The following is a 52,553-nucleotide window of genomic DNA, read 5'->3' on the forward strand; positions in this document are numbered from 1 at the left end:
TGCAGTGGTTAAGAATCCGCCTGCCAATGCAGGGAACACGAGTTCGAGCCCTGGTCCAGGAAGATCCCACATGCCACAGAGCAACTAAGCCCATGTACCACAACTACTGAGCCTCCGCTCTAGAGCCCGCAAGCCACAACTACTGAAGCTCACGCGCCTAGAGCCCGTGCTCCCCAACAAGAGAAGCCACCGCAATGAGAAGCCCTCGCACCACAACGAAGAGTAGCCCCACTCACCGCAACTAGAGAAAGCCCGCGCGCAGCAACGAAGACCCAACACAGCCAAAAATAAATACAAGAAATAAATTTAAAAAAAAATACTGGGGGTTGGGACTTCCCTGGCGGTCCAGTGGTTAAGATTCCACGCTTTTCACTACAGGGTGTGTGGCTTTGATCCCAGGTTGGGGAGCTAGGATCCCCATGCCGGGCGGCACGGACGAAAAAAGAGACCGTGGGTTCAAGTCCCAATCTGGGTTTAGGCTGGGTTCTAGTCTCGGCACGTGGGTTCAAGGTGCACCTCACGTGGGACTTGAACATTCTTTTTTTTTTTTTTAATTATTTATTTATTTGTCTGCACCGGCCCTTAGTCATTGCTGCATGCAGGATCTCCGTTGCGGCATGCGGGATCTTTAGTTGCGGCATGTGGGCTCTTAGCTGCAGCATGTGGGACCTAGTTCCCTGACCAGGAATGAACCCAGGCCCCCTGAATCGGGAGGGCGGAGTCTTAACCACTGGACCACCAGGGAGGGACTCAAACATTCTTTGTTTACTGGAATGGCAAGAAACATTCCCTACCCACAAACACATTAGATTTTCTTCATTTATTTCAAAGTGAGCAAAATTTACACACAAATACTCCAAAATTGATGTTATCTCTTGCATTACAAGTATTTACAAAGAGTAATGATACTGCAGACAGAGCTGATATAGATGTTATAACAATCACTTATAACTTACCTAGGGAGGTAAGCAGGGAGGGAGACAGAGTGAATGAAATCGACACAGATTGGTTCCATATTAACTTACAATAGCCCTATGCGGTGGGTACCACTACTGTCCCATTTTGTGTATGAGGACTAAGAACCCTGAAAAAAAGACTCTCAGAGTGAAACAACAAAGAGAAAACCTTTTCCTCTCTGTCAGCAGTAGTCAGTCTGCATTGAGACTACCCTTCCGTTTGACTTTATGTGTCGTACCCATGTAGGTTGCCCCCTCCCCCCAAAATAAAGGAACAGGGAATCAACACCATGATGTGCGGGGCAAGGCAAGACGTAGACGACCTAGGGACAAGTGCGTCTGGGAAAGTACTTTGTGCGCGGCCCAGTTGAGCCAAGAAACAGATGGTGGAGGAAGTCTCAGAATGATTTCAGACGCTAGAAAAAGTTAGGCTAGGGCCTTGCGACTCGACGTGGGGGCTGTTCCCAACCATAACGGGACGCTGACCCGCGGGGGTCACACACAGCCCTGGTGCAAGGCCCCAGGAGGCAGGGATGGGATGGGACCCCCGTCGTGCTCCGTCCCTGGTGCTGCGCTGGGCGGGGGTGGGAGGTGGGGGGGGCCCTCCGGGGGGGGCCCGGGCCCCCTCCCTCCCGGGGCCTCAGCAATTCATCGTTCACCCGCAGCGCTGACGGCCCCGCCAGGACCCCACCCCACGCGCAGCCCGGAAGCCTGGCTCTGCTGCAGACTCCACTTCCCAGCGGCCCCGGCGGCGGCGCTTGGCCGTTGCCGTGGAGACCAGGCGCGCTCCGCCTACCGCGCCGGCAGCCAGAAGGCTCTGCGCGTGCGTCCGCAGCGCGCCACTGGCCAATGAGGGCTCGCGAGATTGGAACTCCGGCGTCCGGGACTGTCACTTGGCTGCCGGCGTCGGGCCACGCCGGTGACGGCCGGAGAGCGCTGGGTCGGGGCAGGTTTTGCGGAAGGGTCTGGAGACCCGAGGTGCGGGCAGCGAGGACGTGCGGGCGGAGATCCGAGGCACGGGCAGCCGAGCCCGGGGGCCCACGGCCAGTCCCCGGCCTCAGTTTCCCGGGGTGCGGCGTGGGCGCCCCCCGAGCCACGTGCTCTCCGGCCTCCACGCCGTCCCGACGCGGCGCCCTTGACGGACTGGGAGAGAGGCCCGGAGCCTGAGCGCCCGCACCTTTCTGCAGGTTCCGATGGCGGCGGCGCAGACAGACCCGGCGCAGGTGAGTAGCGGGAACCCCAGGCCCCCACCCACCCGGATGCCTCCTCCATGGCCCCGAGCCCCGATCGAGGGAGGCACTTTACCTGGACGTCTTGTCTTCCCCTCGCGCTTCGTCCTAGGCCCTGCTGTCCCGGTCGGTTGGGAGTGCACGCGTGGGATCCCCACTTCTGGCAGCTAAGGGGGTGAGGTGTGGAAGGAAGTTCCAAGGGGAGGGTCCCCCGTCTGCAAAAGCTGGGAGGGAAGCCTGAGTGTAGGCGCTTCCGGAACTGAGCTGCTCGGCGGGGAGAATATATGTATGTTTGAAAGGGCAGGCCGAGGAGTTAAGACTATCCCGAGGGCACCGGGAGACTGGACATGCTTTAAGTTACGATTTTTTAGGGTATTCCACCTATTGTTGAGCGGAGAACAGAAGCAGAGGGGCGTGGCGGTATGCAGGGAGGAGGCTGCTGCCACAGTCCGGGCAGTGCAGGTGCGAAAAGCCGTTGGATTCTGGATAGATCTGCTGATGCATCAAGTGCGGGGTGTGCGGGAGTGTCCTGCGTGAAGGGCCATTCTAAGGTTTTCCGCCGGAGCATCCAAAAGAATGGAGCTGCCTAGCACTTTCACAGGTCCTCCCCCAGGCAGTGGGGCCAGGATTTGGTAGCTGGTGCTGAAATTGAAAACCCTTGATTGTATCCTTGCCCTGGGACTGTGCCAGTGGCAACTGTCACTCAATGGGACAGAGAAAAAAAGAACGGAGCTGCTGTAGACAAAATTAGGAATTTGAAGGGAAAGTAGGTTTCAGGGGGAAATTGGGAAGAGTCTGTGCTGTCTCAGAGTGGAGGTGTCACATGCACCTGGAATTGTAGATGTCCAAGGACAGAGTCCTGATGTTCTGAGTGAGGTAGAGCCTGGGAATCAAACTTAGGAAGAGGGCATCTCACAGACTCAGCCAGGGGTAGGCATGGGCAGTTAGGGCTCTAGGGAGATGAGGAATGGCTGGCAGTCCCTGGGGCTCTCAGGGGAAGTCTGGCAGGTGGCTGAGGGAAGGGAAGGTGGCAGCCAAGTGAGGAGGAAATAGAGGGGGCCTGGCTATGGAGGGAGGAGGGAAATGGCTTCTTGTGTGCCCACCAGATCCTTGGGGCCACCCCTGTGGCAACTGGAGGGGATCAGCCAGTCCTTCAAGTTCAAAGAGCAGCCTTGAAATGTCAGGCAAGTTCAGCAGGAGAGGGCATCCCTACAGGGATGGGCATGTCCTGGGGGCTCTGCAGCTGGAACTTGTACAGTTACGTATGCAAGAGCAATGAGGGCACCTTTGGAGAGGCTCAGCTTGTGCAAAGGCTGGAGAATGAGTGGACGCCAGGGGCTGACCTTGGTGTGGCAGCCAGCAGAAGGCCAGGGGCTTCCCCTGGCTGCCCTATGTAGAGTGGCCAGGTGGCATTAAAGAGGCATCTATGGCCTAGATGGGGAAGGTGGAGGGGAGGGTCCAGACAGGTGAGGGAAGTCCCGTCTGCAGAGCCTTGGGGGAGGAGGCTGAGCACCTGAGGGACGTGAGCGGAGGTGGTCTTTGGGGCAGGGAGCTGGGTCTCGGTTCACACGGCTATAGCTTAGATCATGTCCATCTTCCAACTCTTGTAGGGCCTGATGGCCTTTGAAGACGTGGCTGTGTACTTCTCCCGGGAGGAGTGGGGGCTCCTGGATGCAGCCCAGAGGGCTCTGTACAGCTGTGTGATGCTGGAGAACTTCACCCTCCTGGCCTCGCTGGGTAAGCCCTGGGTCCTCCATGGGGAGCTCATCTGTTGCCAGGCTAGGCTGCCAGCACTAACCTCTTACCACCCGGCGGCCTGTGGGCAGCCACATGTCCTCTGGCTGAGTGTCCCTGTTAGCTGTGGTGCCTCTGTGCTCAGTCCCCTTCTGGTGCTGCCAACACGGTTCTCCTCACAGGAACCATCGAGCTGCTCCGAGAGCCCGGCCCTGTGATGCGACCTCGGGTATCCTTGGTTGCACAGATGATGCCGTCCGTGGCCCACGAAGCCCTGACTCCTGCCATCTGCCAGGGTTGACCCCTCACTTGCTTGTCTTCTCTCACAGGACTCTCTGTCTCCCGACCCCGCGTGGTCATCCAGCTTGAGTGTGGCGAGGAGCCCTGGGTTCTCAATGGGACAGATGTGACCCTGGCCAGGAATGCCCAGAGGAGGCCGAGCCCCGGTGAGTGGGGGCTCAGGGGTGTGAGCTTGGGGCCAACCTATGGCCAAGCTTCCGTCCACCTTCCCTCCTGGACGCTCTCCTCTCCAGCTTCCCACCCGACCGATTCCTTTCACCATCAGCCTCTTCTGGAGGCTCCGGATTTGGCTGCCCTTGGAGGGGAGCTCCAAGGGCCACCCCCAGGCCATGGTGAGACCTGCTCAGAATCCCACCCTCAGGCAGTCTGTGTGGCCTCAGACCCTGCCCGTCTTCCCTCACCACCTCATCTGTGGGGCCGTTTGTTCACGTGTTCATCGTTGAGCACTTGCAGTGGCCAGTCCCATTCCCGGCACTGGGGACACAGCCTTGCCCAGATCGCTCCTGGTCCTGCCTTTGTGGGGTTGACCCTGCTAGGGGAGAGGCAGTCAGTAAGCAGAGTTGGTGAGTAAAATCTGTTACATCAGGTAGCCATCAGTGTAAGGGGCAAAGCCGCCTGGGGGGTGCCCTGGGACGGGCTCCGTGCAGGAAGGGAGTCCGGCCCCTGCTCCTCTCCCCAGCTTCCACGCCCGGTCCTGTGGGCCCCCTTGCCTACCCACGCGGCCTGTCTGGGAGGACCCAGGCGTCCACCGTTTCTCCTCCTTCAGGTTCCCCTCATCTGGCAGAGGACAGAGATGTTTCTGGAGAAGCAGCATTGCCAGGGGCCTTCCAGGATGGCCCCCCTCTGGCACCGACTAGGGTTCTCCCCAGCGCTGGTGCCTCTGAGCGTGGGAAGAGCCTGGAGGGTCGGCGCGGCGTGTCCCCCTCTCGGGAGAGGAAACCCACAGGGGTGTCTGTGATCTACTGGGAAAGCGGCGAGGCCAGCGTCAGCCTGCGGCTGACCTCTTCTCTGCGGGCCCCACCCGGCGGGAAGGCCCTCGCGGACCACCCTGCGCCAGGCAAGCAGCCGAGGGCGTCGGAGCGGCAGAAGCTGTACGCACGCGAGGCCCCGGGGAGAGCGTTCCCGGGCGCCCCAGAGGCTCAGGGGGCCCGAGGCATGGGTGAGGCTTGGCGCGAGCCTCAGAGGCTGCTCGCTGTCCCAGAGCCCCCGACCTGGGCCGAACTGGGCGAGGCCCTGCACGCTGGCCCGGGCCTCCTCTCTGGGGAGAAGCCCTTCGAGTGCAGGGCGTGCAGCAAAGTGTTCGTCAAGAGCTCGGACCTGCTGAAGCACCTGCGCACCCACACCGGGGAGCGGCCGTACGAGTGCGCGCAGTGCGGCAAGGCCTTCAGCCAGACGTCGCACCTGACGCAGCACCAGCGCATCCACAGCGGAGAGACGCCCTACACCTGCCCGGCCTGCGGCCAGGCCTTCCGGCACAGCTCCTCGCTGGTGCGGCACCAGCGCATCCACACGGCCGAGAAGGCCTTCCGCTGTGCCGAGTGCGGCAAGGCCTTCAGCCACCGCTCCAACCTCAGCCAGCACCGCAAGATCCACGCCGGCGGCCGGCCCTACGCGTGCACGCGCTGCGGCCGCAGCTTCTGCCGCAACTCGCACCTGATCCAGCACGAGCGCACGCACACGGGCGAGAAGCCCTTCGCCTGCGCGCTCTGCGGGGCCGCCTTCAGCCAGGGCTCGTCGCTCTTCAAGCACCGGCGCGTGCACACCGGCGAGAAGCCCTTCGCCTGCGCGCAGTGCGGCCGCGCCTTCAGCCACAGCTCCAACCTCAGGCAGCACCGGCTGCTGCACACGGGAGAGCGGCCTTTCCGTTGCTCGGACTGCGGCAAGGCCTTCGCCAAGGGCGCCGTGCTGCTCAGCCACCGACGCATCCACACGGGGGAGAAGCCCTTCGTGTGCACGCAGTGCGGCCGCGCCTTCCGCGAGCGCCCGGCCCTCTTCCACCACCAGAGGCTCCACACCGGTGAGAAGCCAGCGCGGCGGCCCCGGGCCGGCCCGCTCCCCCAGGCCAGGCCTCCTTCGGGGGCATCGTCCGAAGGCACACTGGGGAGGGAAGCCGGGCCCACTGCCGCCTCGGGCCCAGCCACGGTTCCGAAGACGGCTGAGCCGTGAGGTCGCAGCCCCGACTTTCCCCCGCCTGTTGCGAGTCCCTTCCATGGGCACGGGGCCCCGCCCTCTGCAGAGCCAGGCTGTGGAGCAGCTCTGCGCGTGCGCTGCCGTTCCCCCTGCACGTGGTGACAAGATCTGCCTCTTGTCAGCCCCAGCTCACTCCTCCAGCCCCAGGCGGTCGCGCTGCACAAAGGTCAGGGGGAGGCCGGCACGGTGCTGCCAGCTCGCCCATATTTTGACTGTGCGCGCGAACGGGAAGCGCTGTGGTGGGGTGGAGGTGGTCCTGAGAACTTTCTGAGGTTTACGCCCAGCCTGCAGGGTCTGTGTGGAACCTCTCCACTCCCACCCCCAGCGTATTCCCCCAGCCCTCGGTTCATCCAGGGCTTCCTGGGAACAGGCCCAGAAGACAGGACGTCATGGGGGAGGCAGGTACTGGCTTCGGACAAGTGGCTGGGTTCTGAGCCTCAGCTCCCTCCTCTAGGGGAGAGAAAAGATTCAGCCCTGCAGAGGGCATTTGCAGCACCCTGACAGGCAGCATCTTGATAAGGGCCAATACGTGCCAACCGCCATCGCCCGTTCGGAGCCCTGCACAGCTTCTCCTGACAGCTCTGTGAGGTGGCTGCTGTGGCTGGTATCCCCACTTCTCAGATGAGGAGACTGAGGCACAGAGAGGGGATGTGAGTTGCACAACAGCAGGGCCACTGGCCCAGCATCCAGAGAGCTCACCACTTTACGCCCACACTTAGCCTGCCAGCTCTGAGGGTCGGGTGAAGCCTGCCTGGCTCCCTGCTCATGGCAGACCCTCAGGAGGTGGAGGAGGGTGGAGGCGGGAAGTCCCCGGGTGAAGGATGGAGATTGAGAGTGATGCTTCCCCAGCTGTGCTGGTGCATTCAGAGTGTGGTCCAAGCCTCAGCTTCGGCCGTGTCCTGTCGTTACCGAAGTCAGCGATACAGGAGCCTTTCCATCCCCACTGCCTTGACTGGAGGTGACCATAACAACAGGTGCAGAGGAGACAAGATGGGGCTGCTTGGTTCTCTGGGGTCCAGTGGCCACGTGCCTGCCATTACCTAAGGCTGTGTGTGGCGCCCTCCCAAGATCCCCTCCCCAGTGTGACATAACCCACAGGGTGGGGACACTGAGGCAGACAAGTTTGGTGGGGGCCTGGTTGGCTTCTTGTGGCCTTCAACAGACCAGCCCCATCTCCACCTTGGGCCTCACCCGCAGGGAAGTTAATGGTGTTTTCACTGGGGGTAAAAAAAGACTAGAACTTACGGCTTGGAATGGATGTACATTGTAAATTCTCGCACGGCACTGTGTAGGTCCACAGCCTCAGCCTCCAGGTCACGGTTCAGAAGGTTTTAACAAGACAGAGTCCAGAGAGGCTCTCTAATAAAGGTTTCTTTTTAAAAACATGTGAGTGGTAGCAGCCTGAAACTGGTGTCATCCCAGCACGATGCAAACGTGTCATCACACAGCTGCAGGGACTTGGCTTCAACCCTGGTCCCTTTGAGAGGCCTCAGGGTAGAGGTGCAGCCTGTCTGTGGCCCACCGGAGGTCTGTGTCCCCTTGGCAGCCAGGAGACCTGGGCAGGGCGGGGCTGCCCCAAGCAGCAGCTCTGCTGGGACATGAGCCTTTGTGGATCCAGGCCCTGGAGTCTGAGGCACGGGGCACATGTGGAGACCCGAAAGGTCGACCCCAACCCAGTGGGTGCTCCAGTTCAATCACCTCAAAGACCTCACAGGTATCTGCCATTACCAAAGAGCAGAGACATGACACCCCCAACTCTCCACCTGCCAGCAGGGTTCCACCCCTGAAACCTCACAAGTTCCTGCAAGGAAAGGAGACATGGGGGTGGGGAGAATAGTCACACAGGGCCAGGCTCCCCAAGCCTCCTCAAGGGCAGGTCCCCCGAGCCATTGTCCGCCCCTCTGGGGGCCCATCCTCTCTCTGACCTGGTCCATGCCCTGGCCTTGCCCTATTTCATCTTCCCCCAGGCTGGCCCCCGTGAGGGATTCTTGAGCAGCTCACTTCAGGGTCAGTGTGGATGGCTATGAGATGCAGACAAACCCCACAGAGCTTACAGAAGGCTATTGTAGGGAGCCCATGGGATTCAGGAGCAAAGGAATGTTGAACATCAAGTGGATGCCCAGAGAGTCACTTGCAACCTTTTTTGCATCTTGGACAGAAGCTGGGCCTGGTGCTCTATCCTGTCTCCCCACCAGCCTCCTCCCTGCTTCACTGAGCCTTTCCTGCCTGTGTGCCTGGCCCTTCCTATCCCTCCTTTCCGCCACCCTCTCGAGCCCACCCTCCCAGCACCAGCGGTGGTCAGAGGCTCCAGCCCTGTTCCTGTGGGAACAGCAAGCATGAGCACCCGCCTTCCCCCATGTCTTGGCCCCTAAGTTGTCCTCCCCCAAACCTTTTTGGTCATGTTGGGCCACGTCCTGCCAGGCTGACCCTTCCACTCAACCGTGAACGGGTCATGACTATAAAAAGTATCCGTGGGCTTTCTGGGTCAAGATGATGGACTGAACACATGCATCTCACTTGGTCCAGAAGCCCACTGAAACCACAGAGAGCATTTAAAGCAAACCCAGTGAGAATTCACTGGTCCAGTGGTTAGGACTCTGTGCTTCCACTGCCGGGGGCTCGGGTTCGATCCCTGGTTGGGGAGCTAGGATTCCACAAGCGGCACGGCCAATAAATAAATAAATAAAATTAACTATAACACAAACCTACAAATATGAGAATGGTAAAAGAGGAGGCAAAGGCATTCTGAAACTAGAAGTTGTTGGGGGTGGGAGAGCTGTCACTGATTTGGGGAAAGCCAAATACTGAGTTGGCGCTGGCGGAAGTGGAAGGAGATCCCATCAGGCTTACGCTGCAGAATTCCAGAAGGCTTGAAAACCAGCAGACCCCTGGAAGGGGAGACCCAAAACAAAGATGACTGGGAGCTCCTGGAGAAGCTGTCAGAGCTCCAGCTCTCCCCACAGGGTAGATGGTGGAAGAGTCCTTTCTGGGGAATCCGAACAGTCCCAGAGAAAAAATCAAATCCCTGGTAGCCAGGGATTCCTAGGTATTAGAAGAAACCAAAACAGGCAGGCAGATGCACCTTAGGGTCGAATAAATAAGTCATGGTTCAGCCATTTGATGTGTGGAAGCAAAACACCCTGACCCACAGTCAGATTTTAAAAACAATAACATCGTCTACTGATTTAAAATAAAAATAAAGGTCACCCTTACTAGTTCTGGTCCCCAAAGTAAATAAAAGGCTGAACACGTCCCATAATTCTGGACAAAAACCTCCAGCCCTCACTTTGCAGTACTGATCTAGCTGAAGGTATGTCTGAGACTCTGAGGGTATAAATCATGGAACAGTTTCATCAGGAGATGGGTGCCTGCTGTCCCCGCATATCTGCAGGGCGCTCAGCAGTGGTCGAATGAAGGACCCCAGCACCATCCTCGCTGGAGAAATTCCCGGGGATGGCGGAGAAAGCCCATGGGTTAGGTCAGCCTTCCCGGTAGGTCCCTGCTTCCTCCTAGGACCATCGGGAGGCGAGTCTCGGCGAAACAACACTCCCCCAGACCGCGACTTCCGGCCTCCGGGGAGGGCAGGGCAACTCTCGGGCCGTTGTCTTGGAAACAGCTGGAGCAGGTTGGTTGTGCTCCAGGAGTTACCAAGGCGTCCCCCGGGCGACCAGAAAGAAGCCTCAGGTAGGGCGCTGGGGGAGGAGCCTAGGCGGAGCGCGAACTCTGATTGGCCGAAAGGTCACGCTCCTCCCCATCCGTCACCTCCTGCCAATAGGCGCCGGGCCTGTTGTGCACATGCGCAGGATTTGAAGGTACCGTCCGTCTCCGCCGTTGGTGAGTCCTAGGGTGCGGATACAAAGGAAGAGCGGCTGCCGGGGAGGGGAGGGAGCCCCCCAAACCCTGCGACTCTGCAGATTCCTCTCGGAGGGATGGGGCGCCTCTCAGTCGTGAGAGGCCTCTGAAAATGATCATCTACTGGCGGAGGCCGCGCCTGTCCCTGTTTGCTGAGGCTCATGGGAAATGTAGTCCGAAGGGGGGGCGCGCTGCCTTCGGAGCAGACGTGTGATTGGCCAGGGCGGCGTCGCCAGGGCAACGCGCGAGGGGCTGACCGCTGGGTCCGGGGAGAGGCGGGCGGGACCGCGTGGGACCACTTACCCGAAGTGGCCTCGGGTGGCCGAGGTGAGCTCCGGCAGGCTGGGTGGGCGTGGCCTTTCCACTACCTCCCGACGTGCCCCACCTCCGAGCCTTCTCCCGGGCCCCTCCTCCATTCCGGAGCCCCGTTCCCCTCCTTCGGGAAGACCTGCCCCCCTTTCCTCTGTGGAAGGCGGACTCCAGGAGTCAGGCCTAGTCCAGCCTGTCGGACAGGCACCCCCCCCCCCAAGTGGGCGTGTTTCACTCCAGACCCTCTGCAGGGCCGGGACACAGTTGCCGGTCCACCGCTCCACACAACTCGTGATTCCGTTTTGCTTTGCTTCTGCATTTCACACGCACGGTCCATACCGTGTGAGTCATGCACAGCTCTCCGCGGTCAGCGAGCACGGTGTCTCGGGGTCCACATCAGCCCCTGCCTCGAGCCATGGCGCAGGCCAGCCCCTCGGGGTGCCCCACTTGGGTCAGCGTGTCCCGGAGATGGTGGGGACAGACAGCCTGGCCCCAGTTCTCACCCTGGATCACGGCCCCACCGCCTCCCTGGCTACCCCCTCTCTCCGCCGCGGGGGCACCTGCCGGGGCTCAGCCTGAGCCTGGAAGCCTGTGCTAACTCCTCTTGCCTGCGCTGCAGCATCATCTCCCGACAGTTCCCTGCAGTTTCCTGGAAGCTCCACCGGCAACTTGCCTCCAAGTGTTGGTTCCTTCTAACCTCAGTTCCAGCTCCTGTGACCCCTCCCTCCATGAAACTTTCCCCAATTCAGCCCCAGGCATCCCCACACCAGGGTCCTCTCTGTCACAGCCTCAGCCCCCTGGGCTGGGCCTCTCTGCACAGTGCCTTACCCTGCCTGTGGCCTTGTGGCTGGCACCCTGACCCCTCCTTTCCTGCAGGTCCCCCGTGGTGGCTCCAAGAAGACTCCCGGCACAACAATGCCATCCCCACTGGGCCCCCCGAGTCTGCCCTCTGTGGACCCCGAGGCCACCCTGGAGGATCCTGAGGCAGCACGCCAGCGCTTCCGGGGCTTCTGCTACCAGGAGGTGGCCGGTCCCCGCGAGGCGCTGGCCCGGCTCCGGGAGCTCTGCCGCCAGTGGCTGCGGCCCGAGGTGCACTCCAAGGAGCAAATGCTGGAGCTGCTGGTGCTGGAGCAGTTCCTGGGCGCGCTGCCCCCCGAGATCCAGGCCTGGGTGCGGGGCCAGCAGCCAGGCAGCCCTGAGGAGGCCGCTGTCCTGGTCGAGGGCCTGCAGCATGACCCTGGGCAGCTGCTGGGCTGGGTGAGTGTGGTGGTGTTGGCTTCTTGGAGGGACAGAGTGAGACTAGAGCCCCGATGACTTGCCTCTCCCCCTCAGATTACAGCACATGTCCTGAAGCAAGCGGTGCTCCCGGCCACACAGAAGGCAGAGGAGTCTGTGGGGAGCTCCCACCCTTCAGGGACAGTGGAGCCCCTAAGGGCAGCCTCTGGGGAGGGGTCCAAGGATGCCCAGATGGAGGGGAACGCCCAGCTCAGCTGCAGCGTGAAGGAGGAGCCTGATGGCTACGGGCAGGAGACGGGTGAGAGCGGGGGTGCGCGAGGGCTGGGGCCTCCTTGAGAGAGTGCGAACGTCCCCAGCTAGTGTGGGGAACCCAGGTGCGGTTGTGCTGGAGCTGGGGGCTCCTGGAGGGAGTGCGGGTGTCCCCACCTGGGAGCGGGACCCGCAGGGACTGCAGACTGCAGAGCAGGGTCCCCGGGAGGCCGGAGGGAAGGGCTGGCTGCCTGCCTGCTTGCTGTGTGCCTGGCACACGCAGAGGACTCCTCCCCGCTGCCGAGGAGGGCCCAGGCTGCGACACCAACGCCAGCTCCTCGCCTGCTCTGGCTCAGGTGGGAGCCCCTGAACCCTGTCTGCCTTGCTTCCTAGCACCGTCCAGCCCCCCACATCCAGGCCGGTCCCATGAGGGGCCCGCTGAACAACAGGAACCGACCTCCGTGCCCTTCCAGCCACCCGGGATTCAGGTGAGCAGCCCCTGGTGGCAGGTGCAGGCCCACAGTGGGAGGAGAGCCCTGCCAGTTGTCCAGGCTCCTTGGCCAGCACCTCTTGTGCTCTCTGCTCCCCCAAAGTGGAGTTGGTATCACGGCACCCCCTGCAGGTCCGGGGAGGCAGGGGGACAGACCAGTGCTTGGAAAGGATTTTGGCCTCAGGTAACTGGGATTCTGGTTTACAGTGATTGGAAACGGCAGGGGTTGGCTTCCCACTCACAGAGAAGCCAGTCAGGGGCTTGACAGCGCCCAGCAGTCCTGAGCTGGCACCTGGGGAGGGGACAGGATGACCAGGAAAGCCTGAGTGCCACCCAGCAGTCTGGCCTCCCCTGCACACCTGAGATCAGAGTGGAGACACTCTTCCCAGGAAATGCCCGCAGCTCCCCCTCTGCCCGGGCTTTTCTCCAAGGCCAACCAGCCCTCAGCTGCGACCAGCTGGGCATGGAAGCCCCTGCCACCCAGAGGGCTTGGTTCCTGAGTGTGGGCAGCAGGGGTCTTGTCCTCTCCCAGCGACACTTCCTAATCCACTCCACACTGAGAAGTCGCCCAGGACCCAGCCGCAGCCTGAAGGCATGGTTGCTTCAACCTCCGGCACCCAGGGGCCGGCCCAGCCATGTCCTGAGTGGGAGGCTGTGCCTGGCCCTCTGCGGCGCCTGCCTCCCTGCAGCCCGGTCCCCACAGCCAGGGATGCTGAGGCCCGTGGCACTTCCCCAAGGAGGATCTCCATTACTCTTGAAACCAGAGGCCTGGGAGAGGTGCTTGGGGTCCCTGCATTCCCCTGGCTTTTTGCTCTCGGTGCAGCACACACTGTTCAAGGCCCATCCCTGATGGGTCCTCAGCTTCCATCTGTGCGGCCAGAACATGGGGTGGGGCAGCTGAGGGGGCCTGATGCATCCCCCAGGTGAGCCAGAAGGCAGCTCCCTTCCCGGCCCTGCATCCCCGGCACTCACAGGTTCCCATCTCAGCTTCCCCTTTAGCCCCACCCCCGGGCAGGTGAGGGCGGTTTACCTGCCGCTCCCCAGGTGATTAACAAGGCTGTGCCCATGGGATGGGCCGGGTGGGGTGCGGGGTAGACGGGCCTTCTGTGGGTGATGGGCCGCGTCCCTGCAGGAGGAGTGGGGGCTCCTGGACCCGTCACAGAAGGAGGTGTACTGGGACGCGATGCTGCAGAAGTATGGCACGGTGGTCTCCCTGGGTGAGGACCCCTCTCCTCCGGGTCCTTGCGCGCACCTTGCCTCCCGGCGCTTCCCAAGCCGCACCCTGGCCACCCGCCGGGGCCCCCACCCCTGTCCCTCATTTGTGCGAATCCCTCACGCCCCCGTGCCAGGGCTCGCGCCTGATGGGCCCCCGACCCCAGCAGGGTTGCCGTGCCCCCTGCCGGAGGCGCGCACTGAACCGGAGCCGGAGGCGCTGAGCACCGGATCCGAGGGAGCGAGAAGCCTCCGCCCAGGTGAGTGGCCTCCCGCTCTCCGGTGGCGACGGGGGCGGGGAGCGGGGAGCCCAGGCCGCCCCGCGCCTGGGGGGCTGCGGGCGGAGTCACCAGGCGACCTGGCTCTGCCCCCCCCCCCCGCCCCCAGGAGGTGAGAGCGAGAGCTCCCGAGAGGGCAGGCCCGGCTGCCCGGAGGCCCCGCCGCCCGCGCGGGGCAAGCCCTACACGTGCGCGCAGTGCGGCCGCACCTTCGACTGGAAGTCGGTGTTCGTCATCCACCGCCGCGCGCACGCGGGCGGCCCGGGCGCCGAGAAGCAGCCGGTGGGGCCGCCCCGGCGCGCGCTCCCGGGCCCGCGCAGCTACGCCTGCGAGGAGTGCGGCCGCAGCTTCAGCTGGAAGTCGCAGCTGGTCATCCACCGCAAGGGCCACGCCGGCCAGCGGCGCCACTTCTGCGGCGACTGCGGCCACAGCTTCGACTGGAAGTCCCAGCTGGTCATCCACCGCAAGAGCCACCGGCCCGAGGCCCTGTGAGCGCTGGAGGGGCAGCCTCGCCGGGGCCCCAGGCCCAGCCCGCCCCTGCTACTCCACTCCGCCGCAGCCTGGAGAGCTGGAGGCCGCCCAGGGCAGAAGTCAGAGTCCCAGGAGGGTGCCCCCTCCCTGCTCAGTCTCCCCGCAAAGCCGCGGCTCCCTCCTCTCCTGTCTCGCCCACCCCACCATTCAGAGAGAGAGGCCTGGGCTCCAGTGCACCGCCGCACGGGACCAGCGGCGGCCGGGTGACTTCCAAACCCCTCCTGTGACATGGTGCAGGCCGGTGCAGAAAGCCCAGGAGAGCACAGCCTGCTTCTGTTTGCAGGCAGGTGGAAGGCTAAAGTCTGTCCACTGTGCGTTTCAGATTTTTAACAAATTCCAGTTTTATCCCGGAGAAGCTTCTGCGTAAGAATCCTGAGCTCTGGTCTCTGGTGGTCAGATCAGCAGCCCCTGCCCTTCCTGCCCGGCAGCTGGAGCTTCAGAGCTGCCTGCCCACGAGCAGGGTCGGTGTCCGGCTTACCTGTTCCTCGGCCACACACATCACTCCCTGGCCTTGTCCTTCCAGCTGTCGAGTCCCAGCCTGAACGGACGTGAAGGGAACTTCTTTCCAAGTATGGATGGACAAGCATGGTGTCTGAGAACAGATGTCACTTAGGCCATGCATGCTGGCAGATCAGTGAGTCACAGAGCAGGAGGGTGGACAATCAGCTGCCTGCCGCCCACGGCAGTCCGTCTGTGGGCATTCAGGACTTTGGCCAGTGTCCTGTAGTACTTTCCTACTGTTGCTCTAACGAACTCGGTGGCTTGAAACAACACAAAACGTACTCTCTTGGGACTCTGAATTGGGTCTCACTGGGCCCAATCAAGGTGTCAGCAGGGCTGGTTCCTCCTGAAGGCTCTAAGGGGGGAATCCACTTTAAGGCTTTTTCTAGCTTGTAGAGGCTGCCGCGTTCCTCGGTGGTGGCCCCTTCCTCCATCTTCAAAGCCAGCAGTGGATGGTTAAGTCTTATGCTGCCTCCCCCTTGTAAGGACCCTCAGGGTTACATCTACAGCTCCCCTGGTAACCCGTGATGATCTCCCCATCTTAGGGTCACATCTCATCCATGCCCCACCTACACACCTGATCTCATCTGCAAAATCCCTTCTGCATGTGAGACAACATTCACAGGTTCCAGGGATTAGGACATGGATGTCTTTGGGGACTGTTATTCCGCACCCTTCTCTGTCACCTTTCTGCTCTGAAAACAAGGGACATTTTCGTGGGAGGTGGTTTCAGGGAAACAGGTGCACCCACAGAAGGAGCCCTCTGCAGCCTCAGGCTCATGCAGGGGTGGCAGGTGGGTGTTGAGTGTGGCTGTGACCATGGTTACTAGCAGAGGTGGGGTGGACACCTGGGCTGCGTGGGGGGGACCTTGCTGCAGCCTGAAGCTGGGAGGGAGAGACCTCCATCTGGAGGACCCGTCTCCTCCATCCCCAGTCTTCTGAGGACCTTTGACCTGTCGACCACACTCAGGCCTGGGGAAGCAGAGCCAGGCTGGAGATGGAACTGGGCACTGGTGATCTTGTTACCGAGTCCAAGCTTGTACTGCTGGCCGCACCACAGGCCAATAAATTGAGAGCCGAGTTGTTGAGGCGAGGAATAATGACTTCATTCAGAAAGCCAGCAGACTCGGGACTTCCCTGGTGGCGCAGTGGTAAGAATCCGTCTGCCAACGCAGGGGACACGGGTTCGATCCCTGGTCTGGGAAGATCCCACGTGCCTCGGAGCAACTAAGCCCGTGCGCCACAACTACTGAGCCTGCGCTCTAGAGCCCGAGAGCCACAACTACTGAAGCCCGTGCGCCTAGAGCCCGTGCTCCGCAACAAGAGAAGCCACCGCAGTAAGAAGCCTGGCGCAACTGGAGAGAAAGCCCGTGTGCAGCAACGAAGACCCAACGCAGCCAAAAATTAATTAATTAAAAAAGAAAGTGCTTTAAAAAAAATAGAAAGCCAGCAGACCAAGAAGGTGGTGCACTCGTGCCCCAAAGAACCATCTTGCCTGAGTTAAAATTCAGGTTTCTTTCATACTGAAAGGGGAGGGAGTAAAGTCAGACATTTCCTGGCTCAGGTCAGCCCCGGGAGGGGATGTGTTCATTTCTTCTCCCTGCAGTCATTCACAGGGGGGCCTGGCCAGGAGGTTTCCTGGGAGCTGAACAAAGGTATTTTAGCTTAATGCCCATTATACCTGGGAGGCAGGGCTCCCAGAAATGGGCCATTGTGTATATTGAAGCTTAAAGGCAACATCCCTCCGGTGACTAACTTGTAACAGAATACAAAGGTGCTTCCCTGTTACAATCTGGTTGGCAAGCAGGAAGCTTCAACCATGCCAGGGACACGGCGGAAGAGGACAGCAGGGCCCGAGCGCTCAGGCCAGGCCGAGGGCCCAACGTCGGGACTGCCAGGTGCTGAGGGAGAGCGGTGGGCAATCTTCTAATGCAATTTTCCATATTTAAAAGTAGTTTATGTTCACTTAGAGAAATCTGAAATATACAAGAGGGCAAAGGAGATCGCAGAAACGACCCCTAATGCTGCTGTCTTATTCTCAGTGTTCACCCGCGGGGGTTTGGTCACACAGCTTGTGAAGCTACTGTACGTTGTGAATCGTGCTCTTCCCACGCAGCTCCCTGTGTTATTAAAAATGCCTGGGTGGAAATCCCGTTTTCTGGCCGGCAGTGTTGTTCCCACCAAGCCCAGATAGTTCCTTGCTTCCCACCCCCCTTAGCACCCAGTGCTGTGGTGGCCGCACCTGAGCAGACGCCCCAGATGCAACCTAGCTGTTTCCTCAATACAGACACCCCCCAAAGTGGAAGCGGTGAGTTTTCGGGAGCATGGGATTTCTGTTCTTGTTTTTCCCTTTTTGTTTTTGTCTTATAACAAAACATTATTTTTTTAAATTAATTAATTAATTAATTAATTAATTTTTGGCTGTGTTGGGTCTTCGTTTCTGTGCGAGGGCTTTCTCTAGTTGTGGCGAGCGGGGGCCACTCCTCATCACGGTGCGCGGACCTCTCACTGTCGCGGCCTCTCTTGTTGCGGAGCACAGGCTCCAGATGCGCAGGCTCAGTAGTTGTGGCTCACGGGCCCAGCTGCTCTGCGGCATGTGGGATCTTCCCAGACCAGGGGTCGAACCCGTGTCCCCTGCATTGGCAGGCAGATTCTCAACCACTGCGCCACCAGGGAAGCCCCCAAAACATTATTTTATAGTTCTGGAGGTCAGGAGTCAGGCACAGCCTCGCTAAGCTAAGCTCCAGGTGCGGCAGGGTTGAGTTCCTTCTGTGAACTCTGGGAGAACCCATCCCGTGTGCTCGACTTTTCCACCCTAGAGATGGCCTGCGAGCCGGCTTACGGCCCTTCCCCACCTTCTGAGCCAGCGGTGGCCAGTCGGCTCTCTCCCACAGGGCGTCACCCTGCTACTGTCCTCTGCCTCCCCTTCCACCTCTGAGGGTTCTCGTGGTGATGCTGGGCCCACCAGGATCATCCAGAACCATCTCCCCACCTCAGGGTCAGCTGATGGGCCATGGGAGGGTTTTTTTGGTTTTATTTATTTATTTATTTATTTTTGGCTGCGTTGGGTCTTCGTTGCTGCGCGCGGGCTTTCTCTAGTTGCGGTGAGCGGGGGCTACTCTTCGTTGCAGTGCGCGGGCTTCTCATTGCAGTGGCTTCTCTCGTTGCGGAGCACGGGCTCTAGGCGCATGGGCTTCAGTAGTTGCGGCACGCGGGCTCAGTAGTTGTGGTGCACGGGCTTAGTTGCTCCGCGGCATGTGGGATCTTCCCGGACCAGGGATCGAACCCGTGTCCCCTGCATTGGCAGGCGGATTCTCAACCACTGCGCCACCAGGGAAGCCCTGGACCATGGGAGTTTTAAATTCTCATGGATATGTCAGTGTCTTCTGGAAACGTGGGGCCCGCCTGTCTGCCTTCCCTCCAGAAGGGCTCCCTGGCAGCTAGAATGCCCTGGACTCCCGTTCTCTACCATCTTCTCCATCCTGCAGGCAGAACCCAAGAGCACTGTGTCTCCATGGATGCCAGGCAGGCTGCACCCTCCTCCCCACAGCCGCTCACGTGGGTCTCCTCTCCCGGTGACCACACCGTTGGTCACGTCTTCATGCATCTGACTTTTGAATTTTCACGTAGTCAGATTTTGACTTTTGAATTTTCACGTAGTCAGATCCATCACTGTCCTCATCTTCCGTCGCTTTTCTTTGTTGTTGTTGTTGTTAAATATTTCTTTATTTGGCTGTGCCGGGTCTTTTTTTTTTTCCCATTTATTTATTTATTTGGTTGCCCCAGGTCTTAGTTGCGTCAGGTGGGCTCCTTAGTTGCGGCATGCGAACTCTTAGTTGCAGCATGCATGTGGGATCTAGTTCTCTGACCAGGGATCGAACCCGGGCCCCCTGCATTGGGAGCACAGAGTCTTAACCACTGTGCCACCAGGGAAGTCCCTTCCATCGCTTTTCTTAGACGGCTTGCCCCAGCCAGCTGAGCAGCATGGTCAACCTGCAGGGCGGGTTCCAGAATCTACCTCTTCACGTTAGAAACCGGGCCAGGCCACCCCTCCCGTGGCACCTCCTCACCCCTGCCATCCCCTGGGCTGCCTCTGGACTGAGGCTGCAGGAGGTGTCTTCCTTCCCAATTCCAGCTGCTCGCCCCCCACCCCCAGTCTCCTCTGATCCTCACGACCACCCCAAGAGCCTCTCCTCCTCACCTGGGTCTCCCTCAAGCCTCTTCTCCTTCCTCGGCCGCTGCTCCTGAGGTCAGCCTACTTGAGGTGACCCAGTGATTGGCAGAGCCAGAATCTGACGTGGGTCCGTCTGACTGTGGAAGCATCTGTGAATGTAGGGAAAGGCGAAAAGCAAAGCCCGATTCTAGGTGCCTCCCTAACACCTGAAACCAGGAGAACTCCAAGGGCAGGTAGCAAGTCCCCCTCCCTCCCTCCGCTACTCCCGCAGTAAGAGCTCCAAGTCACACAGCCCTCCTCATCAAATGGCTGATCCTGCCAAGCCTGCAGAATTATTCCAGAAAGCCAGTCACATCCTGCAGCAGGGGCCAGGGGCCACCCAAGAGCACGTGACCCTGTGTGGTGCGAGGTCCTCTCCTCCGCAGGCTGTGAGCTCATCTACGCGTGTTGTGCGTTCAGCCACTCCCCATAGCCCTAGGGCTGGTTGAACAGAAGATGATTACAACAGTGGTCCCCCACGCACTTATGGTCAATAATCTGTGACAAAGGAGGCAAGGATATACAGTGGAGAACAGACAGCCTCTTCAGTAAGTGGTTCTGGGAAAACTGGACAGCTACATGTAAAAGAATGAAGTTAGAACACTCCCTAACACCATACACAAAAATAAACTCAAAATGGATTAGAGACCTAAATGTAAGACCGGACATTATAAAACTCATAGAGGAAAACATAGGAAGAACACTCTTTGACATAAATCACAGCAAGATCTTTTTTGATCCACCTCCTAGAGTAATGGAAATAAAAACAAAAATAAACAGATGGGACCTAATGAAACTTAAAAGCTTTTGCACAGCAAAGGAAACTACACACAAGACAAAAAGACAACCCTCAGAATGGGAGAAAATATTTGCAAATGAATCCACGGACAAAGGATTAATCTCCAACATATATAAACAGCTCATGAAGCTCAATATTAAAAAAACAAACAACCTAATCAAAAAAATGGGCAGAAGACTTAAATAGACATTTCTCCAAGGAAGACATACAGATGGCCAAGAAGCACATGAAAAGCTGCTCAATATCACTAATTATTAGAGAAATGCAAATCAAAGCTACAATGAGGTATCACCTCACACCAGTTAGAATGGGCATCATCAGAAAATCTACAAACAACAAATGCTGGAGAGGGTGTGGAGAAAAGGGAACCCTCTTGCACTGTCGGTGGGAATGTAAATTGATACAGCCACTATAGAGAACAGTATGGAGGTTCCTTAAAAAACTAAAAATAGAATTACCATATGAGCCAGCAATCCCACTACTGGGCATATACCCAGAGAAAACCATAATTCAAAAAGACACATGCACCCCAATGTTCACTGCAGCACTATTTACAATAGCCAGGTCATGGAAGCAACCTAAGTGCCCATCAACAGACGAATGGATAAAGAAGTTGTGGTACATATATACAATGGAATATTACTCAGCCATGAAAAGGAACGAAACTGGGTCATTTGCAGAGACGTGGATGGATCTAGAGACTGTCATACAGAGTGAAGTAAGTCAGAAAGAGAAAAACAAATATCATATATTAACGCATATATGTGGAACCTAGAAAAATGGTACAGATGAACCGGTTTGCAGGGCAGAAATAGAGACACAGATGTAGAAAAAAGAAGCATGGACACCAAGGGGGGAAAGTGGCGGGGGTGGTGGTGGTGGCATGAACTGGGAGATTGGGATTGACATGTATACACTAATATGTATAAAATAGATAACTAATAAGAACCTGCTGTCTAAAAAATAAAATAAAATTCAAAAAAATTTTTTAAAAAGAAAAAAATTTAAAAAAATACAGTGGGCCCCGGGTGCCCGCTGCCCGCTGTTGGGGCCATGGTACTAGTTGAAGACGCTCCAGAGTTGGGTGGGGCACCACACTCCAAAGCTGCTGAGCAAGGCTGAAGCAGGGCGAGGAGAGCAGGGCTTTGAAGGGATGCCACAGACTCACCATCAAGACAGGTAATAGCTTCATATTCTACAAAATAAAAATGAATGCAAACATCATAAAATGTTACATTTCAGTGTAGCGATTTTTCACAGCTTTACGGAGATATTCACATACCATGCAATTCACCCCTTGAAGGTATACAATTCAGTGGTTTTTGGTCTATTCACAGAGCTGTGCCTCCATCATCACACATTTAAACATTTTCTCACATTATCCAAAAAACACACACCTGTTAGCAGTCATCCCTAACTCCTCCTCCCCGGCCCCTGGCGATCACCAATCTCCTTTCTGTCTCTGCGGATCTATCAGGGCTTCTTTTTTTGCTGCCGAATAATATTCCATTGTATGCATGTAGCACATTGTGTTTATCCATTCCTAAGTTGTTTGGACAGTTTGGGTTGTTTGCACGTTTTGGTACTGTGAATAATGCTGCTATGAATGTGCAAGGGTTTGTGTGGACATATGTTTTTATCTGTCTTGGGTATAAGATTATGTTAGGGGACTTTCCTGGTGGTGCAGTGGTTAAGAATCTGTCTGCCAACGCAGGGGACACAGGTTCAAGCCCTGGTCTGGGAATATCCCACATACCACAGAGCAACTAAGCCCGTGCGCCACAAGTACTGAGCCTGCGCTCTAGAGCCCGTGAGCCACAACTACTGAGCCCGCGTGCCGCAGCTACTGAAGCCCGTGCGCCTAGAGCCCGTGCTCCTCAATGAGAGACCCCACCGCCGTGAGAAGCCCGCGCACCGCAACAAAGAGTAGCCCCCGCTCGCCGCAAATAAAGAAAGCCCGCGCAGCAACGAAGACCCAACGCAGCCAAAAATAAATAAATAAATAAATTTATAGGAAAAAAAAAATTATGTTAGAACTGGAATTACTGATCGTACAGTTAACTCTACATTTAACCTTGAGATGACTTTTCTAAAGCAGCTGCACCGTTCTGCATTCTCACTAGCAGTGTACAAGGGTTCCAGTTTCTCCACCCCTTCCCCAACACTTGTTATTGTCTTTTTTTATAACCACACTAAAGGCTGTGAAGTGTGATAAAGAGGTGTTATAGGATCTACCTTTTTAATCGTAATCAAACACATTTAGAAATAACACCAAAAAAGCAAACTATTGACAATTCTCCTGAAAAGACCTCTGGATCAGAGAAGCAATCACTGTTTCATAGTAAATTGACTCTTGTCCACTGAATTTGCCAGGCCAAGAAGTGACTCCCAAATCAGACTGTGTCTTGCTGTGTGATATATTTGCTGGCATCCAAAAGGGAAAGAGTCTTTCGGGGGGGCTAGAACTTGCTTTTCTTCTGTTGCAAAATGTATATTAGGGCCCTCAGGCCCAAGTCAGCGTGAGGGAGACATGGTTTGGGGTAAAGGCCTGAAGTCACAAAACAACGGCAGAGTGCAGCGAGATGTGGCTCACAGACTCTGCTCACAGGGTAGGCTTACAGGGATCTTGTTTTCAGGGCTGAAGCGAGGACAGCCTGGCCCAGCTGAGAGGACCTCTTGTGCTGGCTCTCCCGGCCGTGCCCGCTCGTCACCCCAGAAGTTTACACAGGCAGGGACAGTACACAAACTTAAAAGACCAATCCAGAAGAGTAGAGCAAATAAATCCAAAATAGAGCTCTCTGCACAGAACAATAAATAAAATAGATTACACCACTGAACCTGAGCAAAGAAATGAGAGAGGGCACTAAAGTACGTAAGTCTAGTCATGAAAAAAGAGTAAAATGTACCCACCAAATAGACTTGTATCAGAGATATAAGGAAATATAAATTTATGTATATTATGAGCAACCCCATGGCAACACATTTAAAAATCCATTAGAAATGGATTTTCTACAACAGAAGCCCAGGGATACAGAAATCTATCCAGTTATTTTATGGAACTGGCTTAATCTTATGTGACTACATGAAAGTCTAATTTCTGTACAGCAAAGAGTTACAGAAACAAGATTAAAAGAGTCTGCACCATATCTGTGCCACCCAGTACAGATAAAAGGCTAATATCCTGAAAAGACAAAGAGCTCCTTTAAATTGTTAAGAACAAGGCAAACATCCAAAGGAAAGTCAGCGAAACACACAAATGGAGAAGTCACAAGGAGGAACAGCCAATGTCCCTGTCACTTGAAGACACGGGATTTAAAGTGGCTACAAGCTGTGACTCTACCTGACAAGGCAGCAGAAAACAACAACAAACGCAAACCTCCTTGCTGGCATTAACATGAAGCAGCCTTTGGGAGAGAAAGCTGGGGACACCAGCCACATTTTTTTTAATTTTTAGCTGCGTTGGGTCTTGGTTGCTGGATGCGGGCTTTCTCTAGTTGCGGTGAGCGGGGGCTACTCTTCGTTGTGGTGCGTGGGCTTCTCACTGCGGTGGCTTCTCTTGTTGCAGAGCACGGGCTCTAGGCACACGGGCTTCAGTAGCTGTGGCTCGCGGGCTTCAGTAGTTGTGGTTTGCGGGCTCTAGAGCTCAGGCTCGGTAGTTGTGGCGCATGGGCTTAGTTGCTCTGGGGCATGTGGGATCTTCCTGGACCAGGACTCGAACCCGTGTCCCCTGCATTGGCAGGCAGATTCTTAACCACTGCACCACCAGGGAAGCCAGAACAATTATGTTTTAATCCTTGCAAAGGTAATAGCAAAAACTGTGAATGTCCGAAGCTGGCTGGGGCTTGCAGGGGCAGGAATTTGTTTAAAGTGCTGGTGAACCTGTAAGCCTTCAGATCCATAGTGAGATCTTTTTATAACATCCATGCGATGACGGAGGGACTTGACGCCTGCCCTGACGGTGCTGGCTAAATAACTCACGGCTGAAGCACCCCCTCAGCCGGGGCTTCCTTGACGGTAAAGTGGGAATAACGCTACAACCACCCTGTGAGATGGGATGAGGGTGACACAGACTGTTGACTGAGACGTACCCGCATTGGCCCAGCTACAAGGGCAATCTTGAGGGTTCTTAGGTACAGTTTAATCCTGTTGTTGCTGACAATGATCCCCGCCAGTGACACTGCTGATGAAGAAACAGGCCCGCAGTGAGAGCCGAGCCAGGATGCCAATGCCAGGGACTACAGGTAGCCCTTGCGGGGAACTCTCCCTGCACTTCTATCTTGTTTAATCCCCACAAACATCTGTTGAGGTGGACACGATCACCAGTCCCATTTTACAATGAAGGAAGACAGTGCTCGGGAGGTAAGGGGTTCTAGGCCCAGGCCATCCAGCCTGTAAGCGGCCAGCTCTCAATCCACACTGAAACCTCCGGGATCCACAGACCCAGGTTCGCATCCAGCACACGTCCCCCCGCGCCACTCTCCAGGCATCCCAGCACATGTCCTTCTGTTGACTGGGTGGGTCTCTTTGGCCCACATCCCAGATGCTAGCCTCTTCTGTCAGGAGGAAATGCAGTGACACGGCCTCACCAGTCAGGGCCCCTTGACCTGGGTGCAGGAATGCAGTGTTCCTCATCGGGGGGGATGGCCACAGCTTCACCCCACTCGCAGCATGGTACATGCAAGAGAAGTGGACGTATCGGCTCATGCTGGCACAGGCGATGGGCAGCTTTTCCTTCTCCAGGGAAACCTGGAGAACCTGTAGAGCAGTGCCCAGCAGGTCTTAAGGGACAGTCACAAGTCATGGCAGGAGCACTTGGTCGCAGTGGGGTGGCCAGTGGCAGCCTCTACTGCTTCATCCATACACTCCAAGCTCTCTTCCAGGCTGGTTTCTGGTCCCGGAGGGTACCAGGGCCTTAAAGGCAGGACACTGGGCCTCAAGGTGGACCAGCCCAGTCTCTGCTGCTATGTGCCAGCTGTCAAACGATACTGGACCTACAGTGTGCTCCAGGAGGAAGTAGGCCTGGGCCAAAGCAGGGGTGGCCAGCCTGGGCCTCTGCTGCTATGTTCACACAGCCCCAGCTCCCTTCCTAGCCAGGGTCTCTCATGGAGGGAACGGGCGTGTGAACAAACCTGACGACCTAGTGTGTGCAGGGAGGTGGGCTGGACCACAGTGGGCCCAGATTGAGTCCAGCTGTGTGCACCAGTGCCAAGAAGGGGCTGTGGTTCTGTGGGGGACAGACGGGGCTCCCTTGGCCCCAAGGGCAGAGAAACAGTCAATGACAACAGGAACAGCCACATCCCGGAAGATAACCCCAGGGATGGCCCGCAGTGCCTGGTCTGCTGTGCTCAGGCTGCACACAGCGCCCGGCCACCGCCACCGATGAGAAGATTCTCATAGCAAACCCACCTTAAGATGCCCAGGGAGCCGTGGGGCCATGATACTGCCTCGGGGACGTCACCCAGCAACAGCTGCTCCTGCTAACATCCCCCTGCCTACTGCTCCCACAGTGGCCCCTAAGACACTGTGTACTCTGTTCCCCAGAAGCCTCTGCCTCTGCTCTCCCCAGAGGGACTTGCCGCAGGGCCTTTGCACATGCAGTCTGCCAGACACACTCTTCCCCCAGTCACACCCTTCCTGCCTCAGCCCAACGCCCTCTGGCCTGTGTCAGCCTGCCCATCATGGCACTTCTCCCCGCATCCTCCAGACCACGTCCACATCCACTGGCCTAGCCCAGCCCCAGCTGCATCAGAGGCCACAAATGACCCACAGATAGAGTTGTCTCTCCAGCTGGGGTGGCTGTGGGGCTGCGGGCTCCTCCCACACCCCTGGCCTTGCCCAGACAAGGCCACTCCTCAAGAAGGGGGGGACCCTGAAGTAGGTGAGGGCACCGGCCCCTGCACTCCTTGCTTGTTTCCCCATCCACACAGACATCTGTGTACACATCCAAGTTTATTCTCGCTCTGCTGCGGGGCCAGGGTCATCCCACACTGTGCAGCTGGGGATAAGGCCAGGCTGGGGTTCCTGGCGACCCCGTGCAGGTCTGGGGTGTGGGTGACAATACAAGAGGGGGTGGTGATCAGCGTTGGGCCTAGTGCCTTCGGATGTCCTGTGGGCTGACCCGAGGGTTAGAGTCTCCAGGCTCCCTCACATACTGCCCGGTATATGTCTGACGTCAGGGGCCGGAAGGCTCGGGCCCGGTTGTCCAGCAGGTACAGGGGGTCAGCAACAATGCCCACGTTGAAGCCCTCGCGCACCAACCGGGACTTCACCAGTTTGAACGTGCTTGTGATCTCCAAGGCATCCTGCAAGGGCAGAGACTGTAACCCCGACTGTGACTGTCCCGCCGAGACCTCCCACCCACCTACTCCAGCCACGGCGAGCTCACCTGAACACGGATGAAATGGGGGGCAGCGTAGGCGGGGAGCCAAGTGCGCACGTGCTGGTACAGCCTCTGCCCGTCAAAGGCCTGGCCGGGGGCCAGCTGCACGGCAGCCATGCCCACCTTGCCCTCACATCCTGTGGAGCACATGCATTCTCAGCGGACCCGCCTCACAGTGCCCGCGGCTGGCTCTCTCCCCTGGGTCCCAGCAGCCCCCCGCCTGTAACAAGGCTCCGGCACCACCCACAAAGCAGTTGGCGGGTTAGAATGAGGTGAACCCCCCGCACCTGGCACAGGCACACCGTAGACGTTCACCTCCTGCAGGAAGTCCACGAGTGACAGCACGCCCTCCACCTCCCGCGTGGACACGTTCTCACCCTTCCACCTGCGGGGTTGGAGGGGGTGCTGGGACCAGGGCCCAGGAGAGGAGGCCCCGCCCCTGACCAAGCCCCGCCTCCCGGCGACTAGGCCCCATCCCCTCCGGAATTCAGAAGTCCCGCCCCTGGAAAGGAGAGGCCCCGCCTCCTTCCACAAGCCCCGCCCCCTCCAGAATCCAGAAGCCCCGCCCTGAGAAACCCCGCGGGACCGGAAGGTGTCCCCGAGGCGGTCGCGGAAGTAGAGGAAGCCTTCGTCGTCCAGGGCCAGCACGTCCCCGGTGTTGTAGTAAAGGTCGTTCGGGCGCCGCACGTTCTTCACCAACTTCCTTTCTGTGTGCTCCCGGGGCCCACGGTAGCCCAGGAAAGGTTGGTGACGCAGCACCTGGGTCAGCAGGAGCCCTGCCTCCCCTGGGGGGTAGGAGTGGGAGTCGGGCATTAGCCGTGGACGAGAACATCAGGGGCCCACCAGGCCGCGGCCGGGACTCTGCCAGAGAAGAGACAGAGAGAGACCCAGAAACAGATCCAGAGACAGAAAATGAGAGGCAGAAGGAGAGAGAAGGTGGCATCAGGGAGTCCATTAGAAATAGGGGACCACCGCCGCGGAAAGGAACCCGGAGGAGTCTCTGCAGGGAGGGTCGGGAAGGGAGACGCTAGGGGGATGGATGAGTCTTCAGCTGCTGCGAAGTCGAGCTTGTGGAAGGACAATTAAGGCTCCTACTGTGTGGCCCCACAGGGGCAGAAATAGAATCAGCGGGTGGAAATTGCAGGGAGGCAGCTGGGGTCAATATAAAGAAGATCCTTGCAATCACCAGTTAGCTATCAGTGTAATGGGCTGTTCCAGGGGGTAGTCAGCAACTTTGTAGTCGTGCACATAGGGCTGGGTTCATTCGCTCAACAAACTGACCTCTGGCCGTGGGCCACACAATATGCTGGGGGTAGATATTAAATAATTGTATGTATAGCACAATACCTGCCACATAGTAAATGTTATCTAAGTGTTAAAAAAAAGAAAGAAAGAAAGAAAAGAAATAGGGAAAGGCTAACAAGGATGGACGAGGGAGAGAGGCAAATGGTGGTGGGAAGAGAGCGATTCCGCCAGGACCTTGCAACGCCCCCGGAGAGAAGACCCTAGGAGAAGGTTCAGGACAAGAGATAGATGCCTGGGAGGATGTGACTTCCGCAGAAAGCTCAAGAGAACAAGTCAAATGGACGAGAGGTTGAGGCAGAGCTGGGCAGAGCTGACAAGCTGCGAGGGAGAGCGCCCCGGACCGCCGTCAGACAGGCCTGGGGCTCAGGGTCAGGTGAGGACTGCAGACACCACCACTGGACCTCAGCCTCAAGGCTTTGGGTGGCTTGTTCCAGCCACGGAGGAGACTGAGGGTCTCCACCCTTCCCACACCCTGGGAAGGTTCTCCAGCCCCCATACCTGGCCTCGCAGGGATGCAGAGGCCCCAGCTGTCCCTCACAGGCTCCTCTGTCTCCATGCTGTACTGTACAAGCTCGAAGGGGGACAGCATCTGAGTGGAGGGTGGGGAGGTGTCAGCAGAGGTCCTGTGGGCTCAGCCTCAATCAGGGCCACTGTCACCCCCAACACACTCACTCGAAGGAAGCAGCTTATCTTGCCCTGGGCCCCACAGCGCCCTGGATAGTTGACAAAGCCACCGTTGCCTTCCGTGGAGCCGTAGACTTCCCAGATCCGAATGGGGCCAAAGCGCTGCTGGAAGGTCTCCCACACTTCTGCCCGGAGTCCACTGCCAATCGCCAGGCGGACTTTATGTGTTCGGTCCTCTGGCCGCTGCAGGGACATCCCAAGAAGGGTGAGGAGGAGGTGCCCTTGGGTGTGCCCAGGAACCCTTACCCGGGAGGGCTATCTTGGGTCCTGACCTGAGGAGCTACCTGGGAGGTGATGGGCGGCCTTTACCTTGGTGATCTACCTGAGTTCTTACTTGAGCAGTTACCTGTAGTCTGTACCTGGAGAGTTACTTGCAGGGGTTACCTGCAGAGGTTACCTGGGAACCTTACCTGGAGCGATATCTAGGGGTGACTGGAGGCCTCATCTGGGGTCTTACCTAGGGGAAACATCTGGGGTCTTATATAGGGGTAGTTACCTCAAGCTTTTACCTGGGGGGGGTGGTTAACTGGAGGCCTTACCAGGAGGGGTTACTTGGGGGCCTTTACCTGAAGGTAACCTGGGGAGTGACTTGAAGCTTCATCTTGGGGAGTTATCTGGGAGCCTTACTTGGGGGTAGTTACCAGGAGCCTTTCCCTGAGGGGTTACCTAGAGACTATATTTGGAAGGATACCTGGGGACCTTGCTTAGAGACAGTTACCCAGGGTCCATACATCATTGATACATAGCATGAGGCCAGCTCACATCTAGTGAGTTTATCCTGAGCCACACCCTGTTCTAGGCACTTTACGTGTTTAATTCTCACAATACTCCCTTGAGGTATTATTCCTGATTTCCAAAAGAGGACACTGAGGCTGAGAGACGTGAAGTCACCTGCCCAAGATAGCACAGCTGATCATCAAAGCAACCATGACTGGAAACCTTGTGTGGGACTCTGTCCGTGCCTCTTGTCTGGGGTGTTTTATTGATACCTGAGCAACCTTGCTTGAGCCCTGGACTGAATCTACCTGAGATCTTTACCTGGGATGACTCCTGGGGTGTCCACCTTGGAGCCCTAATCTTAGCACCTCACCTGGGGAGTGTTGCACAGGTACCGCAGGACCTCGCCCACATACTGGATCACAGTCACACCATGCTGCCGACAGTCGTCCCAGAAGCAGGAGGCAGAGAACTTGGGGGCCAGGACACAGGTCACTCCTTGGAGGGAGGAGAGGAAAGGGTTTCAGGTCATCCTTCCAAGCCACTGTGAGAAGCTGCTTTGATCACCTGGCTGTGGCCCCTGAAACCCAAGATGACATCAGGCTCACCTCTGTGTTGCTGGCCCAGCCAAAACTATTCCCATGAGAAGAGCACAGCCGAGCCTGAGTTTGAATCCCGTCTCCAGAATGTGTGGAAAGCTCGGTGCCTGGTACAAAGTGAGCACTGCTGAATAAGGGCTGTGAGTAGGAATCACTCTTGATTGTGATAAATGTCTTAGGAATGTCTAGCTCGGCAAATGGATAGATGGATGAATGGGTAGGTGGATGGAAAGGTGGGTGGAAGGATGGATGGGTGATGGATGGGCGGGTTGGTGGATGGATATATGGATGTTCTGAAGGATGGACACATGGGTTAATACATCTTAGGGGCCACTACATCCACTCCAGGAAAGTGCTCCCTCCCTTTCTGATCCCCTCCTCTGCAGCTGGCTCTGTGGATGGCACTCTCCTTACCTCAACCCTAACCCTCAACAAAACCCTGAAAGCTAAGTACCATCCCTGCACCCAAAGGGACGATGGCTCGTGTGCTTGGTGAGGTAGCAAGTATGTGTCTTCTTCGAGGCTGTATCTTGACGGAGGTGAAATATAATGCCCTCTCTGTGAAAATGGATGCTGGGTCCTTGAAAGAGATAGCTTTGTTAGCAACCCCTAGTGAAATGCCTGGATTCGGGAAAGGTCTTCAAGAGCTGCTAAAACCAGGGCGGAGGTTGATAAGGATTTTTCCAGTGAAAGCTTCCCAATTCTTCTCAGCCTAAGGTAGGATCCCAGTTTTGAGCAGCCTCCAATGTGACAAATTAGCAGGCACTTTGCACCCCACCAAGGTTCTTGACAAGAATAATTGAACTGAATCTGAAAACATCTCTAGAGGGAACATCTAGTCTACCAGGAAGTGTGGGAGGGAGAGGAGCAGAGACCAAGCAAGCAAGTACAATGAGAAGAGTTTAACTGCAAAAAGACAGTAAGACAATTGGGGAAATTTTTAACATGAAGTGCACATCAGATAATATCAAAGAGTTACTGTTAATTTTTTCAGGTGTGATGATCACTCTCGTTACAGTTTTTTAAGGCCTTACCTGTTAGAGATACATACTGCAATATTCACCAACAAAAAGATAGCGTCTGGGATTTGCTCCAAAATAATCCAGAAAGCAGGAAGGGAGTACATACGAAATAAAATTGGCAACATGTTAACAATTGTTGAGGCTGGGTGAGAATATGGGAAGCGTCATCAAACTATCTGCTCTGCTTTAGTGTATGTTTGAAACTGTCCATGATTTTAAATTTTTTAAATAAAATATGAGTAAAAAGACAAGTGGGAGTAAGGGGGAGGCGATAAATGAAACACAGAAGAGCAGCATGCTGATGGTGGCTGAAGCTGGGTGGTGAGTACTTGAGGATGCATGTAGAGAATTTTAGAAATTTTTATATTTCAAAATTTTCCATGTTAAAATTTCAGGGAAGAAAAACAAACAAACAAACAACAACAACAACAACAAAACAGACCAGCGCAGTCTGTTGACTGAATTCATGGTCAGGTGTCTGGGGAGACAGGCTGATGGAGTGCTTGGTGAGTGTTCCCTCACTGGCTCCGCCTGCGACGATGACAGATATGAGTGACCAACACTCATATCAGCTCTTTTCACCTCCTGACCACAGCACAGCCATTAAGGACGGTCTGGGTGTCCAACCCTCTGTCCAGGTAGCCCTGGGGCTCGCTGTCCCTTGTCGAAGGTAAGAACCTGGGGTGCTGGGTAACCTCTGGGGCCTTGACATCCAGTCTGGCAGTCCTGTGGATTGGGGGGTGGTCCTCAGAGAAGGGCTTACCAAGCTCCAGGCAGCTAAGGACCCCAAGGACCAGCCCCATCGTGTGGTACAGAGGCAAGACCGTGTAGACCACATCATCCGCTGTGACCCCACACAGGGTCAGCATCCCGCTTATCTGCAGCACCCGCTCATACGTGAGGATGGCTGGCTTCGGGAGCCCTGGGGGATGAAGGAACGGGAAGAGTGGGGTTGTGCACGGACAGCACTCGAGGCACCTGCACGCAGGAGTGGGTCTCCAGGGCCAGGTCTGCGCGGTCAGGGGTTTGAGGCTCCCGAAAAGTGGTCAAGCGTGGGACCTGTGGGTGGGCTTGGGGAGGACAAGTTGGACGAGTTTAGAGGCTGAACTCCAAAGTTCAGGGTTTCAGCGGCTGTTTACTGGGCAGAGGCAGGATTCTGGCGCTGACCATTCAGATAACACTGGGGGTCAGAGTTCGGCCAGGTGTCAAAATCAAAGGGCAGGGTGGGTTTCAGGTCAAGTTTGAGGCACAGGTCAGGCTTGGAGTCACGTCAGCGGAAGGGTTCAGAGGTTGGGCTAGGCTGCTGGGCGCCCTCACCGGTGGTCCCCGAGGTGTAGATGAACAGGGCTGGGCTTCTCAGCTTGATCTCAGCTCGAAGGTCAGCGGGCACGGGGTCTGAGGGTGCAGCATCCAGGGCAGCCCCCAGAGCCCTCACCCCCGGCGTGGGGGAGGAGCGGCTGAGGTAGAAGCAGCGGATGTTCTCTGCCTGCAGCTTGGGAAGGACCTCCTCCAGGTTCTCCCGGAGGTCTGTGGGAATGCGTCAGAGGAGGAATTTAGAGGAGGCCCACCTTTGAGGTGGGGGGGGAGGGACCCGAGATGTGGGAGAGGAGCCCACTGCCAGCCATCGAGGAAGCAGCCAGCAGAGAAAAGCACCTGCCTTATCTGTAAAGAACCCCGTAATTAGTATTTGGGGGCAAAAAAAGTTGAAATAGCCATGTTGAAGAAAACACAAAGCAGAACTCTGGTGCCCTCTGAATTACTTTCCAGCAACTAAGTTTTGGCCCTAATTGCCTGGGGGTGGGTGAGGGGCACGGAGCTCTTGCCCAGCCCCCACCAGGACCCTCTGAACTGCAATCCTCCACGTCTGTCTCCTGCCCCTGTCCCCACCGCATCCGACCTCCGCTGGTCTCTGAGATCCTCACCTGGGTCCACCACCAGCACCCGAGCCCCAGAGGTCAGCACCGAGTGCACCAGGGGCGCCCCCCGGCCGTGCGGATTAATCCAGGCCACCGGACAGCCCAGCTTGGCCAGCCCGAGCCACAGACCCAGGGCAGGAATGGTCTGCGAGGGCAGCACGAGGAGGGCGGTGGGCTCCTGAGCGCGGGGCCCCGTGGCGCCGCCCAGTTCGGCCTTCATGACCCACGCCGCCCGGCAGGCCCTGGCGTCCAGCTCCCCGAAGGTGACCGACCGGCTCCCCGGCCCCGTCCACACCAAGATCGCGCGCCCTGGCTGCGCTCGCACCCGCCGCTCGAAGGAATCTACGAAGGTGTCAGGTGGCTGGCGGCTCAAGCGCGCCCAGATGTTCAGGCCCAGGCGGAGAATCTTGAAGACGTAAGCCAGGTCTGCAGGCAGCCAGCGCAGCCCTGGGGGCGGCTGCGTGGGCAGCAGAGCCAGCGTGAGGGCCGCAGCTGCCAGACTCAGCCAGTGGGGCATCCAGGGGCCGAGCCAGGGCCACGCCAGCACAGCCAGGCCCAGCAGCACACAGCAGGCGGAGTCTCCCAGGAGCCAGCGCAGGGCCAGGGCCACTGCTGCAGGCCATGCGGACTGCCCCAGGCCTCGCAGCAGCAACAGCAGCAACAGCAAGAAGGCCAGTCGTCCCCAGATGCCCATCGTACCTGCTCCTGCCTCAGGGAAATGTCCAGGAATGCCCACCTCTTGCCCGGGCTGATGACCCGTCAGCCCCGCCCCCTGGCGGTGACCCAGAGGCTGTTGACCATGGTGGTGGCTCCAGGACTCTGCCTCCAGCCCTTCTTAACCCCAACTGTTTCACTCTGCCTGGTCTTCCGCGTGGTTCCAGCCCCTCTGCCTCTGTCCCCCACGCTGCGCCCCAGGCACTTGGGAAATAGGTAGAAATCCCTCTCTCAGGAAACTGAACTTCCAGCCATGCCAAATGCAAATTCAGCAGGATAGCAGGGCAGCTCTGGTTGTAAGCACTGCCTTCCCATCTGCAAACCTCACCAGGAAGTTCTCCTGTGGCACCTACTTAATCTGAATCCTCCGGGAGATGGGGCCTGGCCGGGATGAGCCCCCAGCCTCCTGCCAGGTACACAGCAGGTGCTCAGTAAGCCCTTGAACACCTGCAGTGCCCGAATTCAAACCCAGCTCTGATCCCCAACCCATGTGGTCCACTCTGACTCTCTGCCTTACCCTTGGCATCAATGGGGACCATGCTCAGGGTTCAGGAGGCTGAACTCTGCCTGGAATGTGGGTCTGGCAGTCTATGCACGGTTGGACCAGGAAAGCCTTAGCCCCCGTCCTCTGGGAGGCAGTCACAGGGGGTAGCGCAGAGAAACGTTGCCATTGGCCTAGGATCACCGCAAGCCGGGCTACTGGAGCGCCCTACAGGCCACACCGCCCTCACCGGCTCCAGATACTTTGGACTGGGGTGCCCAGGCCACGTGCCGACAGTGTGATGGGGGCACGCGAAGAGTAGCCTCGAACTGACACTGGCTGGCCATCTTCCGCAGCCCAATGAGCAGCCCAAGGGTCCCGGCTGCCGCTTTCTGCCCTTCCCCCATCCCAGCCCTGCCTGGCACTTCCGACCTTGCCGGCCAGGACAGCTATCCTGGGGCTTGGACCCCCTAGTGGCAGCCTGGCCCCAAAGACCCCCTGGACCCCCCAAAAGTGAGGTGCTCAACCATCATGCCCATCAGGACAGGGGAGGAGAAGTCTGAAGGCTAGAGAGTCTGTCTGGAAGATCTGGGGGGAGGGGCCTCGAAATCTGTATCTTGGGTGGCAGCAGCTGGGATTGTGGCTGCGAACTTCCCACACGTGGCCTCCCTCTCCGAGACCCGCCTGGACCCCTCCCCACAGGACCGAGGGCTCTGGGAGAGTCAAGCGCCAGTCATACGTGCACCCCACTCCCACCCAGAGAACAGAGACACGAGATGGCTAAGCAGATCATCCGCTCGCAGCCCAAAGGAGCCCAGGGAGCAGCAGGCATGCTGCCCAGGGACGGGGGCACTGAGGCCCGACACCCACAGACGGTCTGTGAGGAAGAGGAACACACGGGTCCGGGAGCTCACGCTTCCGGGTTTCGGCCCCACGGCCCACAGTCCTTTATTACAGAGCAGGGGTCCCAAGACCAGGCCTCAGTCCATGATGGGCCCACCGGAGACGCCCCAGGCGCCAGATGAGGGAGGATTAGCTCGGGTCGGGGAGGCGGGGACATTTCCCGGCCTGACACAGGGGCAGGGGAGCAGACCCCACCCCACTCACGGGAGGGGAGGGGCGTGAACCAGAGTCGGAGCCATGAATCCTGGGCCCCGCACCATGGCTGAGCCCTAGTTCAGGTTGGAGACGATCCAGTTCTCAAGAGGTGGTCGGGTCCCTGACCATCCCCAGCCAGCCCCCACCCGGAGGGCCGAGTACGTAGGAGGAGAAGAATAAGGCGGGCTGGGCTGGAGAGAAGGGTGGAAGCAGGAGGAGGGCCTGCTCTCAGGAGAAAGCGTGGGCTGGTGGCGGGAACGTGGTCAAGTGGCCGCGTTAGGCGTGACAGCGGTGGGGCTCGAACGATCCGCCGGTGGGCGTGGCCAGGCCCCAGGCCCGGGTCAGGGCGCAGGGTGCGCGGCCAGGTGGCGCTCCAGCAGCGCGCGGTGCGAGAAGACCTTGCCGCAGGCGGGGCACGGCGCGCGCTCCGGCCGGTGCGTGCGCATGTGCACGTTGAGCGAGCTCTTCTGCGTGAAGCGCTTGGCGCAGACGGCGCACTGGAAGGCGCGCACGCCCGTGTGCGTGACCATGTGCTTGAGCAGGTAGTCGCGCAGCGAGAAGGACCGCCAGCACACGGCGCACTGGTGCGGCTTCTCCCCTGCGGGCGACAGGGTGGGCAGCAAACTCAGGTCGGCTGGGAAGGGGCCCCGGGGCGCCTTTGCCGGGCAGGGACTCCCCTCCCCAACCGGACCAGCCATCCACCCGGAATGCCCCCGCCCGGCAGCGACGCCCCTCTCCCCGACCCTTAGGGTCATACCGGGATGCCACTGCCTGTCTGTGACCCACAACTCCAACAGGTAGCCTCCCAGCGGGGAACCCCGCAGGTCTGGGACATCGTTGCCCACCGAGGCTGACCACTCAGGTCTACCCCCACCTCCAGGGACCTTCCCGCCCCCAAACCGCACCGTGCCTGGCACAGGGCCGGGCTACCCCTCCCCCATCCCTGCCACGCTCATAGAGCGTTCTGGACCGTCTGGTCGCTGGCCACCATTCTGGGGACAGTCTAGCAAGGCCCAGCACCCTGACACTGGGAAAGACCCCGGCATACCTGCCCCCTCCCTGCTGGTTGCTATCATGTCCCCGGGGTGACAGAGTAGGCTGTCCCCCTCCCCCTGAATCAGAGAGGGGGAGACAGGCTGGGTCTGACCCCTAGGGTCATCAAGTATTAACAAAAAGCCTATCTCCGATGATCAAGGGGCTCAGAGACCCAGCCCGGCTCACCCGAGTGGATGAACATGTGCTTGGTGTAGTTCTTCCGGGAGCTGAACGTCTTGTGGCAGTGACTGCACTCATAGGCGGGCGGCTCGGCACCCGGGGCGCGCGCAGGGGTGGTCGAGGGGGTTGCGCTGGGAGCGGCCGGTGGGGCCGGGGCCTCCCCTAGAGGCGCGCTGGGAGCTGCGTCCGGCTGGAGCGCTGGGTAGAAGGCGGGTGGGGGCGCAGGGGCCGGCCCCGAGGGCGCGGGAGGGGGCTGCGCTGGCGGCCCGGGAGCGCCCAGATGAAAGGGGAAAAGCGCGACGGGCGGCCCGGGGGTCTTCACGCCAGGTGGGCGGGGTCCGGATAGGACACAGTCGGGCGGGGCAGGGGTCTCGGCGGGACAGCCTTCAGGGGCGGTTTGATCTCCGTCTTGCCAAGCGGAGACGTAGCTGTCGGGGAACACGTCCTCGGCAGCCGAAGTCCCCCGGAGGAAGTCCCTCCCGGCGCCGCCGTAATCGGAGAGACCGGCGGGCGCAGGCGGCTCCTCGCGCGCGCCGTCCGCGGCCGCGGGTAGGAAGCCGGCGGCGCAGTCGGGGAAAGAAGGGGGCGCCTGGCCCTCACCCGGGCCGCCGCCTTCGCCATCCTCGCCGTCGGTCTCCTCATCGGTCTCGTCGTCGTCGTCGTCCCCGCCGTCGTCTGGGGCAGCGGTCAGGGCAGGGTCGGCGTCCGATCCCTCCGCCTTGGCAGGCGCGGGGGGCGCGGGCAGCTGCAGGCGCGCGGGCTGACGCTGCTTGCGTGTGTGCGCGGCACCGGGGTGGCCCGGGGGGCGCGCGGCCAGCAAGTGGCGCAGGCGGTGGCGCAGCTGCGCGGGCGCGAGCGGCGGGGGCACGGGCGTGGGCAGGGGCGCGGGCGCGGGGGTGCCCGGGGCAGGGGCGCGGGCGCGGGCTATGATTTGCGTGCATTCGTCTATGACCGTCTGGATGCGCAGCACCGACGCGGCCGTGAGCACCTGCAGCGCTTCACCCTGCGCCACCACGAGCGAGCCGCTGTAGAGGAACTCGACGAGCTGGCGCACCGTCTGCGCGGGCACCACAGGCGGCACGCGGATCTCAGAGTGGCCGAGCAGCAGTTTGTCCTGGAAGAAGGGCGAGCCGGCGGCCAACACGCAGCGGTGTGCACGCAGTGAAGCCTCGCGGATGCGCACAGTCACGTCACAGAAGTGCCCACCCAGCCGCTGCCCGTTGAGCGTCTCAAGCAGGGATCGGGAGAAGTTCTGCAGGTGAATGTGGTGCACTGCCTCCGCCGCCGCCATCTGCACCGGACAAGCGGGTGTGGGCAAGAGGAAGTCAGCCAGGGACCCCCCCTCTGCCCCAGCGTTCCCATCCCTTCAGCAGGACAGGGCCCAAGGGTGAACCACACCCCCAGGCTTCAGGAACCCCAACCTTCTCCAACGCCCCCGGCCCCTCGAAGTCCTGCTTCCCAACACATGCAACACAGCAGGACTCCCTGCCCCCACCCCAGGGCTTCTGCAGCCCGCTCTGCCTCTGCAGCCCGCAGCACACCGCTGTGAGAGGGCTGGGGATACCAAACGTTTGCTGCCCTCCGGTCTTGCTCACTGCCAGCGTGGGGAGCTCCAGGGCTCGCTTCCCCTATTTTGCCCCACCCACCCTGCCCGGAACTCTGGTATCCATCCTTCCCCGTATCCTCCTCTGACAGGACACCCTGTGGAGAAGAGGGCGGGGACCCCTATCTAGAACAGGCTTCCGTGTCTCACCCACTCCCCACCCTGCTGGCTGCGACTCCCACCACGAGTGGCTTCTTTTTGATCTCCCCTTGATACAGCCCCCAACCTTGGAACATCCAAGGCCCTGTGCAGACCGAGGTCCGCTGCCTCAGAACCTGGCTACATTAACTAGTGTATATGGAAGTCTTCGCAGGGGTGTAGCTGGCATGAATTGCCTCTGGGGCTAAGCGATTCGGGGTGTGCATAGTCACACAGAGTTGAGACTAGGTTGGGCCTTAGCCTAGCAGGTGCCCTGCGGGAGGAAAATACATGGTCTCTGGCCCGCTCCAGCACAGCTAGCGGGAGATGCCTCCTGCAGCCTGATGCTTCCTGGAATCTTGATTGGGCCTGTGGGGCGCAGGGTGTGGGTGAGGCGTAGAGAGGGGGCTTGTGGACTCTGCAGGGGTGTGTGATTGGCTGGGTGCAGGTGGAGCAGCACAGGCCTCAAGATCAGCAAGGCTGAGCAATATGGACCCTTCCTGGTAAACTGTGGCCTCGAAATCCCAGCACTGCCCACCCTCTGGCACTGGAAAGGGAAAGGGGTACCACCCCCCAGGGAACAATGGGCATCTGAGAAGCTCAGCTACTTCACCATCAAACAGGCATCGTGCTGGCTTGGCCTCAGTTTCCCCTCTATCTTAGATACCTGGCTCACCCCGCACCCAGGCCACACACACCTCCAGTCTAGGGGAGAAGCATCAGTCGGGACACAGGACACACCCTGAGACCCACCCACTCTGCACCAGCCTGGCTCAGGTGAGGCCTCTCTTAACCCCTCGAGGTCTACTTCGGTCTCAGACTCACCCCCTCGGGCGCCTTACGCCCAAACAGCCTTTCCTTTGCTGGGGCCATTCATGATCCATATCTGACCCCTCAGACCACTTTGCACACCTCCACTGCCCCAGTAACCTCCTCGCGTCCCCCCACCTCCCGGTCTATTCCCGACGCGACAGCCAGAGGGAGCCTGTTCAGACCTAACAGATCGGGACCCTCCTTAGCTCAGAGCTCGCCAGGCAATTCCTTAAACAGGCCAACCCCGCACGTACCGTTACCTCTGCCACAAGCACCCTTCACCGTCTTTTTTCACCCAGCACCTAAAGGACTTCAAATCCGTGCCCGGGCAACGGGGGCAGAAACCTGCGCCTCAATCCGTAGGGACTGAACCCTTCCTCTTCCGATCCACCCCCGCCGTGCTCCCCAGCAGGCTCCAACTATAGTGCAGGTGCGGCAGAGCCTCTGGGCGCCTCGGAAAAAAGGCCCACCTTGAGACGCTGCACCCAGGCGTCCTCGCCACCACGCCTTTGCCCACGCCATGCACTTTGCTCCGAGCACCCTCTCCCGTCCTCTGCGCCATTGCCCGCGCCTCACCCTGAGTCCAGCACCCCCTCCTCTGATCTGCTCCGGCTGCGCCCGCCCCAGCCCCGGCCGACTAGGTTTCCCGCCTCCGCGCTCTTGCCCGCGAAGTGCCCCCGTCCTGCAGCGCCCCCTCACGTCTGCGGCGCGCGCTCCAAGCCTAGCGCGGGCGCCCCTCCCCTGGCACGCCCCGGCCTCCCCGCCGGCCCTGCGGCAGGGGGATGCCCGCCTGACCCCACCTCCGGCTCCTCCTCAGGCACCAGGCCGGGCGGTGGCCGCCTCCAGCTCACCACTTTCAAGGCCGCACTTCCGGGCCCCAACGCCGGCGGAACCAAAGTCCGCCGCTGCAGCGGCGCGGCGAACCACTAGGTCAGAGCAAGTTTCCGGTGTCTCCATGGAGACTAGTCGCCGCTGCAAGGTCGCACTTCCGGCCAAAGTCGCAGGGGCTGGGACCACCAGGCAGTGTCGCCCTAGAGACGGGGCGGGGGCGGATCCTGTGCTGTCAATCTGTGGGCCGCGCCCACTCGCCTGTGCTGCGGGGCGGAAGAAGGTGAGAGGGAAAGAGGGTGGGAGGGCGGTCGGCTCCGAAGACCCTGGCGGGTCCCGGCAGGTTTAAACCCCACTGCACCCCAGCCTTCCACCCATATGGATGGAAGCAGCAGTAGGGCTCGCCCCTGGTGTCGGACTCCAGCCCGAGTGGGGCCTGGGGGCTGCAAGTGGGATATGGGAGCGGACGCCAACCCGGGCCGGCCCTGAGCCTGGGTCCCAGGTAGAAGATGGAGGCAGCCAGACTCGATGCCCCTACACCAGGCCCACCTGCCCCAGGGCGAGTAATGTTCACTTAGTGCCCTCTGCGTGCCACACTCTGGGCCGAAGCTAAGAAGGCGAGTGGGGTGTGTGTATGTGTGTGAGCTGGGTCCTACGTCTGCCCGGAGGGTGGTGAACAGCCAGACTCCAAAGACCAGAAGACACTTTAGGGGGCAGAATCTGTGGGAAGAGCTGTCTGGGCAGAGGAACAGCCTTGATCCGCAAGGGCCTTGAGGTGGGGCTGGCTGTCCAGGACATCCATGAACCAGGCCCACTAGATGGTGAGGCTGCAGTGGTGGGCTGGCTGGGCCTTGTGCCCTACTCATGGGGGCTGAAGGAAGGCGGGGAGTCGGGGGGGAGCGGTGCCTAGACCTCAGTGGACCCCATGCCTTGTGCAGCAGCTGTGGAGTCCAAAGTGGAGGGGCTGACTTCTCTGCTGCCAGTATGAGGACAAGGTCAGCATGCCGGCCTCCTGCCTCAGGCAGCTGCTGAGCGAGCGGTCGTGTTGTAGACGTGTTCTAGACGTGTTGCAGACGTGTTCCAGGCAGGGAAGGGAGGGGATGTGCCAGGTGGGGAGCATTCCATGGCCCATGCCCCGAGGAACCTCATTAAAATCCCAGTCCCGTGGCCTCATTGTCCTTGTTCAGAATCTAAGTCCTTCACGACGGCCTCCCCAGCTCACTGGGTCTTCTTCCATCCAACCTCCTCTACCCAGTTCCCATCACTGTTCATTCATCTCTGGCTTCACAGGCCCCTTGCTGTGCCCACCTCGACCTGTGAGGCTAGGGGTTCATCTGTGTCCTTCACCTTGACAGACAGCTATTGCCACTACGACCCAAACAGGAGGACAGTGGACCTAGTGGGGCAGCACACATAAGAGGTCCAGAAGGCAGCAGTGGCTGCTCAGACCTCAGCAGGGAAGGCCAAGCGGGGGCAGAGTCAGGGTAGGAAGGAGAGGACACGGGTGGCTTCAGAAACGTTCTCAGCAGATGAGGGTGCGATGGAGGACCTGGCCCTGAAGGAGTGTGAGAGACAAGAGGAGACACCCAAGCCCCGACCCCTCTCAGGCTGCAGAGGAGATGGGAGCTGTGGCCTCCAGCGATACAAGCCTTCAGAAAATGTCTTCTTTGCTTTTCTCTCCAAAGACCTTGTCCGGTGATTGTGGGGGCATCTCGAAGAATAAATAGTGTGGCTGAGGACGCAGGGTTAAGATGCCAGGGGTGGGCCCATGTGGCCTGCCAACATGGCAAACTCCCGACCAGGTCTGAGAGTCTTGGAGGCGGTGGGGATGAGAATGCCACAGTGAAGGGAAGAAGCCGAGAGCTCACGGCAATCACAGACACATGAAAGGAGCAGAAGAAATTGAGCTCCCACGTGACTGGGCCTCCTGAGCGCGGAGGCAGGCCCCCACCCCCAGCCACCCAACACACACACACACACACAGAGTTTTCGTTTTATTTATTTATTATTTTTTGGCCGCACCGCACGGCTTGTGGGATCCCAGTTCCCCGACCTGGGATCAAACACGTGCCCCCCTCTCCAAATGAGACATGGAATCCTCACCACGGGACCGCCAGGGAAGCCCCTACAGTTTACGTCAGCAGTCAGAAGGCTCAGCCCCTCCTCCCAGCTCAACCAGGGTTCCCAGCCTCTCTCCAACCTCCTGCCGTGGCAGCCACTGTCCACGGGCGAAGCCCAGTGTTCAGGCCTCTGAGCCCAGCCCTATCCTAGTGGGTCTGGGCTGTGCCAGGTGTGGGATGCAGGGCCCAAGACTCAGTCTGCCAGGAGCTTCCCTCGGCCAGCCCAGGGTTAGACACCAAGAACGTCCCCAGGAAACAGGGTGGAGACCGAGGGAGGTCCCTGGCAAGGCAGGTACCAGCAGTGGAGGGTTTAGCCCTCCAGAAGGTGCTGAGAGGAAATGGAGAGCCCTTTGGGGTGGGGGAGGGGCAGTGGCAGGATCCCGAATACACCAGAAAGGCCCTGGAGGCTGCAGGCTGGGGAGGGGGCTGGAGGGGAGCCCGGACCCAGGCCCTGGTGGAGGCAGTAGGAACAATGGGTGGGACCAGGCAAAGTGCCTTCAGACTTAGAAGAAAAGAAACATCCAGATAGACATCAAGGACTGTCATTGAGGGGGTAGAGGTGGGGGGGAGGAATAATTGCAACTTTAATTTGCTTTTATATTTAAAAGATAACGAACCTCCTACTAGACCTGTGGCCTGAGGAAACCATGTGGGGAGGAGGAGACCTAAACTGAAATAACTATCTTAACTGCACAACTACCAATGTCGCTTCTCCAGGGTCCCTGCACCTGGGTCACGTACCGGGCCCTTGGATTAATTTTCAAAAGTTAAAAATCCCAAATATGTGGAACCTAGAAAACTGGTACAGATGAACCGGTTTGCAGGGCAGAAATAGAGACACAGATGTAGAGAACAAATGTATGGACACCAAGGGGGGAAAGTGATGGGGGGGCGCAGGGAGGGATGAATTGGGAGATTGGGATTGACATATATACACTAATATGTATAAAATAGATGACTAATAAGAACCTGCTGTATAAAAAATAAATAAAATAAAATTCAGAAATTCAAACAAAAAAAAACCCCCAAGAAACAGAAAACAGTAGAGTACACACCGGAGCACTCACATTCTCAAATTAGCAAATATTCTTGTTTGGTCCTTTTTATTTCTCCTGTTTCTAGTACACTAAAAATATTTTTTTCAACTAAAAACTTTTTTTTTTTTTTTTTTTTTTAGTAAAGCTTGTAGATGAAGGGGAAAACCCCTGGAGGTGTCACACCTAGGCAATTCTGTCCTTATGGCCTCTTGTTCCATCCCGGTTTAATGCATCCCCTGAGGCCAGATTAAAATGTTTGTTTTAATCAATGTTCTAATCCCGTCCCCTCCCATCCATCATTGCTCCTCGGTGCCCTGGGGCTGGGAGTTCCTGGCACCCTGGCACAGGGGCCCAGTACAGCCTTTCCTACTTTTTTTTTTTTTTCTTAACCTCCTTTTTTTAAAAAATTTACTTATTTTTGGCTGTGTTGGGTCTTCGTTGCTGTGCGCAGGCTTTTCTCTAGTTGCCGCGAGCAAGGGCTGCTCTTCGTTGCAGTCTGCGGGCTTCTCATTGCGGTGGCTTCTCTTTGTTGAGGAGCACAGGCTCTAGGCGCGCAGGCTTCAGTAGTTGTGGCACACGGGCTCAGTAGCTGTGGCTCGCAGGCTCAGTAGTTGTGGCGCATGGGCTTAGTTGCTCTGTGGCATGTGGGATCTTCCCGGAGCAGGGCTCAAACCCGTGTCCCCTGCATTGGCAGGCGGATTCTTCACCACTGTGCCACCAGGGAAGTCCGCCTTTCCTACTTCTGAACACCAAACTCTCTGATAGAATTCTCCCATCTCAAGTGCACATATGATCCAATCATTTTTAGTAAATCTACCATTTTCTGTAACACTTAGCATCCTCCTGTTTTAGAACATTTCTGTCATTCCCAATGAGATCCTCTGCCCATCTACTGCGAGTCTCTGTTCCCACCCTGTCTCAGGCAGCTGCAAATCTAACGTCTCTATAGATTTGCCTGTGCTGGACATTTCATAGCAATGAAACCGCACAACATGAGGTCTCCATCACTTTGCCTCAGGCTGGTGTGCCAGCCACCCAGATGTTGTGAATTTCGTCTGGTTGGATTGTTCCTTGTTTTCCATTCAGGAGCTGTGCCCTTGGCTTCAGGTCTGAAAAGCACTTGCCTGCCGAGGTGGGTGACTAATGCAGAAACCTCCCAGGCCTGCTCTTCCAGGCTGTCTTCCTGCTGGGTCCATGGTGGATGAGGCCCACCCAGACCTGGTCCCCTCCAACTCTGCCCTCTTTGTGTTTAAGACACGGATTAACTCTTCTCTCTCTCTCTCTTTTTTAAAAATTTATATATTTTGGCTGCACCAGGTCTTAGTTGCGGCATGCGGGCTTCTTAGTTGCGGCACGCGTGCAGGATCTAGTTCCCCGACCAGGGATCAAACCCCAGCCCCCTGCATTGGGAGCGTGGAGTCCTACCCACTGGACCACCTGGGAAGTCCTAACTCTTTTTATTTTATTTTATTTTTATTTTATTTTTCTTGAAGTATAGTTGATTTACAATGTTGTGTTAATTTCTGCTGTTCAGCACAGTGATTTAGCTATACACATATATATATACAATTGTTTTTCATATTCTTTTCCATTACCATTTATCACAGGACATTGAATATAGTTCCCTGTGCTATACAGTAGGACCTTGTTTCTTATCCATCCAATATATACTAGTGTGCATCTGCTAATCCCAAGCTCCCAATCCATTCCTCCCCCACCCCCCCTTCCCCTTGGCAACTGCAAGTCTGTTTTCTATGTCTGTGAGTCTGTTTCTGTTCCGTAGATAGGTTCATTTGTGTCATATTTTAGATTCCACATATAAGTGAAATCATATGGTACTTGTCTTTGTCTGGCTTAGTCCACTTAGTATGATAATCTCTAGGTCCATACATGTTGCTGCAAATGACATAATTTCATTATTTTCTAGGGCTGAGTATTATTCCATTGTATATATGTACCACATCTTTTAATTTTATTTTTACTTTATTTTTTAAAAATTTTATTTATTTATTTATTTATTTTGACTGTGCTGGGTCTTAGTTGCGGCATGTGGACTTCTTAGTTGTGGCATGCATGTGGGATCTAGTTCCCTGACCAGGGATCGAACCTGGGACTGCTGCATTGGGAGCACAGAGTCTTGCCCACGGGACCACCAGGGAAGTCCCTGTACCACATCTTCTTTATCCATTCATCTGTTGATGGACATTTAGGTTGTTTCCATGTCTTGGCTATTGCAAATAGTGCTGCTGTGAACACTGGGTTGCATGTATCTTTTTTTTTCTTTTTTTTTTTTGGCCGTGCTGTGAGGCATGTGGGATCTTAGTTCCCTGATCAGGGATTGAACCTGTGTCCCCTGCATTGGAAAGCGGAGTCTTAACCACTGGACCGCCAGGGAAGTCCCTGCGTGTATCTTTTTTTTAAATAAATAAATTTATTTATTTATTTTTGGCTGTGCTGGGTCTTCGTTTCTGTGCGAGGGTTTTCTCTAGTTGCGGCGAGCGGGGGCCACTCTTCATCGCGGTGCGCGGGCCTTTCACTGTCGCGGCCTCTCTTGTTGCGGGGCACAGGCTCCAGATGCGCAGGCTCAGTAGTTGTGGCTCACGGGCCCAGCTCCTCCGCGGCACGTGGGATCTTCCCAGACCAGGGCTCGAACCCGTGTCCCCTGCATTGGCAGGCAGATTCTCAACCACTGCGCCACCAGGGAAGCCCGCGTGTATCTTTTTGAATTATAGTTTTTTTAAAAAAATTTATTTATTTTTGGCTGCGTTGGGTCTTCGTTGCTGCGCACGGGCTTTCTCTAGTTGCGGTGAGCGGGGGCTACTCTTCGTTGAAGTGCGCAGGCTTCTCATTGCGGTGGCTTCTCTTGTTGCGGAGCATGGGCTCTAGGCACACGGGCTCAGTAGTTGTGGCTCGCGGTCTCTAGAGCGCAGGCTCAGTAGTTGTGGCGCATGGGCTTAGTTGCTCCGTGGCATGTGGGATCGTTCCGGACCAGGGATCGAACCCGTGTCCCCTGCACTGGCAGGCGGATTCTTATCCACTGCGCCATCAGGGAAGCCCTGAATTATAGTTTTATCCAGATATATGCCCAGGAGTGAGATTGCTGGATCATATGGCAACTTTATTTTTAGTTTTTTAAGGAACCCCCATACTGTTTTCCATAGTGACTATATCAATTTACATTCCCACCAACAGTGTAGGAGCGTTCACTTTTCTCCACACTCTCTCCAGCATTTATTATTTGTAGACTTTTTAATGATGGCCACTCTGACGAGTGTGAGGTGGTACCTCACTGTAGTTTTCATTTGCAGTCCTCTAATCATTAGCGATGTTGAGCATCTTTTCATGTGCCTGTTGGCCATCCTTATGTCTTCTTTGGTTAATTCTTTTAACCTCAGGATTCATCTTTTAAAAACAAGGAGGTTTCCTAGATGCCTGTCTTTGGAAGCTTCCTTAACTCCTTAGCATGTCTGGTCCACATCCCCACGTCACCAGCTCTCCGCAAACAGGCCCTGATGGCTGGCTTGTCCCTGCCCAGGACCCATTCAGGATAGCTCAGGTCCTTTGCTCCCTATTGATCTGGAAGCCTCACCTCTCCTTTTAAAATTAAGGTGATCCACATAACACAAAAATTAACCATTTTAAAGTGAACAATTCAGTGGATTTTATTTTTTGTTTGTTTGTTTGTTTGTTTGTTTGTTTTGGCTGTGCCACGTGGCATGCGAACTTCCCCAACCAGGGATCAATCCTGTGCCCCCTGCATTGGCAGCATGGAGTCCTAACCGCTGGACCTCCAGGGAAGTCCTGTGTGGATTTTAGTATAGTTGCAATGCGGTGTAACCACCACCTCCATTTAGTTCCAAAACATTTTCCTCACTCCAGTAGCTCCTCATTTTCCCCTCCCTCCAGACCCTGGCAATGAATAATCTGTACTGTATGTCTCTATGAATTTGCATATTCTGGATATTTCATAAAAATAGAATCATACAATATGTGGTCCTTTGTGTCTGAGTTTTTCACTTAGCATAATGTTTTCAAGGTTCATATATGTTGTAGCACATACCAGTGCTTTGTTCTTTTTTATGGCTAAGACTCCATTGTATGGAAATACCACATTTATTTTTCCGTTCATCAATTGGTGGACCTTTGGGTTGTTTCCACCTTTGGCTGCTGTGAACAGTCCTATACGAGGATTTGTTTGAACACCTTTTTCAATTCCTTTGGATACATCCCTAGGAGTTAATTGCTAGATCAAAAAGTTAAATCTATGTTTAGCCATTTGAGGAACTGCCAAACTTTTTTCCAGGATGGCTGCACTATTTTACGTTCCCACCAGCAATGTAGGACGGTTCCAGTTTCTCCACATCCCTGCCAACACTTGTTTTTTTCGAAGCCATCCTAAGCGGGTGTGAATCAGTACTTCACTGTGGTTTGGTTCGCATTTCCCTAATGACTAGTGATGCGGAACGTCTTCTCATGTGCGTATCGTCCAGGCCATTTGTATATCTTCTTTGGACCTCCCCTCCTTTTTCAACAGTTGTATTGAAGTAGAATTTATACGCCATAACGTACACCCATAGCGGGTACCCTTCAAAGATTTGTAGTAAATTAGTATTCATATCGTGCAGCCATCGCCACTGTTCAGTTTTAGAGCATTTCCCTCCACCTTAAGACTTCGTGTGGTCCGTGCCCATTTCTGCTCCAGCCCCAGCGGCAACTGCTCCAACGTCTGGCTAGAGACACAGCCCCTCAGTGAGGACTGGGCGGGGACAGTGGACCCTGGCTTCTAGCAGGACACGCCCCATCCAGATGGCCTCTCTCCCTCCCCCCAACAACCCCTTTAGCTCCCACGGATGGAAAATTAGATCTAAAGACTCACTGGGCTTTGGGCTAAATATTGTTGGCTAGAACCCCTCACAGGGAGTGTTAGATGGGCACCATTGCATCCCATGCAGGACCTCGGTGCTGCTGACCCTAACAAGGGGGCAGTGACAGCCTGACTCTGCTCACTCGTGTGTCCCCACCCCCAGATGTCCACATTGACACCCCACCCTCCATTCACCTCATAACGTGTACACCAGATAGTCCTAGCCTGCTCAGGAATCTCATTACCGCTTGGGAAGTGATGTTTTCCAAACTCTAGCATTTAATTATCTCATCAAGGACTGGGGCCATGTGTTCCGCTGAAATACAGGTTCCTTTGGGGAGGCAGAATCGGTGCTGAATTCTCAGAGTGAGGAGCTGCCTTAAAAGCAGCACCATGGGGACTTCCCTGGTGGTGCAGTGGTTAAGAATCCGCCTGCCAATGCAGGGGACACGGGTTCAAGCCCTGGTCCGGGAGGATCCCACATGCCACGGAGCAACTAAGCCCGTGTGCCACAATTACTGAGCCCACGTGCCACAACTACTGAAGCCTGCGCGTCTAGACCCCGTGCTCCGCAACAAGAGAAGCCACTGCAATGAGAAGCCTGCGCACCGCAACAAAGAGTAGCCCCCGCTCGCCGCAACTAGAGAAAGCCCGCGCGCAGCAGCAAAGACCCAACGCAGCCAAAAATAAATAAATATATTAAAAACGAAAAAAAAAAGCAGCACCATGTGGTGACAGATGGGCTTATTTTTCGACTCTTCCTTTTGAGAACCCTTAACTCATGGATAGGGTGGATTCATTGTTTGTCAGTCAATGACAGTCATTGTTTTTTCTTTTTTAAAATTTTATTTATTTATTTATTTATTTTTGGCTGAGTTGGATCTTTGTTGCTGCATGTGCGCTCTCTCTAGTTGCGGTGAGCGGGGGCTACTCTCCGTTGCGGTGCACGGGCTTCTCACTGCAGTGGCTTCTCTTGTTGCGGAGCAGGGGCTCTAGGCGTTTGGGCTTCAGTAGTTGTGGCGCTTGGGCTCAATAGTTATGGCTCGTGGGCTCCAGAAGGTAGGTTCATTAGTTGTGGTGCACGGGCTTAGTTGCTCTGCAGCATGTGCGATCTTCCCGAACCAGGGAACGAACCTGTGTGCCCTGCATTGGCAGGCGGATTATCAACCACGGCGCCACCAGGGGAGCCCAGGCACTGTTTTTTCTGATGCTTGAGTCGTATCATCATGTATGGCTTCTGTGTCCTTTTAACAGGTTTCTGTCGTGCTCCTGGGGCTCACCTGAGGCTCCCCCTGGAATGCTTTCTCCCAGGAGCCCTGGTCCCTAACTGCAGGGAAAGGGCTGAAACTCTGGGCTCTGGTTGTCTCCTGTCCTTTCCCTCCCTGCCCTCCCTGGGGGCCAGAGATTCCCTAGAACTGGGTTGAAGTCATGCAGGCTGTGCGGCCCTGGATGACACCTTCTACTCTCTGGGAACCAGTTTTCCCATCCGTGAAATGTGGGCTGCAATAGGCAGAAAGGTGGCCCCAAAGACATACACATCCTAATCCTCAGAACCCGGAAGTGTTACCTTATCAGGAAAGAGAATCTTGGCAATTGTGATTAAGGATCTGCAAACGGGGAAATCATTCTGTGTTATTTGGGTGGGCTCTAAACGTAAATTCACATGCATCCTTACAAGAGCGGCAGAGGGAAATTTGTCAACTGTCTTAGTTGGGCTTGGCTGCCATAACAAAATACTATAGACTAGGTGACTCAAAGGACAGAAATTTACTTCTCACAATTCTGGAGGCTGGGAAGTCCAAGATCAAGGTTCCGGCAAGGTATGTTTCATTCTGAAGCCCCTTCTCTTGGCTTGGAGAAGCCTGCTGTATTGCTGTACGCTAACGTGACCTCTTCTTTGTGACCACAGCAAACTCTCTGGTGTCTCCCCCTCTTTTTTAAAAATTTATTTATTTTTGGCTGCACCATGCGGCTTGCAGGATCTCAGTTCCCCGACCAGGAGTTGAACCCTGGCCACAGCAGTGGAAGCCCGGAATCCTAACCACTAGGACACCAGGGAACCCCCTGGTGCCTCTTCTTAATAGGACACTAATCCCATTATTAGAGCTCCTCTCTCATGACATCATCTAACCCTAATTACTTCCCAAAGGCTCCATGACCAAATACTATCACATTGTATTTTGGGGTGGACACACTTCCGTCCATAGAAGGACACACAGAGGAAAAGGCAGTATGAAGTTGGAACAGAGAGAGATTTGAAGATGTGGACCTTGAAGACTGATGTGATGCAGCCACAAGCCTAGGTACCCCTGGAGCCACCAGAAACTAGAAGAGGTGAGGAAGGATTCACCCCTAGAGGCTTCAGAGGAAGTGTGGCCCTAACACTTAGATTTCAGAATTTTGGCCTCCAGAACTGTGAATTAAATTTTTTAAAATATAAATTTATTTATTTATTTATTTATTTTTGGCTGCATTGGGTCTTTGTTGCTGCACGTGGGCAATCTCTAGTTGCACCGAGCAGGGGCTACTCTTTGTCATGGTGTGAGGGCATCTCATTGTGGTGGCTTCTCTTTGTTGAGGAGCACAGGCTCTAGGCGCGCGGGCTTCAGTAGTTGCGGCCCACGGGCTCAGTAGTTGTGGCGCATGCGCTTAGTTGCTCCACAGCATGTGGGATCTTCCCGGACCAGGGCTCGAACCCGTGTCCCCTGTGTTCGCACATGGATTCTCAACCACTGCGCCACCAGGGAAGTCCCTAAAGTTTTGTTTTAAGGTACCAAGTTTGTGGTAATGTGTTACAGTAGCCACAGGAAACTAATGGAGGAACCATAGTTGTTTAATTAAATTAATTAATTAATTAATTTTATTTATTTTCGACCGCGCCAGGCATCTTGCGGGATCAACCAGGGGTCAAACCCGTGCCCCTTGCAGTGGAAGCGCAGAGTTCTAACCACTGGACCACGAGGGAACTCCCAAACCATAGTTACTTTAAAGCGTGATTTTAGGGGATCTAGTGCCTTCTCTGCCTGGCCGGCATGGATGCTTATCTTCTGCTTTCCAGCTCCTACCATCCATTCCCTACCTAGAACACTTACAATGGGCGTCCGATCCTGCCATATTCCAAAACCTTCTGTTAGCTCCTTACGGTGAAAGAAAAGCCCAGCCAAAAGCCATGAATGGAGAGTTCCCTGGTGGTCCAGTGGTTGGGACTCGGCACTTTCACTGCTGTGGCCCAGGTTCAGTCTCTGGTTGGTCCTGCAAGCCGCCTGGCGACGGAAAAAAAAAAAAAAAAGCCACTTATGGTGCTGCTGCAGCCCTACTGTGCTTGCAGCACAAGCAGGATGGAGACCCAAGTGCCGCCAAGAGGAGAACATGTAAATAAACTGTAGGATATTTGCAGGCACGGAGGGAATCAAGGCCACGCACAGCCACGTGAATGTGAACGCGGGGAAGAAGGCATGTGAACACACGGTGTGGACATGCAAACTGTGTGTGGTTCCATATGTATACCAGGAAAGCCTGTCCGGGGTGGGAGAAGTCAGGATGGCAGCAGCTGCGAGGGGCGTGGAAGGCTTCTGAGAGCCAGAGACATTCTGTGTTTTGCTATCAGAGCTGGTTACCAAGGGTGCTCACTGTACGTACACTGTGTAGGCTTTTCTCTATATATCATAAGCCTCCATCAAAAGGTTTAAAAGTCCATAGAAACAGAAAGCAGAGTAGTCACTGCTAGGGGCCGGTGGAAGCGGGAATGGGGGTTAAGTGCTGATGGATACTGGGTTTCCTTTTGGGGTGATGAAAATGTTCTGGAATTAGATGAACTGGTGGTTGCACAGCATTGTGAATTTATGAAATGCCACTGAACTTACACTTCAAAATAGCTAAATTGATGGATTTGATATTACGTGAGTTTTAACACAATTTTAAAAAAAGCTTAAAAAGTAATAGAACTCAAACTTTATCTTGTAGCCTACAAAACTGGCCGGGTAGAGACAGTCATCACCTTCATGCATTTGTTTGTCCTTTTACTCACTGACTGAGTGCCCACTGCGGAGCAGGCCCCGAGCAAGACATGGCAGACGCAGCAGTGATGTAAACAGTTTGGAGCTCACTTCCTTGTGATTCTCTCTAGTTGAAATGTGAAGGAAGAGAAGGAGCCAGCCAGAAAGGGAGGTGGGAAGAACGTTCTGGGTAGAAGGAACGGCAAGTGCAAAGGCTGTGAGGTGGGAACAACAGGTCAGCCTGTATGGCTGGAGCCAAGCGGTGAGGTCAGAGGTCAGAAGGGACAGACTCACCAAAATCTGATTTTTATGTGTGTGCTAAAATACACATAAAATTGCCATTTCAGGGACTTCCCTGGTGGCGCAGTGGTTAAAAATCCTCCTGCCAATGCAGGGGACACGGGTTCAAGCCCTGGTCCAGGAAGATCCCACATGCCTCGCAGCAACTAAGCCCGTGCGCCACAACTCCTGACCCTGCGCTCTAGAACCAGCGAGCCACATCTACTGAGCCTGTGAGCCACAACTACTGAAGCCCGCGTGCCTAGAGCCCGTGCTCTGCAATAAGAGAAGCCACCGCAATGAGAAGCCCGCTCGCCGCAACTAGAGAAAGTCCGTGCGCAGCAACGAAGACCCAACGCAGCCAAAAAAATTTTTTAAAAAAATTGCCATTTCAACGCTTTGTAAGTATACAATTCAGTGGCATTAAGTACATTCATGATGTTGTGCAACTATCACAACTGCCTAGTTCCCAAATGAAACCTGTGAAGACGGAGAAAGAGATCACAGTGATGCAGCTACAAGGCTTCCCCAGGAGGTGGCTTTGGGGGTGACACCTGAAGGTCAGAGGGAGAATCGGGAGCAAGCGCGGAGTTTGGGAAGTGAAGCAGCAGTAAAGATGGCTGTCTGCAGGCGGGTGCCTGCAAGGGGTGGTGGTCTGGCTGGCACC

At 56.5% G+C, this 52,553-nt stretch overlaps 4 protein-coding genes and 1 non-coding gene across 15 annotated transcripts; 3 read left to right on the top strand and 2 right to left on the bottom strand.

Annotated features, from left to right (window-relative positions):
• The first annotated feature begins 1,828 nt into the window (after positions 1-1,828).
• LOC137752576 (zinc finger protein 324A-like) lies at positions 1,829-7,794 on the top strand. Of its 3 annotated transcripts, none has more exons than XM_068527265.1 (5): positions 1,829-2,179; positions 2,298-2,360; positions 3,796-3,922; positions 4,249-4,365; positions 4,986-7,794. In XM_068527265.1, the coding sequence occupies exons 1-5, from the start codon at positions 2,150-2,152 to the stop codon at positions 6,383-6,385; spliced, it is 1,737 nt and encodes a 578-aa protein (XP_068383366.1). In that variant the 5' UTR covers positions 1,829-2,149; the 3' UTR covers positions 6,386-7,794. The 3 variants fall into 3 exon arrangements, with proteins under 3 accessions (XP_068383366.1, XP_068383368.1, XP_068383367.1); XM_068527267.1 differs by lacking the exon at positions 2,298-2,360 and adding an exon at positions 2,557-2,647; XM_068527266.1 differs by lacking the exon at positions 2,298-2,360.
• Positions 2,772-2,902, top strand: LOC137753974 (small nucleolar RNA SNORA30/SNORA37 family). The gene has a single exon (XR_011071656.1). It is a non-coding gene; the product is annotated as a small nucleolar RNA SNORA30/SNORA37 family (small nucleolar RNA).
• Positions 7,795-10,202: 2,408 nt separating the features above from the next.
• On the top strand, positions 10,203-17,216 carry ZNF446 (zinc finger protein 446). 4 transcript variants are annotated; one of them, XM_068527284.1, is made up of 7 exons: positions 10,203-10,243; positions 11,447-11,827; positions 11,903-12,104; positions 12,449-12,543; positions 13,678-13,762; positions 13,928-14,017; positions 14,145-17,216. In XM_068527284.1, the coding sequence occupies exons 2-7, from the start codon at positions 11,486-11,488 to the stop codon at positions 14,525-14,527; spliced, it is 1,197 nt and encodes a 398-aa protein (XP_068383385.1). In that variant the 5' UTR covers positions 10,203-10,243; positions 11,447-11,485; the 3' UTR covers positions 14,528-17,216. The 4 variants fall into 4 exon arrangements, with proteins under 4 accessions (XP_068383385.1, XP_068383382.1, XP_068383383.1 ...); XM_068527281.1 differs by having other exon boundaries at positions 13,678-14,017; XM_068527282.1 differs by lacking the exon at positions 10,203-10,243 and adding an exon at positions 10,524-10,588 and having other exon boundaries at positions 13,678-14,017.
• An 8,950-nt stretch (positions 17,217-26,166) lies between these two features.
• SLC27A5 (solute carrier family 27 member 5) lies at positions 26,167-33,395 on the bottom strand. The gene is made up of 10 exons (XM_068527261.1): positions 32,708-33,395; positions 32,103-32,312; positions 31,549-31,707; positions 29,538-29,662; positions 28,436-28,630; positions 28,262-28,352; positions 27,045-27,243; positions 26,746-26,843; positions 26,465-26,595; positions 26,167-26,381 (listed from the first exon to the last, which is right to left on the bottom strand). The coding sequence occupies exons 1-10, from the start codon at positions 33,393-33,395 to the stop codon at positions 26,205-26,207; spliced, it is 2,073 nt and encodes a 690-aa protein (XP_068383362.1). The 3' UTR covers positions 26,167-26,204.
• Positions 33,396-34,823: 1,428 nt separating this feature from the next.
• Positions 34,824-39,659, bottom strand: ZBTB45 (zinc finger and BTB domain containing 45). 6 transcript variants are annotated; one of them, XM_068527274.1, is made up of 3 exons: positions 39,615-39,659; positions 36,216-37,500; positions 34,824-35,592 (listed from the first exon to the last, which is right to left on the bottom strand). In XM_068527274.1, exons 2-3 carry the CDS (start codon positions 37,498-37,500, stop codon positions 35,336-35,338), a joined length of 1,542 nt encoding a protein of 513 aa, XP_068383375.1. In that variant the 5' UTR covers positions 39,615-39,659; the 3' UTR covers positions 34,824-35,335. The 6 variants fall into 6 exon arrangements, with proteins under 6 accessions (XP_068383375.1, XP_068383371.1, XP_068383376.1 ...); XM_068527270.1 differs by having other exon boundaries at positions 39,564-39,643; XM_068527275.1 differs by lacking the exon at positions 39,615-39,659 and adding an exon at positions 39,463-39,494.
• Between the last annotated feature and the right edge of the window lie 12,894 nt (positions 39,660-52,553).

Source organism: Eschrichtius robustus, chromosome 19 (assembly GCF_028021215.1).
Source record: "Eschrichtius robustus isolate mEscRob2 chromosome 19, mEscRob2.pri, whole genome shotgun sequence".
Classification (NCBI taxonomy): Eukaryota; Metazoa; Chordata; class Mammalia; order Artiodactyla; family Eschrichtiidae; genus Eschrichtius; species Eschrichtius robustus.

What these genes read in the sequence shown, in the direction of transcription:
- LOC137752576 (XM_068527265.1), top strand. Translation starts at nt 2,150, where the DNA reads ATGGCGGCGGCGCAGACAGACCCGGCGCAG. An exon ending in CGCAGACAGACCCGGCGCAG is followed by an intron (nt 2,180 to 2,297) that starts GTGAGTAGCGGG and finishes GCTTCGTCCTAG; the next exon opens with GCCCTGCTGTCCCGGTCGGT. An exon ending in CACCCTCCTGGCCTCGCTGG is followed by an intron (nt 3,923 to 4,248) that starts GTAAGCCCTGGG and finishes CTTCTCTCACAG; the next exon opens with GACTCTCTGTCTCCCGACCC.
- ZNF446 (XM_068527281.1), top strand. Translation starts at nt 11,486, where the DNA reads ATGCCATCCCCACTGGGCCCCCCGAGTCTGCCCTCTGTGGACCCCGAG. An exon ending in CTGGGCAGCTGCTGGGCTGG is followed by an intron (nt 11,828 to 11,902) that starts GTGAGTGTGGTG and finishes TCTCCCCCTCAG; the next exon opens with ATTACAGCACATGTCCTGAA. An exon ending in AGCGAGAAGCCTCCGCCCAG is followed by an intron (nt 14,018 to 14,144) that starts GTGAGTGGCCTC and finishes CCCCGCCCCCAG; the next exon opens with GAGGTGAGAGCGAGAGCTCC.
- SLC27A5 (XM_068527261.1), bottom strand. Translation starts at nt 33,395, where the DNA reads ATGGGCATCTGGGGACGACTGGCCTTCTTGCTGTTGCTGCTGTTGCTG. An exon ending in GGTGCTGGTGGTGGACCCAG is followed by an intron (nt 32,313 to 32,707) that starts GTGAGGATCTCA and finishes GCATTCCCACAG; the next exon opens with ACCTCCGGGAGAACCTGGAG. An exon ending in AGATAAGCTGCTTCCTTCGA is followed by an intron (nt 28,353 to 28,435) that starts GTGAGTGTGTTG and finishes CCCTCCACTCAG; the next exon opens with ATGCTGTCCCCCTTCGAGCT.
- ZBTB45 (XM_068527274.1), bottom strand. Translation starts at nt 37,500, where the DNA reads ATGGCGGCGGCGGAGGCAGTGCACCACATTCACCTGCAGAACTTCTCC. An exon ending in GCACATGTTCATCCACTCGG is followed by an intron (nt 35,593 to 36,215) that starts GTGAGCCGGGCT and finishes TGTCGCCCGCAG; the next exon opens with GGGAGAAGCCGCACCAGTGC.